At 36.5% G+C, this 72,089-nt stretch overlaps 3 protein-coding genes across 3 annotated transcripts; all 3 read right to left on the reverse strand.

The window, feature by feature from the left end:
• Positions 1-26,788: 26,788 nt before the first annotated feature.
• LOC149142791 (stem-specific protein TSJT1-like) lies at positions 26,789-27,540 on the reverse strand. Its single transcript, XM_089451581.1, has 3 exons — positions 27,406-27,540; positions 27,122-27,252; positions 26,789-27,038 (listed from the first exon to the last, which is right to left on the reverse strand). Exons 1-3 carry the CDS (start codon positions 27,538-27,540, stop codon positions 26,789-26,791), a joined length of 516 nt encoding a protein of 171 aa, XP_089307707.1.
• A 1,035-nt stretch (positions 27,541-28,575) lies between these two features.
• On the reverse strand, positions 28,576-29,966 carry LOC149142792 (stem-specific protein TSJT1-like). Its single transcript, XM_089449078.1, has 4 exons — positions 29,594-29,966; positions 29,269-29,509; positions 29,029-29,149; positions 28,576-28,914 (listed from the first exon to the last, which is right to left on the reverse strand). The coding sequence occupies exons 1-4, from the start codon at positions 29,791-29,793 to the stop codon at positions 28,727-28,729; spliced, it is 750 nt and encodes a 249-aa protein (XP_089305204.1). The 5' UTR covers positions 29,794-29,966; the 3' UTR covers positions 28,576-28,726.
• Positions 29,967-50,335: 20,369 nt separating this feature from the next.
• LOC149142793 (stem-specific protein TSJT1-like) lies at positions 50,336-51,717 on the reverse strand. Its single transcript, XM_089449056.1, has 4 exons — positions 51,347-51,717; positions 51,022-51,262; positions 50,780-50,900; positions 50,336-50,665 (listed from the first exon to the last, which is right to left on the reverse strand). The coding sequence occupies exons 1-4, from the start codon at positions 51,544-51,546 to the stop codon at positions 50,478-50,480; spliced, it is 750 nt and encodes a 249-aa protein (XP_089305182.1). The 5' UTR covers positions 51,547-51,717; the 3' UTR covers positions 50,336-50,477.
• Positions 51,718-72,089: the final 20,372 nt, after the last annotated feature.

Genomic DNA, 72,089 nt, shown 5'->3' on the forward strand with positions numbered 1-72,089 from the left:
AAGAACGAAAAACATTGAAAAAGAAAATGGTCCTAGTTAGTTCTAAGGTTGAAACTACTAAAGGAAACAAAACACTAAGAAACCCAGCAATGAGAACGACCACGATAGAGTCCTAGTGCAATGAATTGAGGATATATAAGTGGAAACTGACCTTCAAACATTCTTACAACCATATGCTTTAGCCACCATTTGTAAAGAGTCACAAAGGTCGAAGTCAATGAGCTACCATGACCATAACAATAAGGCGACCACCTTTACACCACCTTGCAAGCAACTTAAGGCCTCTATAATGCATTGCATACATGAGGAGACTAGTACGATGAATGATATAAAAACCATAGTACCTGCACGACAATGGCCAAGTTTCTAGGTTGAGCTAAAGCTCAACCACCCTAAGGCAATGTCGCATGATGAGCTCATAAATGAGCATAACTTTCCTGTCATAGTGTTCTCTTCCTGTAACCAATATGCCATGGAAGGACCTCGCCATATCAAAGCAGATATAAGGAATGATCTTAGTGATGATCTTGGAGCATATAAAAATGCCAAACCCCAATTGCAAACATTTAATTTGAGGGGACTTGGGCAGGTGATCCAAAGTACATGAAGCATGGAGACACCATGTGCATTCCATGTGAGGTTAAGTGTAGGGTCTAGTTCGCACATCGAGGGTCATTGATCCTTTGGCCATACGAAAAATGTGCATGTAAATTATAATGATGATCATAAAAATGCATTGATGGTAGAATTTCAACACCATATTTAACATCATCGTCATTTATAACACTTATTGGAAATTAGTTTCCATTTTAACACCCCCATTGGGGACGTAGACCTTAGTAGCTAACTTATCCTAAACTACCAAATTCCTTACCTCTTGGAGATCACCCCTTCGTTCCATCTCCATCCATAATTCATCAATGGAGATGTATTGTTGTAAACTACCCCAGTTCACCAAGTAATCTTCCACTGTGTTACCTTCCCTCTACATGTGGATGGGGATTACATAGTCAAAGTTTCATAATAGGTCACTTATATTTATAACTATCGCCTTTAGATGCCAGCTATGTATAATTTTATATTATGGGTGACCAAGTAACAATTTTATGATACAGGAGTGTTTGGTCAATTTAGTGTGATCTAAATTGCTATTTATAATGTCAACCCGGGGTTCGTAAACTGACGAAGTGAAGTGTACTATATGTACTAGATAACCATTTCCTTAGTCTTTTGTCGTTTTTAGTTTTTTTTTTTTAAGTTTGTTTTTGGATTTATCTTTCCCTCATGTGAGATGATGAAAAGGTGATAAAGCAAGTGAAATATGGATGATTATGGTGATCTCTAAGTGGTTTTCAAAACTTAAAAGAGAGAAAGCTTTAAAATAACTGCAATGAAATCAATTCTTCAAAAGAAATAAAGACATCAAACAATGAACTATGACATCGGCCCAATATCTTTGTTGCTGAATGAAAATGAAAGCGAAATCTACACTAAATTCAATTAAAAGTAAGAACAACTAATCCACACTAGTTCAACTCTTCAACTCAATCTTCCTTGTGAGAAGATATCATGAAATGTTAAGCAATGTGAAATCTCAAAGAAGTTAAAGTAAACTAATCACACTACTTTAACTTTCTTGACCTTTTGCCTTTCAGCTTAATTTACCCTGTGAGAAACAGTCATGAACAAGTCAAGCAATGTGAGATCTAAAGCAAACTAAATCAAGCTATAATGAGTGATATTCTGGTTCCTAATAAAGTTATTTGATTATAGAAAGGAATTGTTAACAGATGAATAGCATGATATCTAAGAGCAGAAAATAAATGTACAACTTAAGGAAATGACAGTACTGGAAATCAAACTTCAGAAAACAAGAGTCAACGACAAAGACAAGATGATCTCGTATTCCAATAGTTATAAAAAAGAAAAGATGAAAAATTGCCCCGGGCTGCCTAAGAACACCTGCAAAAACACTGATCAGTTGTAACCATAAAAGAGCAGCAATGAAAATGTAAATCAACAGAAATAAAAAAGCTTTGTTATGTACAGCTAATATACATGATGAAATAAAACGCAACATTTAAATGACAACTGTACAGCTAATATACATGAACAGGAAAAAGTGATGCAAGAGTTAAAAGACAACTGTACAAGGCTTCAGAAAGCAGGGGCCCTCTGCCACTTCAACCGATTCAACGAATAGCTACAAGCTTAAGTTTAAACCAGTCTTCTCATATATTAAACAGCAACGTAAAAGTGCAGTGGGGAAATACAACCGCGTCGGATTACAATACCAAAAAGATTAACACAAGAGATTAACTTTTACAGCGTTCATGGACGCGTTATTTATAAGGAAAGAAAGCTAAACAGATTAACTAAATCTACGCTATTTACCACGCTGCCAGAGACACGTAAATCCTCTTCAGCCCGGATCTAGGTAACTGTCATCATGTTTATTAAATCTGAGAGGTATGGCTGTTGGATTCACGCTATCAGGATGTCTTCGTGGCTAAGGATTGTGCCACGTAGCTTCACGTGCTCAAAAACAGAGGTACGCAGAGCCGTGCCACCGCTGAACACTTCCGTTGACTATCCTTTGCCCCTTGTTTGACCGCGGGCTTTTATGGCCGTGTTGGATGGCCTGGAGGGACACGTTCCATGTCCTTGACTCCTGTAACTTGCCCATGTGGCTCATTTCCTGAGAGGACACCTGTAGCATGGTGTTTGACAAAACGGCTGCGGAATCCTGTGCTGGATGCAGAAACCTGGGTCAGCTGCGGAAACCTGTGTCGGTTGCGGAAACTGAGAAGCTTCCGCAGCTGTCTGAACAAAATTCTAAACCAAACAACAGTCATCAGCGTAGTTAGAAAACCATGTCAAAAGCTCGTTTTTAAACTAAAATACAATGATTTAATCAACTTGGTGGATAAAATGAGTGGAAAAGAAGGCTGAGAGGGTGTATGGGAAGGTGCAGGTTCGAGGCTCAACATACCCCCACTGTGAAGGTGTTGCATGTCCTCATGCAACCAAAACTTAGTTATTTTTCCTCAATCCATATGCTCTGAGGCTTCTGCAAGAACATCTAGCCCTCTTCTCTTTCTCTTTGATGCTAAAATGGTCCTTGGTTTCCTGACTAGACATTTGAACTTAAGATTAATCAATGCCCTGCTCAACTTTTTACACTTCTTCTTCAGCTTCCTGTTCTTCTTCTGCCACAGTCCTAAATGGAGCATAGTGTTATCATGGACAATCTTGTCTACCTTACTCTGCTCTTTGAGTGCTTCGTTTTCCTGTTTGATGTGCCTATTTAGGACTTCCAATTCAAACACTTCCTGTTTTAAAGACTGTACTTGTGCATCAAGTGGCAAGGTGGTGCTTGGTCCTGCAGCTGATTGTTCCAAGGACTCTAGGTAGTTATATGCTTCTTGCTGGTTGGAATCTACCTCAGGTGTTTTTCTCGGCCTGAACTCAAATTCTGGTGAAGGAGGACTGCTTTCTCTTTCCGGCTGAAAAGGGCTTTCCTCACGTGGAGGACTTGGCTCAATGCTTGGCTGAGTTGGAGATTTCTCAAGTGTCTCTTTATCTAAATCAATAAAGTGAGACTGTTTTTCTTTGGTTTTATTCCCCTTCCCTTTTAGCCTAGTGATCCTTCTTAGATATAAACTAGTATTCTTCTCTTGTGTAGTCTGTTTTCCTCTTTGCTTTTTCTTGGTTATGGCAGCAGCTTGAAGATCTATTAACCTCTCTGAAAGAGGTTGATAATCTTCATCTATGGATTGTTCAGGGGATGGATAGGTTTCTTGAATGGTTATCTTGCCTTTGTCCTTCTTTTGTTTCTTGTTTTTAGCTCCCTCCTCTTCTTCTTTCTGAATAGTTTCCTGAATGTCTATTGTAGGAGAGTCTTGGGCTGTAATATTCTTTTCTTTCCTCCTACTTCTCTTTGGAATTTTTGGGGAACTGCTTCCAGAGGCTTCAGTCAGTTCTTGGAAGTGGTTTCTTGTCAAAAACTTTTCCCAAGTATCCTTAGTTTTTTTCAACTGCTCTTCAATAAGGATTTTTATGAACCCGTGATGGTAAAGATGGGGTTCAATATTGCCTACGTGTTTTTGAACAATAAAGCACATTTTATTCAAGCTTGATAACAGAAAATAAGGCAAATTAAGGGTATAACCTTCCATAAAATTCATCATTAGCCTGGCATGATACATGTACATGGTGCCAAAATGACCCTCGCATGTGATAAATTTCTGGACAAGTAATAACAGAGTGGACCATTCTTCTTTTATTGCATGCATAGGGATTCCTTTGTGAATACAGAGGTATCCATACCTGGGTTTTGTAGCATTGTTTTCCATCTTTGATCTTCCACACTTCTATTTTTGAACCACCTTTCACCTTCTTGTGGAAGACTTGTTGCAGCTGCTATTGTGGCCTCAGTCACTGTAAATTTCAAGTTTCCAACCTCCACTGTTTGTCCATTAAAGGACCTGGCAAAAGCTTTAGTCACTTCTTTATTATAGCCCGTGAACTTTTGAATGAATCTCAGCCACCTTGCTTTCTTTAACGACTCCTTCGTTTGAGGATAACCCTCTAGGTACTTTGGTCCCTCCGGTTCAGCTCTTAGTAGTTTTCCCATTCTCGGCTTTAAATTCCGACTGAGAATTCTACTGCGTATGAAGGTTCAGGAAAAAATGGGCTGATTACGAGATTCTTAGGGTAACTGGAGTAGCCGTAATCGAAGTTCAGGATGTATGTGGTGACTGAAGCCAGGGTTTGGAGCAAACTGTAGTGGATGCAGCGGAAATGGGGATCAGGGAATGGTATGAGCACCGAGGGATTAAAGGGTAAGCAACAGTAACGAGTTCAACATCAAATGCATGCGGGAGTGAAGTGAAAAATGGGCAGAATAACGGCTGAATCAGTTTGAATCGGATGACTTGCGCACACGTCTCAGCAGACGGCTGCGGGAATTATGGTGAAGGAGAGCCGTAGTTCAGTAGGTCACGTCTCAAAGTACGGCCAATAAATGGAAGAGCAGTCCATAAATTTAGAATGATCATGGAACTGTTAGAAATGAATAAGGTGTGTGGAATGACATTGGTTGAAGAGGAGTGGTATGGGGCTTGTCATATCAAATCATTGCTTTTAGTGGAACTTGCCATGGTTTAAATAACTATGCATAATAATGACATTGAATTGTTATTTGGTAGAGATTTTTGATCATACCTTTGGAAGTTTATCATCTCTTGATTAAGGCTTCTGACCCATGGTTGTTCTTTGATCTTGAAGATGCCTCATGTCTTTGCTGCACTTGGTGATGATGACACTAACCTTTGACTGTGATTTTTTTTTTTTTTGAAAACAGAGTGATGCCGGCTGTAGAGACAGAGTGATGCTGGCTGCGGAAATCGTTTCTGGCTGCGGAAACTGGTTCTAGCTGCGGAAACTAAGACAACACCCCTTTAATTGCACAAAGATAGTTAGAGAAGAACTAACTAAATAAAATAGTCCTGAGAGGGACTTTTATTGATGGAATGAAATGAAATGAGTGGAATGAGATGGAAATGAAGTGGAATGGAGATGAAAATGAGATGGAGGTGAAGTGAAATGGCAAGTGAGGTGGAGTGAAGATGGAAAGAAAGAGAGAATTTTTTTTTGGAAAATATAGAGTGTCAGGTACCCCTGATTTTCACTCTAGATTTTCTGTATAAGACTGCCAATCTATGATTGGTTTTCAGGCTTATACAAAAGATTTTTCTTTTTTTTTTTCTTTTTCCTTTTTTTTTTTTCAACTGAAAGAAACAAAGACTAGGCTGATGGAGGAGAAGGATTCCTCTCCACCAGCCTCATTGCAGAATTTTCTTGAAACATTTTGACAAAGTCCTATTTTGAGAGTGGCTTATGATAAATTTTCAATCGGTGGCCATTCACAATGAGAGGAGTTGAAACTCATCAATGGTCTTGACTTGAACTGCTCCATTGCTAAAGACTTCGTCAATCTCATATGGTCCAAGCCAATGAGTCTGAAATTTTCCTTTGAAGTCTTTAAACTTGGAATCAAACAGTAACGCCCAATCTCCCTTTTGAAACTTTTTCTCTTTGATATATCTGTCATGCCACTTGGTTCTTTGGTGCTGAACTAGATCAGTCCTTAAAATTTCATCTTGTCTTATTTCATCTAACTCATTCAGCTGCTCCATTCTGTGCTTTTGGGCTTCTGATAGATTCATCCCCAACTGAACTGCCATCTTGAAAGTCTTGACTTGAAACTCAATGGGGAGCAAGACTTCTTTCCCATAAACAAGTTCATAGGGAGAATGTCCTGTTGTGTTCCTCCATGTAGTTCTGTAGGCCCATAAGGCTTCAGGAAGCCTTTCTGCCCAATCTCTTCTGTGGAGATGAACAGTTTTGGTGATGATGCTCTCAAGAACTTTGTTTGTAGATTCCACTTGACCATTTGCTTGCGGATGGTAAGGAGTAGATTTTCTATGCTTGATTTTGTATTCTTCCATCAGCTTCTCCATCAAGTTAGATGTAAATTGACTTCCCTGATCTGTCACAATTTCTCTTGGGACACCAAAACGAGTAAAAATATCCTCAAAAAGAAATTGAACAACTGAATTTTCAGTGGCAGAAGGCAATGTCTTGGCTTCTACCCATTTAGTAACATAATCAGTGCAAACCAATATATACTTCTTTTGTCTAGATGGTGGATTAATAGGTCCAATGAAATCTAAATCCCATTTTTCAAAGGGTTCGATGAGTACCTGTGGCTATAATGGAATTTCATTTGAAAGAGTGGGTCTCCCAACTCTTTGGCAGATGTCACACCTTCTAACATATTGTTTTGCATCTTTGAAGAGAGAAGGCCAGTAATATCCTAAAGAAAGGATTTTATAGGCCGTCCTCTTGTCAGCAAAGTGTCCACCGCACGGTTCATCATGACATGCCTTAAGGATGTCAGACATTTCATCTTCCCGAACACATCTTCTGATCACACAATCTAGCCCTGTTTTAAACAATTCATTAGAAATCCATAAATAATTTGAACTCTCCTGAATAATTTTCCTTTTCTCATTAGGAAATAAGTGTGGAGGTAGCTTCCCTGTAACCAAATAGTTAGCAATATCTGCATACCAAGGAGTTTTAGTAGTTACTGCAAACAAATATTCATCTGGAAACTTATCCTCTACAGGAGAATCTTCGTTAGTATTTTGGATTCTAGACAAGAAATCAGCTACTGTATTTTGTTTCCTTGGTCTATCTAACACAGTGATATTGAATTCTTGTAAAAGTAAAAGCCATCTTGTAACTCTGCCATTAGTAACAGGTTTGTTCATGAGATATCTAATTGCAGAATGATCAGTATGGACAAAAGTTTCATAGCCGGTTATATAGTGTCTAAACTTGTTGATTGCATGAACAACAGCTAAGAACTCTTTTTCAGTCACAGTATAATTGATCCAGGTGGATGTTGGTGGCCACCCACCTATCCCATTTGGACCCCCACAACTGTCTCTTTCAGTCTTTTCAGTTTCCTAAATTGTAGCATAGTTTACTATTTTTAGCAGTTTTTCGGGTCCTGAACTTCCGGAGCCGTTTTGAGGCCCTAAACGATGTTTTTTTGGGAATCTGGGGCAACATGGGTCCATGGACCCATGTTGCCTCCCAAAGTGGTAGTACTCGGATAGATCTTTCTAACGAGCTATCGTACGCGTCAAACGGAGATCGTATGCCAAAGTTACGACCCCGGGAAATTGATGTACCAATTTACCCAAACGGGGCCCACAATTTGGCGTTTCATCTTCCAGGGTTAGGTTTCGGGATGTGAAGGGTTTTCTATTGTTTCTCAATAATAAATAGGCCTTCGAGCCTCATTGTAAAGACAGTTTTTAAACAGTTTAGAGGCATGTAGCCGCACATCTCTTCTCAGAGATAAGCTACCATCGCCCTAGCTGGTTTATTTCCATTTCTGGTTGTAAGCATATTTCAGTATTTTACAGTAATGAAATGAAGTATTATTTCTGCTACATCTCAGTATTTATGGTTATCTCTATAATTTGTTGCGTTCCTGTTTAAATCCGGATCAGTGGTATCAGAGCGGTCTGCTTTTTCTCTGTTTTTATTTGCATGTCCCCAACGAGGTCGGGATATAAGGAGTTAGGGCTTGAACTGGTCGAACCTTTGCAAGACCAGCCTTGCAAATCCCGACGGCCTCCCATGGCAGATGAGAAGAAAGACGAGGGGGCAGGAGATCCTATCAAAATCTTGCTCGAAGAAGCCCTCGAGCGGCAAAGGAACACGATGATGGATAGCTTTGCGCAGATCCTTCAGTGGCTACCCAGAGGCGACGCATCGGCTTCCAACAGCGACTCTGGAAACGCCACGCCGTTTAAGGTACAAGTTAATTTTGAAATCCCCATCTTCGAGGGTCAAATAGATGCAGATGCCGTAGATAAATGGTTAAATCTGCTAGATGGGTATTTTTCTGTTCATGAATTTTCAAGTCGGGAAAAGATCTTTTTCGCTCTTCTCAAAGCAGCCCCCCACGTCAAGGACTGGTGGGAAACCTACTGCGAGCAGAAGGATGAAAGTACAGGCTCACTATTTTCAGCCGCACCCACTTGGAATGACTTCCGGGATGCCATCAAGGAGCAGTACTACCCTGTCGGAAGCTATGAGGACAAATACATCAAATGGACCACATTGCGGCAGGGACGAGACCAAGATGTGCTAGAGTTCACAAACATTTTTCATACCCTTCGCACACAGTTGGGTATCAAAGATACTGAGCGGCATCTGGTACTCAAATACCGCGGCTGCCTGCACAGATACATCCAGGAAGAGATGGGGTTCTTAAACATCTCCTCACTCGGCACAGCATACCGATACGCTGTCAAAATCGAGCAAAAGTTCAAACAGAAGAAGCGAGACTTTGGATCTGCAAATCCGAAGCCCAAAGGACAAAGCCAAGGCGGGGTGACCCAAGACAACCCGTCGAAGCCTCAAGAAAAGAACAACACCATGAAGCCGAAGAAGGACATAGGAAAGTGGTGTGAGTTCCACAAGAGTCCCACTCATAACACAAGTGAGTGTCGGACCAAGCAGTCGCTGGTGGCCGAGTTGAAGGCTTCCGAATCAGATGCATGTTCTGATCCTGAGCCAGAACTCGACAAGGGGAATGGCAAAGGGAAGCAGATCATTGATGCGGATCCTAGCGCCACTGTTGCCACTGCCAAGATCCAGAAAGATGAGCCCGAAAATCCAGAGGAAGGGGAGCGTCTTTTCCACTCACAGATGTGGGTGAAGGGTTCGTCGCTACAATTCATTGTCGACAATGGCAGCCAAAAGAACCTCATTTCAGCAGAGGTCGTGAAGCGGTTGGGCCTACCGACTACACCACACCCACAGCCGTATAGTATCGGGTGGCTTCACGAAGGACGAGATATCAAAGTTCGCCAGCAATGCCGCCTTCCCTACAACATCAAGCCCTTCACAGACGAGGTATTGTGTGATGTTACACCTCTGGATGTTTGTGATGTATTATTAGGCCATCCATACTTGTGGAGGCGACATGCTGTGTATGAGTCAAGGCCTCATGCTGTCATTATTTCTTTGAATAATTCATTATACAGTATACCGAAGGTAGCCCCACCTACCACCACATCTTTGATCACTACCAAAAAAGGCAGCAAGCTCATATCACAGACCAGGAAATTCATCTGTCTGGTTCACTCCCAAAGTAAGGGGAAGATCGTTGCTACATCCATGACCCCTGCAAAGGGTTCCTCCACGCAGCAGCAGCAGCAAAGGGATACGGCCATGAAAAAACACAGGAACAACTTCTCCTCACCCACATGGGTACCACACAAGTTTCAGGTGGGCGACAAAGTTTGGTTACATCTGCAGAGAGAACGCCTTACCAGAACCCATCAGAAACTCAGGCGACTACGACATGGTCCTTACACCAGTACCAGGGCTACGGGAAACAATGCTTTGAAGCACAACATTCCTCCCTTCCTTGACTTTCACCGAGTGTTAAATGTGGACCATCGTCAACCATGCTTCCCACCATCACTGGACACATCAGAGGTTGCAGGACAAGTTCAGCAGGTGGAGGAACTCAACGCAATGGGGACCATTGCTTCCTAAGGGGGGAGGAATGATCCAGGTGGATGTTGGTGGCCACCCACCTATCCCATTTGGACCCCCACAACTGTCTCTTTCAGTCTTTTCAGTTTCCTAAATTGTAGCATAGTTTACTATTTTTAGCAGTTTTTCGGGTCCTGAACTTCCGGAGCCGTTTTGAGGCCCTAAACGATGTTTTTTTGGGAATCTGGGGCAACATGGGTCCATGGACCCATGTTGCCTCCCAAAGTGGTAGTACTCGGATAGATCTTTCTAACGAGCTATCGTACGCGTCAAACGGAGATCGTATGCCAAAGTTACGACCCTGGGAAATTGATGTACCAATTTACCCAAACGGGGCCCACAATTTGGCGTTTCATCTTCCAGGGTTAGGTTTCGGGATGTGAAGGGTTTTCTATTGTTTATCAATAATAAATAGGCCTTCGAGCCTCATTGTAAAGACAGTTTTTGAACAGTTTAGAGGCATGTAACCGCACATCTCTTCTCAGAGATAAGCTACCATCGCCCTAGCTGGTTTATTTCCATTTCTGGTTGTAAGCATATTTCAGTATTTTACAGTAATGAAATGAAGTATTATTTCCGCTGCATCTCAGTATTTATGGTTATCTCATCTCTGTATTTATGGTTATCTCTATAATTTGTTGCGTTCCTGTTTAAATCCGGATCAATAATTTAACTCAGTAGGAGTCAAATTTTTACTGGTGTAGTAAATGGCATAAGGAACTAAATCCTTTTGACCCAACACAGCTCCTAGAGCTGTATCTGTAGAAATATGGAAAGGAAGTTTCCAGTTTGGCCCTCTCAAAATGGGTGCTTCAGATATTCTTGTTTTCAAAGTTTCAAATGCAGATTGACAGTCAGGATCCCACTTGAATTCACAGTCTTTTGTAAGTAATTTGAAGAGTGGAGATGCTATTTTGGTGAAGTTTTCAATAAATCTTCTATAATATCCAGTAAATCCAAGAAAACTTCTAACATCTTTTTGACAATTTGGAATAGGTAACTTGGAGATGACCTCAACTTTTGATCTATCAACTTTAATCCCATCTCCTAAAATATGATGTCCTAAAACAATCCCTTCAGTAAACATCATAAAGCATTTCTCATGACTTAATGAAAGATTCGTTTCTTTACATCTTATAAGGACTTTTTCCAAATTTTCTAATGCCCCTTCAAATGAATTACCATAAACTGTAAAATCATCCATATAGACCTCTACACAATCAGGAATTAGATCAGAAAAGATTCCTAGTACTGCCCTTTGAAATGTTGCGGGTGCATTACATAATCCAAAAGGAAGTACTCGGTAAGCAAAAGTTCCCCATGGACAGGTAAATGTGGTCTTGTCCTGATCTTCAGGTGCTACCTGAATCTGATTGTAACCACTAAAACCATCCAAAAATGAGAAATACTTTTTGCCTGCTAAAGTATCTAATACCTGATCAATAAAGGGTAAAGAAAAGTGATCCTTCAAAGTTGCTTTGTTAAATTCTCTGTAATCAATGCAAACCCTCCATTTACCATTCTTTTTAGGTACTATAACCAAAGGAGAAACCCACCGGCTATCTGAAATGGGGTAAATGAAGTTTACATTAAGTAACTTTTGGAGCTCTTCTTTCACTATCTCCCTAAGGTTTGGATTCATCCTTCTTTGAGGTTGTCTGATTGGTCTACAATTTTCCTCAATGTAGATGTGATGAATGCAAGTCTTAGGATCAATACCTTTCATATCAGTATACTCCCATGCAAATGCAGTAGAATGTTTTTGCAAGATTTTGGTTAGCTCCTCCTGTTGTGATTTTTCCAAGTTTCTGTTGATATTCAATGTTTTTCCTGGAAAAATATCAATGGCAGAACTACCAAACTCTTCCATAGAGAAAAGAGACATTTGTCTAGATGATAGACACTCAATGTCAGAATCCAACTGAAATTGTGTGTGGTCATATTCTGAAGATGGTTCAAAGTTTTCTAATGTGTTCAAAATTTGACTATCTTCACTGATCTCAGAAATGGTAAAGACAGGTTGTATAGTATCTTCATCATCAACCCACTCATTATCTCCTATTTCTGTAATTGCTTTTGCTGGAGGATACAGATTGAACTTCTTTGTCGAATTACCATCAAAAATATACATATCCCCAGACCTACAACTTATGAAAGCATCAGCTGTGGCTAGCCAAAGTCTTCTTAAAATAAGAGGATGTCCTCCTAGATTACTCTTGGGAGTTAAAATCATGAAATCTACTGGATATTCCCAAGAGTCTAAGGAGACTGGAATGTCTTCTAATACACCATCTGGTTTAATAATTGATCGATCTGCAAGTTGCAATAAAGTAGGTGTAAAAAGAAGATTAGGAAGTTTTAGCTGTTCCATAGTCTGTCTACTCATGATGTTGATAGCAGCCCCTAAATCAATCAAAGTATTTGGTATTTCTACCCCATTGATATGTGTTTTGACAATTGGACTACCGGGATCTACGTATTTCTGCATAGTAATTTTTCCCATCATGATATCTGCAATTTTCCCTACCAGGTGGATTCTTCTGGTATCTCTTGGTTTCCTTCTTGGTCTTTTAAGACTCAACTCCTTTATTGTTTTTGCTAGAATAGGAATCTCTTTAATGGCTTGTAACAAGGGAATCTTGATACAGACATTTTTCAATTCATCTAGAAAATTATAGTCAGGCAACCAAATTTGTTTTTCCACTCCTTTGTCAATTTGTAATCTTTCAGGAAAAGGAGGTGTGGATAAAGATGCAGGTTGCTCAACTATGGGAGTTGTGGGGGTTAATTCTTTTTCTTTTTCTTTTTGAGTGTTTGGGTTTTGAAGAGATGCTTCAGAACCCTTATTGGCTTCAAGAGACTCTTCCTCAAAAATGCTTTTCTTTTGAGCATTTATAGAAGGCTTATCTAGGACTCTACCTGATCTGAGTTGTACTTCATTGAGAGGAACAATCATATAAGTAGGAAATTGTTGTCCTTCCATCATGTAAGCATTTTGAGGGTTTTTATTATTGGGGTTTGGCAATGGCTGAGAAGGAAGTTGATTTGACTTCTGTTGGAATGGAAGCAGAAGTTGAGAATTTGGATTCTGTTGAGAAGGTTGTTGTTGTTGTGGAAATGGAAATGATAGTTGTGGATTTTGATTTGGAAGTTGTGGAGCTTGTTGGTTTTGAAAAGATGGAGGATATTGGTAAAATTGAGCAAATCTCCCATAAGGATTTTGCATACCTTGTACCCATGATTGAAAAGGATTTTGAGGTTGGGACCAAGGTTGTTGTCAAGGATTCCAATTTGGTGGGGGTTGAAAGTTCATAGAGTTGCTAAACCCTTGATTTTGTTGCCCCTGCCAAGGTCTCCTTGCAACAAAAAAAAGAGATTCGATTGTATTTGGATCTTCTTGAAAGACAGCTTTGAGCCCAGGAATTGAAGGACAATCCTTGGTCTCATGATTCTCTGAACAAATTACACATGTTTCTACAACTTTTGCATCCAAGGGACATTCCCTTAGAGCATGTTTCTTCCTACACTTTGGGCAAAAGATGGCCAAAGCCTCAGCTTCTGCTTTCTGTTTATTGTGAATCTTAAGGGTGTCTAGTTGCTCGCTAAGACTCCCTAAGATGTCAGTTTTGAATTCATCAAGCATGTTGCCAATCTCAGCCCTACTTACTGATCCAGTTGCAGATTTGTTTGCTCTAATGAGAGAAGGATCTCTAGGCCCTTTTTGAGTTTTAGATTTCCCCCTTGAGAGATGGACACATAGCTCTTCTATATCATTGAGTGAAAGTTGAGATATATCTCCCTTCCCCATCATGTTCAAAATATCTATCCATTCATCTCTAATGGCTTTTAATAGAAGGGCTTTCAAGGTCTCCTCATCTAAGTTACTCATTTTTGCTCTTTTCAGGTTGTATTGAAATCTTTCAAGTAAATCCTCCAAGTTTTCATCTTCTCTTTGCACCATTTTGAATACCTCATCCTTGTGATTGGTGGGCATACAATAGTCCAGGTACCTATCCAAAAATGTTTGTTTCATATCATTCCAATACCTAATGGATTGAGTGAGTAATCCCATGAACCATTTCAAGGCTGCTCCTTTCAATGTTGAAGGAAACAGTTTGAGTTTTTGAGAGTCTTCCAGATAATCATAAGTTCGACACACGACTTCAAACTCAAATAGAAATGTTTCAGGGTCCTCATTCCTTAACCCATGGAAGTTTGGGAGGACAGATGGTGAGATGTTTTTCATTGTGGCTCGGGAGTTCTCATCGACTATAGGAAATCTGAATGAGTTATCTCCATCCTTATTTCCTCCAACGTTACCTCTACCTCCTCCATTGTTTCCTCCTCCTCCTCTACCTCTACCTCTACCAAATCCAGTTGCTCCTTCCTCTGTCATGGTAGTTTCCCTGGAGACTTCAGAGTCTTCTGGTTCTTCTACTAAGGGTGAACGAGAAGGAATTTCTCCTTCTTCTTCTTCAGATGATTCTACTTCTTCAATTACAATTTGTCTCTCTGTAGAAGGAAGGAAAGGATCTCTTTCTAATTCAGATTCGATGGAAGGTGTGGGAGAGTCGACTCCTGCCTCTTGAATTCCAGGAATCCTAGGGCTAGGAGTGTAAGTTGGAGATGATGGAGGTGTCTCTTGTCTATTCCTTGAAGTAGATGGACTTGTAAAAATCGAACTCTTGGCTCTAGCTAAAAACCTTCCCCTAGAATCTCTTGCTCTATGCATGTCATTTTTTTATTTTTCTTCAAGTCGGGGTAATAATTCTCTTTCTGATCTTCCAGGTCACTCTAGGTGCAAGAAGAGAGCATACTCAAGAAACTATTAAACCAATAACTTTCTCTTTTCTGATCCTCCAAATCACTCTAAGTGCAAGAGGAGAGCATACTTTGAGAGGTTATCAATTTTCCTTCCTTGAAATTTTCTTGTTTTTTTTTTTTAAGAATTTGGCTACCTAATTTCACTTCCCCGGCAACGGCGCCAAAATGTTTGGTCAATTTAGTGTGATCTAAATTTCTATTTATAATGTCAACCCGGGGTTCGTAAACTGACGAAGTGAAGTGTACTATATGTACTAGATAACCATTTCCTTAGTCTTTTGTCGTTTTTAGTTTTTTTTTAAGTTTGTTTTTGGATTTATCTTTCCCTAATGTGAGATGATGAAAAGGTGATAAAGCAAGTGAAATATGGATGATTATGGTGATCTCTAAGTGGTTTTCAAAACTTAAAAGAGAGAAAGCTTTAAAATAACTGCAATGAAATCAATTCTTCAAAAGAAATAAAGACATCAAACAATGAACTATGACATCGGCCCAGTATCTTTGTTGCTGAATGAAAATGAAAGTGAAATCTACACTAAATTCAATTAAAAGTAAGAACAACTAATCCACACTAGTTCAACTCTTCAACTCAATCTTCCTTGTGAGAAGATATCATGAAATGTTAAGCAATGTGAAATCTCAAAGAAGTTAAACTAAACTAATCACACTACTTTAACTTTCTTGACCTTTTGCCTTTCAGCTTAATTTACCCTGTGAGAAACAGTCATGAACAAGTCAAGCAATGTGAGATCTAAAGCAAACTAAATCAAGCTATAATGAGTGATATTCTGGTTCCTAATAAAGTTATTTGATTATAGAAAAGAACCGTTAACAGATGAATAGCATGATATCTAAGAGCAGAAAATAAATGTACAACTTAAGGAAATGACAGTACTGGAAATCAAACTTCAGAAAACAAGAGTCAGCGACAAAGACAAGATGATCTCGTATGCCAATAGTTATAAAAAAGAAAAGATGAAAAATTACCCCGGGCTGCCTAAGAACACCTGCAAAAACACTGATCAGTTGTAACCATAAAAGAGCAGCAATGAAAATGTAAATCAACAGATATCAAAAAGCTTTGTTATGTACAGCTAATATACATGATGAAATAAAACACAACATTTAAATGACAACTGTACAGCTAATATACATGAACAGGAAAAAGTAATGCAAGAGTTAAAAGACAACTATACAAGGCTTCAGTAAGCAGGGGCCCTCTGCCACTTCAACTGATTCAACGAACAGCTACAAGCTTAAGTTTAAACCAGTCTTCTCATATATTAAACAACAACGTAAAAGTGCAGTGGGGAAATACAACAGCGTCGGATTACAATACCAAAAAGATTAACACAGGAGATTAACTTTTACAGCGTTCATGGACGCGTTATTTATAAGGAAAGAAATCTAAACAGATTAACTAAATCTACGCTATTTACCACGCTGCCAGAGACACGTAAATCCTCTTCAGCCCGGATCTAGGTATGGCTGTCATCATGTTTATTAAATCTGAGAGGTATGGTTGTTGGATTCACGCTATCAGGATGTCTTCGTGGCTAAGGATTGTGCCACGTAGCTTCACGTGCTCAAAAAAAGAGGTACGCAGAGCCATGCCACCGCTGAACACTTCCGTTGACTATCCTTTGCCCCTTGTTTGACCGCGGTCTTTTATGGCCATGTTGGATGACCTGGAGGGACACGTTCCATGTCCTTGACTCCTGTAACTTGCCCATGTGGCTCATTTCCTGAGAGGACACCTGTAGCATGGTGTTTGACAAAACGGCTGCGGAATCCTGTGCTGGTTGCAGAAACCTGGGTCAGCTGCGGAAACCTGTGTCGGCTGCGGAAACTGAGAAGCTTCCGCAGCTGTCTGAACAAAATTCTAAACCAAACAACAGTCATCAGTGTAGTTAGAAAACCATGTCAAAAGCTCGTTTTTAAACTAAAATACAATGATTTAATCAACTTGGTGGATAAAATGAGTGGAAAAGAAGGCTGAGAGGGTGTATGGGAAGGTGCAGGTTCGAGGCTCAACAAGGAGATTGCTAGATGAGAATCTTCGTTGACCTGGAGTAATCTGAATCCTTTCCTAATAGCTATTTGGATCCCTCTTTCAAGTGCCATAAGATTTTCCATTTTATTTGTGTGCATGCCATAGGAGTAAGTGAAAACATGTATGGGATTTGAGCTCGCATCCCTAAATATTCCTCCAAAACCTGCTTTACTTTGATTTCCATTTGAAGCTCCATAAAAACTTAGGTTGATGAAATCTTGTGGGGGTGGAACAAAATAGATTGAACTAGAAACTGTACTGTGTATGGGAAAAAACAGTGACCCCCCTATTGGCTTGGATATCCAAGTCTTTTAAAATGAGTGTCTCGGTCTCATCAAGATGACAATCCTCAGTGAGCGGAGGAGATGCTAATACTATTTCCCTAATGTTCTTGAGGATAATATCTTGGAGGGTTTGCGGAGTATTTTGCTTTCCTTCAAAGATTCTAAGTTTCCTCTCTTTCCATAGAATACATAGTGAGAAAAATAGGGCCAGTTACCATGATTTTGAGACCATGGGGTGTTTGATCATTCGTGCAAATCAATATTCTAACCAAGTTCTAATTATTGAATTGTTTGCGATAGGAAACCTGAATAATTGTTTGAAAAAATCCCATAGTTTGCGGGAAAAAGGACACAAAAGTAAAAGGTTTTGCACGGACTCCTCTTCTTGAGAAATAAGAAAACAAATCGACGGACCCTCAAACCCTTTTGTTCGGAACCAATCCCATGTTAAAAAATGCCCCAAGTGATTAAACATAAGAAGGTTGTGATTTTGGGCCAACCACAATCCTTCCATAGATGGTTCCACAATTTAGACTCCTCTTGCAATTGAAAGTCAACTAACATAGAGTAGGCTTCTTTTAACGTGAAGGTGCCCAATGATTGTCTCCCCCATTTGAGTATATCCTACTTATTTGATATTTGGATTAGTCTGTTTTGTAACATCAAATGATAATCATCCAATTGGTGACCATCCCTAGATTGTTCCCTTGCTATTTCCTAATCACTTTGTGTTTTCCATTAACACCGTCACTAATTTTTCTCTATTTCTTTCCAAAAATCTGCCACCTTGTGAGCTCCTTGAGCTTGTAAAAATATTTATAAAATTATTTAGATTACTAAACTTCATAAAAGTATTATCCTTAAAAATATCATAACAGTAAAATAAAACACACATACATATTAAATTAACAATATATATATATATATATAATATATATTCTTAAATAAAAAATTCCTATATATAAATTTATTATTTAAATTATATATATGAATGTTGGTGTTCCACTCTTGTTAAAATAAAAAAACATAGCACAATGTACACCCTGAGTGCTATGTCCACCGTGAGTTAGTTGGGTGCACATGGAACAATATAAAGAATGGTAAATGGTGTCTACCTAATATATGTATTTTAATACAATTTTATTTTTATTTTAATATTAAGAAGGTTTGTTGGTTGTAAAGATTACGTTTTTTCAACTTCCTTTTTTTAAATATGGTGTAAATAATGTTGTTTGTGTTTTTTAAATAGTGAGAAAATTTATTATAATTTAATTGTCAAATGTGTTAGTGGTTTGTAAAGGGCATGCTTTCATTCATCTTTGGGTTTTGGGTTAACATATTTCTTTACATCTTTAGCAAACGAGCTCAAAAAACAGTTTTAGGGCATAATTCAAACTCCTTTATTAGATTATTATATAAAAAGTGTTTTCTGTATCAAACATAGTTAATAGAATATTTATTTCAATATTGTATATTTTTTATCATAAATCTATTACTAAGTAATATAATAAATGTAATTTTAGTTTTAATAGGGAATTGTTTTTTGATGATAGTGTTAGTACAAAGGTTATAAGTGAGAAATATGAGAGAATGGTACTCCATATTTATATTGAAATTTCACCATCAAGTAGTGAAAGTTTTAGCAAAGTTTTTAGTATAAAAATATTTAGGATTATTTTAGAAAAACATTTGCCATAAAATGGAGGTTTTAGTGGATATTCATTGCACCGAGAGGCTCATTTTACAACCCAGTGTGAGAGAGTTGTGTAAGTATGTCTGTGTTCAACTTGTTGAGCTGAGAGGCTCATTCTACAACCCAGTGTGAGAGAGATGTATAAGTATATCTGTGTTCAACTTGGAGTCAACACGTGTCCCATTTAAAATTAAAAAAATATGTCATATATATTAAAAAAATGAATATACATGTTTAGTTTATTTAATTAAAAATATTATAAAACATAAATAATCTCAGTCTCAATAATAATTCCATACTAAGAAAAAGTGATAAAAATATTTCACTCACTTTCGACTATAAATAAAATATTTTACATAAAATATAATAATAAAAAAATAACTATAGGTATTTGGTTTGTTTAATAACTAAAATTTATTAGCCATCAAAAATTTTCATAAAAGTTTTTTCAAGTGTATTTCAAATATTAAAGTGTGTTAGAGCATGCTATGTATTTTGAGAGCACCTATTTATATCATATATTTTGAAAGTGCTAATGCATTATATTTTATTGAACATCGACATGTATATCTTAATGCATTGTGAATTCTTAGTTATTGTAATGGTAACATAAACGATAATGGTATTGTTGGGTTGTTATTTTAGTCTAGAGTATTAGTACTCTTATTATGACTATTAGTGCATTCATATATTATATTGTACATGTGCATAATAATTATTAAAACATATTGGTGTGTAAATATGAATATAATGGTTACAACGCATTAATATGATATGTTTTGACAATGAATTTTCTTGCTTTGTGAATATTCAAATGAAACATTTTGTTTTTTTAATAAAATTTCAAATCAAATAATCTTTATAATAACATTTATTTTTGTATTTTAATATAATGTGTTTGGATAATTATTGGGCATGCTCACATGCAAACAAATTTATTACACCTTTATTCATTGCAATAATGTAAAACATTGGAACATAATATTTTACAACATTAGATACTAAGTTAGAGTAAGTCATTCATTTTATTATAGATGAATAAGGGACTCTTGATCATGCAATATGAGACAATATAATATTCCATGATAATCAAAGTGTTAAAAAATAATTTGTACAATTATTGATAACTTATCATCATACAAAATGGGACAATATTGTCCAGATTGAACAAAATGTCTTACTTTTATACTCAAACATTCTAAAATATAAAAGTTGTAACATTCAATTATATTGATCATTAATCATCACTTGAACTATTGTCATTTCTCAAGGTCCTTGTATGTCTTTGTTCTTTATCACTTACAAGGGATATTGTACTTGGGTTATTTCCAATGTTTTATTCAGTAGCTTGATTTTGATCTACGTGTTCATGTACAATTATATAAATAAATTGAAATGAATATTTTTACATTTATAGGAAAATATATATTCTTGTGTAAATAAAAATAAGGTACCTATATGACAATGAGTGATTCATACACAATACATCTTACATTATGTTTCATGTCATATCTCTACATATTTTCTCATGGCTCCTCTCCATACTTCATTTCCTATAAGTTCTATGCACCACAACACAACATAAATATAATTAAAAGTTTCTTGTTCTTCCATTGATTGTTAAAAAAGGGAGGTAAAACAACATAGCCACATACAAATTGTTCAATTCACCCTCAATACCCTAACATATACTCACAATCCAAGCATAATCCAATGTCAATCAAATTGTTTGGATGGCTCTTATTTGTGTATTAGCACCTAATGGAAAACATACCTAAACAATTGTAAGTTAATTATACTAACATCACAATAGATATGAAATCTTAAGGAAAATGAAAGTGTTCCCAAAATTTGCAATGATCCCCTTTACACTTTTTTTTCCCCTAAATTTACTTAATGGAGAAGGGATTTTTGTCGCATGCATCACTCCTTAGGATCTACCAGATGATGGAAAGTACAAACAATAAAATCTTCTAGATCTAATGCAAATTACTCCTTCCACATAATTGAAAAGACAAATATTAGTGCACCTTGTTACCCTTGCACGTTGATGGAACCTAAAGATCTTGCTCCTACGTGGATATCTCACTCTCGCTCCATGGTGCTATCAACTACGCATGTTCATAAACATACATGGACAATTTATTTTCCTCCAAGAAATGCAAGTTAGTATGCAAAAGATCTAATCACAATAAAATAATTATGATCCTATGAAAATATATCATATAGAGAGGAAAAATATATTGATATTCCATAAAAAAGAAGAGTACAATAATAAATTATACGTTTGGTGATGGGTGTTCTTCTTTGATCCCTTAAGCTTCTTCCTCCCTTAGCTTACTCATAGACTACATTCATTTGTGAAGCATGTAAAGACTTCTTGGTGGAAATCTTCAAGCGTGATTGTAACAACCCACCCCACATTTACCCACTTTTACAAGCTCACTTGGGTAAACATGAGCTATGAGTTACTATGCATGACCTAACATCCAAGATTAAGTTATGGAAATGGGGTCATTTTCCAACTTACTGAAACCATCCAGAGACACATGATCACACTGTTATCATCCTAACTTGAGCCAACACTATTTTCTTTCATTTTCATTTCCGTAAGTTTAACACCACTTTTTATTTTTGGCAGTTTGTTGGGTCCTAAACTTCCGAGACCATTTTGAGGGCCTAAATGACATTTTTTAGGGAAATCTGAGAGCTCAAAAGGGTGCCAATATTTATTTCATAATGTTTTTTTGGCCTCCTAATGGAGATCTTCGAAACAAGGTAATATGATAGTCAAACAAAGATTGTATGTCAAAGTTACAACCCTGACAAGTTGGTGTTCCAAATTATTCATTTATACAAACAATTTCTGGCTATGGTACCTGTAGGTCATGAATGCATAGTTTGTTCATTATTTTCATTAGTTCATCATATATTCAGCAATAATGTTTGCTACCCTCTCATACTAGTTGCACTAAAACACAGATTAGCACATGAATTCATATAAATTAACCATGAGCTATCAAACCAGAAATTAGATCTAGATCAAGAGCACATCATATAATAAGAAATATACCATGCATGTAACCAAAATTTAACCAGAATGAAGCCATGAAAAACTAGACATATAATCAATAGTAAATCAACGCTTATGCTCATTGATCGTCAATAAGGAATACTAGAATTATTTGTTTCATTTTCATATTCACAAGGCAAGAATATTCATTGTTGAAACATATCATATTGGTGTGTTGTACTTATTGTATTCATATTTACGCACCAATATGTTTTAATGATGAACCAAGAAATGATCAAGAGTAACTAAGAGTGACTAAGAGAGGCATATAATTTTCTCCCCTTGCTTTTGTTTCCTTTTCCTTCAACTTCCTTCATTTTCATTCATTTTCCCTTGCATTCGTATTCTTGTCTCTCCATCTTCCTTTTCTCCTATTTTTATTTATTTATTTTTGTTAATTGTCATTTATTGTCTTTTTGCATTTGGAAATGTCAATGCCGATTTCCATAGCCAATAATAAACCACAAGTGATGCTCACTAAAACGTTTTTCCCCTCCATTTAGCTTGGAATACATGTCCCATGACCTTAGTTTAATTTATTTACATTGAAAATCAACCCAGGGTTGTTACAACAACAAGGTATTCTAATCATTTTTTCCTCCCCTCCACCTATGAGATAGTCTCATTATATATGTCATTCCTAGGTCTGGGAGGATGCATCTGGATAAGTCTTAGGGATGAGAGAAGTTAGGAAACTTCCTCAATTATTGACCCCAAGCCAACTCATGACATCCTAGGTCAAACTAATCATCTTGGGAAGGCTTCATTATAGAAACTTAGAGCTCCACCACTTCCTGTAAGAAGACAACCCATGTACTTTTAGGGATGACTCACATGATGCACACTAGCAAGGAGCAATGTTATACATGAAGACAAAAGGTTGGGGGCGACAGGTTGTCTAGACATGCAAAAAAAGGATGGAAATGAATGCATTCAAGATATAAACTAAGTTAAGTTGAGCTAAGGATCCTTTAACTATAATGGAGTGGAAAATAGGCTTATAACAAATGTCCCCTAATGGATGAGGTCAAAAGAGAAATAATTACCAAAATGCATTACAACTAGGTATCAAAATGCAAGGAAGGAATCAGGAATCAAGGAACTATATTGGAGCATCTCTCACAACCAAGTCTCAATCATAAAAGTATCATCCCCAAGGTAAGCATGCTCATGCTTGGCATAAATAATAATTGAATATGACCACCAAAACTATACATTGTGGATACATGACATGAAATACTAGTACATGGTGATGAAGAAAACACAATGGATCCATGCCATAAATAAAAAGATCACAACCACTAGCAAATGTAATGTGGATCTATGTCATAGTATACCTTAGTAGGACTATGGACATATAGAAGAGAAGTTCCCTAGAATATCCCTTAAAATATATTATATGGTACAAACTTCAACACATCTTAGGAGGTTGCCATATAAGAGAGAGATGTCCCCAATTCCAAGTTCTTCTACTCAATCCCAATTATACGAATATGGAACATGTGTATAAATGAGATTGTGTTGAGCATGGTAGAAATTGTTTAATTATTGGATGATTGAGGTAAAATATTAACAAACATAAGGGGACCCACCATTGATATAAGTGGTTGCCAAGGTACCTAGCACAACCCATTGAATATGAGTAAATGAGCCAACAATCACTTATGGAATCGACCAATCAAGAGTCAATGAGATAAACTAATTGCTGATTGCGAAGAAGCCTTTCACTAAGTACTACAAGCTCCAATATACTACTAGTTCATAGATCTACCTCCTAAATAATGAGTTGAACTCAACAAGAGAAGATATATTGATGGAGGGCCTTAACGGGCCTTAATGTATCCCCTACCAATTGACACATAATAGACTAGGAGTTTATGTAAACATATGAAGTCACCAAGTACAAGTGACACAAGGATGGCCAAAACAAAAGGTCAAGAAGGACTGTAGATGATCGTTGGAGGTTTATACTTCCCTTAAAGATGTAACAAAATGACATAGAGGTGAATGTTGGGTAATTTAATTGTGAGTTAAATTATTTTAAAAAATGTCAATCCAAGTTTGTACACTTGCACAATATATGCTAAGAAATTAGCTTTCAATTTTGATTTTAAAATAACTCTATTCTATTAAAACCAAGTAATTAATGCATTAACTAAAGAAACTAAAAATTGCAATGAAATGACAAATCTTTAAATGAGAACAAAGGAACCTTAATTATGAGATGACAACTAGGTAAAGCACACACACTTGGAAATGAAAGTAAAGATGGTTATTCTAATGAAAGTAATGAAAGCAAAGACAATTTATTCTAAGAAAACAATAAACCATTAACCTAAAAAAAAAAATTAAATGGTGTTTTGAAGGGAAAGGTTTACCTTACCAATAATAGTCACCTTTGAGATTGACAAATCCACCCCTGGTTGCTTATAAACACTGTCATGCTGGAGGACAACAATAATTATATAAAGGTTCAAGCCTAATTTTTAGACATAAGGACCATAGATACATAAATCAAAATAATCATTGAAACAGATTACCTAAACTTTTTAAAAACTTAGAAATCATTGAAATGGGATAAAGAGAAAATAATTCTCCTTTTTATTTTTATTTTTGAAATTAAGAAACTATAATGAAAATTGTTTTATCAATTTTTCCATAATTTGTTTTTAAACTTTACACTCTAATACAAAATAGAGGTATATTTGGTCTTAGAATTTTCTTTTATTTACACAAACCATTCATTCACCAAAGATTTAAAATATAAGAAAAAAAAGAAATCAATGAATCGCTAAATCTTTTGTGTCTATATATGGCTTTCACACAAAAGGATTCAAATTTGGCGCAGCAAATTGACAATTGGTTATTTTTATCTGGAAAATTCATTAGAATTTTATGCCTTTAAATAGGCTACATTAGAGAAAAATACGATGGGTTGTTATTTCTTGTTTTTTTTTTTTTTATGTAATTATACCTACTCAAAATGTTTTATTAATAATTATAATCATTAATTTAATTTATTTTTTTTATTATGTAGATTTTGTAAATTTTATTTTAGTTTTACTTTTATGTAATTTGACGGAGTCAAAATGGTTAACTAAGACAATAAGAGACAAGACATTCCAACATCTCTTTCATATTGAGTGAAGAGCAAAAAATTACTTTACTAAAAATTATTCAAAATAGATTTCAACATTTTTAAATATATAAAATAATAATTTTATAACAAATAAAAAATTCTCTAAATAATATATTAATATTGAAATATTAATAATTATATTTGTATTTTATATATTTAAAGTTAGTGGAATTGAGGATATTGAAATATGCATAGTTTAACTAATAGAGGAAATGACAATTTTCAAGGTATTTCTTTTTATGTTAATTTTTACCAAAATTTAACAGATATTTTAAAAAAATTAGGCTGAAATTGTTTAATTTGTAGAATTCATGTGCACAAAGGGGTTTTCAAGGTTTATGCATTCAAATATGTATACTATAAGTTAGACTGCCTCTATTGAAATATTCCAGAACCATTTATTGTATTACATATTCTACAATTCAACAAAAGGAAATGTTTAATTTGCTCCACTTGTATTTTTCAAAACAAAAATAAAATATCCACTAAAATAAGAAAACAAGGTCGAGAATATATATATATATATATATATATATATATATATATATATATATATAACTTTTAATCATATAACAAATATTTCAATGTTCATATTAGGTAGTATAATTTTATATTATTCTAGTATTATTTTATTTTATATTTTCACTTTCTAAAAGGTAGAAGATTTACAATTCTTTTATCATTTAAATAAATATTCATATTAATTAATATATTTCAATATTAATTTCGTATATATTTTATATGGGGAAAAAATAGAAATAAATATATATTTTAGTGTTGACAATAAGTAAAATATTTCAATTCTTATTTTAAATAATTTTATTTTAATTGGGAAGATACTAAACAAAGGAAAAATAGATTAGATATAAAATACCTAGATATAGACATTAAGTAAATTTTACTTATTTTAATTTCAATTATATAAATAGATAAATAGAGTAATTATATACAAAGAAATAAAAAGATAGAAAGAGACTTGTTTTCAAATATTAGAGAGAGACTATATTTAAAAATATATAATAACAAAAGCACATTTTAATGTCCACAATGTATAATATAAATAAAATATTTCTATATCCATATTTAGATATAGATATATAATATAAAACAATTATAAATTATAAATTTCTTATAATAAAAACATTCTATTGGTGTTATTCAAAATTATAATTAATTATATATATAAAAAAAAGATGAGAAGTGAAAAATTTAATTACTCTCTACATTTTACTATAAAACTTTATTAAATTTATTATATGATTAAAAACTAAAAACTTGGATCTAGCATGTCAACCATACACATCACTCAGAAAGGTTGCAATGACCAACTTTTACAAACAGTTTAATTCATATTAAATGATGTATTTACCTATAAGTTGTTGTTCAAAATTTTATATACATGTATATAACATAAAAGAAACTAATCTACATTAAGTTTCTTCCGTTTGCACGTTAAATTGATTAAATTTATTATATGATTAAAAACTAAATAACTTGAATCTACAATATCAACCATAAACCTCACTTAAAAAAATTTGCAATAATACTCTCCACATTTGATAAATCTCACTTACCATACAACTGCCGTGAAGAAAGCCTGTGAAGTGGAGTCGTAAAGAACGAAGGCGAACTTTCCAGAGAGATCTCTGACGACCTGATCTGCAGGGTAGGGGCCACGATCTCTGAGAATACGATACGCTTCAATGACAATAGCCACTTCATTTGCTGATTTGTTGAGACCATATCGATGCCTCAACGCCGCTACGTTGTCCAAGGTGCCCAAGAATATGCAGAACATGTCATCTAAAGCACGGAAAGATCTGTGTCATTCAAGAATCACCAATTATAAGAAGAGATTTACAAAAGAGGAGTTAAAGAAAAGAAGTGAGAAGAGAAAAGATGCCTGGGTGTCAGGAGAGGCTGGCGGGACTGAGTGTAGGGCATGGCACCGGCATGAGCATCTCCAAGGTTAATACAGACTGTTCCAGAATCGGCAGAGGCGAAAAAGTCAACCAAATCGATACCATTTTTCCTCTGGTCAGCCTCAACAGTAGGCTCGTCAATTCCTTAGGGCCTTGTGCCACGGATCTCTTCAATACTGTCAGTATTTCTGGAGGCAGAAACAACTTTAAACCAAACTACACTACCTGGTTGGAGGAAAAAAAATCCAACGAGATATTCTTTTACAGAGAAGATAAGATACAGAACAGCACTGCGCTTGGCTAATATGCTACCGATTGCTTGCTTGCTTCTAACGAAGACAACGGGCGTTTGGTGTGAGAGGATGCTAGTATATATACGATTAATCATGTCCCACTTCATCGGGCACGTAACTGGATAACCACGCCAACTCGTTGTGTGACGTCTCGTAATGGTAAATTAATTATTTAATTTTAATTCAATAATTTTATTTTTTTAATGTGGAGAACGTCTCTTCGGCCCAATTAAAATTATTCCAAAATAAATTTCAACATTTTAAATATATAAAATAATCATTTTATAACAAACAAAAATTTCTCAAATAATATATTAATATTGAAATATTAATAATTATATTTGTATTTTATATATTTAAAGCTATGGAATTGATGATATTGAAATATGCTAGTTTAACCAATAGAGTAAATGTCAATTTTCAGGATATTTTTTCTAATAAATTTTAACCAAAATCTAAAGGATATTTCAAAAAAATTAACTAGAAATGTTTAATTTTTAGAATTCAAGTGCACACAAAGTTTTCAGGATTTATGCATTCAAATATGTTTTTTAACTAACAAAGAATCACAATCCTTTTTGAAATGTATCCAGTGAAAAACACCATTTCGTCTATAAGTTACATTGTTGAAATATTCCAAAACCATTTATTGTGTTAAGAAGTGTATTCTACAATTTAATACTTAATACTTAATTTGCTCCACTTGTAATTAACAAGTATCCTTTTTAAAACAAAAATAAAATATCAACAAAACTATATATATATTTCAATGTTCATATTAAATAGTATAATTTTATATAGAATAGTAAACTAAAAAATCTTACATTTCTGCTTTATAATATGTAAGAGATTTACGATTCTTTTACCATTTAAGTGATGATGGTGGTGATGATGATAGTTATATATATATATAACCAGTCTATATCAGATTTTTCAAATTTTCAAATTTACCAATTAAAAAATTTAATTACTCTTTACATTTGATAAATCCCCACTTACCATATACTTTATCAAATTTATTATATAATTAAAAACTAAATAACTTGAATCAACCAGTCAACCATAAACATTACTTTAAAAAATTACAATAACCAACTTTTACCAACAATTTAATTCATATTAAATAAAAATCAAATCTGCAATAACCAAATTTTAAAAACAGTTTTATTCTTATTAAATAAAAAATCAAACCGATGAATTTACATATAATTTGTTCACGTCAGAATCAAATCGATGTATTTACATACAAGTTGTTCATATCAGAATTCAACATCCTAATTGGCCGTGTTTATATCAAAATGCATGGGCCCAATTGGCCTCACTACCCACTCTAGGCATGCTAGCCTGCCTCTTGGCAAACGGATCTACTTTGAAGTTGGCCCCACACATTTGCCCCTTACTATCAACACGAGGCATCGGCATGAGCTTATGGAGAGGATGTTCAAAACTCTGCAAGCCACCAGATGTAGAGAAAAAACAACCTGCAAAGCCAAAGGCAACATCATTATAAAAAATAAATAAGAGAAAAAAATTACATTACTCTGCGTTATGTGTCAAACAGCTATTTAAACAATAATTTAGCAGTGCAATATTACCACGGGGAAAAGGAGCAAAAGATTTTCCACACCCTTCTTTCAGAACATTGGGCTCATCAGATAGGACCAGGCAACCATCAGCTGCAGTGCCCCAGAAGAAAGGCACTGAACCATCAGCATCCTGGCAAACACAAATAGTTTCAGTCAAAATGCCAAGAAATCCACAATTTCATGGCATACCTAAATGGAAAGTGCAAAACAAAGAAAAAGGAAATGGAGGGATGACAATGACAGGCGTACAACTGCAGTGAAGAAAGCCTGTGAAGTGGAGTCGTAAAGAACGAAGGCGAACTTTCCAGAGAGCTCTCTGACGACCTGATCTGCAGGGTAGGGGCCACGATCTCTGAGAGTGCGATACGCTTCAATGACAATAGCGACTTCATTTGCTGATTTGTTGAGACCATATCGTTGCCTCAACACCGCTACGTTGTCCAAGGTGCCCAAGAATATGCAGAACATGTCATCTACAGCACGGAAAGATCTGCGCCATTCAAGAATCACCAATTATGAGAATAGATTTACAAAATAGGAGACTAAAGAAAAGAAGTGAGAAGAGAAAAGATGCCTGGGTGTCAGGAGAGGCTGGCGCGACTGAGTGTAGGCCATGGCACCGGCATGCCCAAGGTTAATACAGACGGTTCCAGAATCGGCAGAGACGAAAGAGTCAACCAAATCGATACCATTTTTCCTCTGGTCAGCCTCAACAGTGGGGCTCGTCAATTCCTCAGGGCCTTGTGCCACGGATCTCTTCAATACTGTCAGCATTTTTGGAGGCAGAAACAACTTTAAACCAAACTACACTACCTGGTTGGAGGGAAAAAAAATACAACGTAGGAAATATTTTTTTACAGAGAAGATAAGATACAGAACAGCACTGGGCTTGGCTAATAAGCTACCGATTGCTTGCTTGCTTGCTTCTAACAAAGACAACGGTCGTTGGGTAGAGAGGATGTTAGTATATATACAATTAATCATGCCCCGCTTTATCGGGCACGTTAATGGATAACCACGACACCTCGTTGTGTGACGTGGATGCAGATTGAATCTGGTCGAGTCAGGGTGAGACTGATCCTGGATAATATTGTGGATAATTTTGGCACGCTTTTTTAAGAAGGTTCGAATTGCGAAAGATATTATCCATGATGTCCGAACCAAAGTAAATGTCAAAATAATTTAAAAGTTGTATTTATATTAATTGTTGATAAGTTTTATGAAGATATTGTAATTAATATTATTTTGAGAATGTGAACATAATTTGGAAAATGTATTTATATTAATATTGTTTATAAGTTTTATAAGGATATTATAATTAATATTTTTTATTGGAAAATTAGTTTATTATTATTATTTTTATTTATTTTTTGCTTTAAAAGAATTTAGTAACTTGCTTGATATGTAATTATTAGTAAATTTTTGAGGTTTATAATTTATTTCATAAATCTAGTGGGTCTATGATTTGTTCTGCTATCCTTAAACCAAGTCATAAATAAGAAAATTTATATATGAATTTTTCTAGTTTTAACAATTTTATATATCTCATATTATCTTTAGAAGAAGAGTTATGAGGGTCCGTGAAAGAGTTCTGAGGCTCGGTGAAAAAGTTAAACACGTACTCTATATATTCTTCGCATATATTCTTCGGTGAAAGAGTTTTGAGGCTCGGTGAAAGAGTTAAACACATATTTATATATTCTTCGCATATATTCTTAGGTGAAAGAGTTTTGAGGCTCGGTGAAAGAGTTAAAAACATACTCTATATATTCTTCGGTGAAAGTGTTCCGAGGCTCAGTGAAAGTGTTAAAAACATACTCTATATATTCTTGGCATATATTCTTACTCTATATATTCTTCGCATATATTCTTCGGCGAAAGAGTTTTGAGGCTCGGTGAAAAAGTTAAACACGTACTCTATATATACTTCGGTGAAAGAGTTCTGAGGCTCGGTGAAAGAGTTAAACACTTACTTTATATATTCTTCAGTGAAAGAGTTCTAAGGCTCATTGAAAGAACTAAAAACGTACTCTATATATTCTTTGCATATATTCTTCAGTCTGCGGGTTGCGGTGGGCATGGGCGATCTGCAGTTAGTTACCAAAGATTACCAAGGGCAGACGAACGATCTGCAGTCAGGTTTGCTGATATCAAGTGCATACATTCCTTATCTTTTTCTTTTTCTAATACATATTTGCTCATATAATTTCAAGTATGAATATTTCACCACAGTTACCAAAGATTACCAAGGGAAGACCTAGCACAGTTACTCTACAAGGCATTTATGACTATATAGAGTTTTTAGAGAAACGTAGAGAAGAAAGAGAAGCCAAGCTACAAAAAGAGTTAGAAGCCATGCTGGAAAATAAATTTGCATCTCTTGAAGACACGATCCAAAAACAAATAGAAAATAAAATAGAACTACTAGAGAATAAAATGGAGGCAATGGAGACTAGACTGCAGGTTATAGAAAAACAAAACCAAGATACTAACCAACCATCCCAGCAAGGAGATGCTGATACTTTAGAGAGTCTTAAAATGAAATACATGATTAAAGAACTAGAAGAAAAAGTTAATAGCCGCCTCAACCTAAATAAAGTGGTAGATAAGTTAGATATCAAACCAATTAAATATGAAATGAAAAAATTAATAGAATTAGACCACGAACGTAACAAAAGTGCCTTAAACCTTATAATATTCGGTTTAAAAGAGGAAGTACATGAGGATACTTTAGCCTTATCCCAGACAGAACTACATAATAGATTACAAATTGAAACATTGTGTCTCACAGAAGCAACAAGGTTGGGGAAATTAACCGAGAATAAAGAAAGACTAATCTGCATAAAGGTGAGCTCCACTGATCATAATCACGACATACTTAGTAAAACCTCAAGTCTAAAAGGAACGGGAATATTCATAAATGAAGATCTCATTCCAGAAGATCAAGCAGAATTAAGAAAGGAGGTTCAAAAGGTAAAAGAAGCTAGAAAGGAAGGAAAATGGGCAATAATCAGAAATAGAAAAGCCTTTATTCGAGATAGAAACCAAAAAGATAGTAATCAATAGCAATTAAACATGCTCCTGATCCTTTCTTGGAATTGTCGGGGCTTCCCATGGAACAAAGGCCCCAAGCTAAGTTGGATTTCAAATGATGTTGATATTGTTTTGCTTGTTGAAACTTGGGAGCACGAAGAATCTAAGGTCCCTAACATAGATGGCTTTACGCTATGGTCTACCTGGAACAAGCGATCCTCCCGTAGAGACATTGGGGGAATAGCTTGTTACATTAATAAGAACATCTCCCCCCATGTTAGGATTTATAAAAACGACCCTCACAACCAATATAGTTGGATAGAGATCAAAGACATTAATAATAAAAAGTCCTACATACAATATGTTATTTTCCCCCCATTAATTCTAACTTCTACAAGAAGAAGAATCTAGATAAAACTAACCCTTACAATGGTTTAGAGAATGATATTTCTAGCCTAAGGAATGACGGTAATATCCTTTTAATAGGTGACTTTAATGCTCGAACTTCAAACAACCAAGCTATTATTCTAAGCAATCATTCCAACCCTAATCCTCTTTGGTTAGACGAAGACCCTACTCTGGCTAGCAGGTACAAAAGGAGCTCTAAAGATCTCAGGGAAAATTTGTTTGGGTCAGAGCTAGTCAAGCTCTGTAGTGCTCAGGATCTCATAATTTGCAACGATCTAAAGAAGTGGCCCAATTCCAGCAAGATGACCTGCATCCATGGACTTGGTAGCAACGTGGTATACTACGTTATTTCCGATCTTCCATTATACAACGAAATAATAAATTTTGACATCTTAAACAACCACGAACCTGACTCTGATCATAGGCCTTTACTTATAACTCTCAATTTTGTCATGCATAGAGTTCCCATAGAAAATAATACTTATAGCCAAAAGAATTTAATATTTGATAGAAATAAAAATGATCTCTTTCTAAATGAATTAAGAACTAATTTGCTTCCTTTATCTAGTATAGACAACATAGAAGAACTCTATCATAATTTTACTACAACCCTCTCATATTCTATTAACAAGTTCTCAATTGAAGTTTCAAATAATAAAAGAAATAGCAAAACCAAACCATGGTATGACAAAGATTGTAAAAGTGCGAGGAGAGAAATTAAGGAAGTTGTTGATGAATCTCTTAAAATGGGCAAGATAAAAATATACAAAGCCCTAACTAAAAGGAAAAAGAGGCAGTACATTCGTCAAAGACAGGAGAATCTCTTACACCTCTCTAAGGTAGCTCCTAAGAAATTTTGGAGGCAAATTCTAACTAGGAAGACTAAGGATAATAATAAAATTGCTCTTCACGATTGAAATTCCTATCTTAAAAAGCTTTATGAATCTCCAAATGTCATGGATAATTTGGAAACCCTTCTCACAACGAAAGAAGTTTTCTCTTTAGAAGACATTAAGTTTGGGGTTAGTCACCTCTGTTACACAAAAATATCGTCACCATGATTATTTGCAGTCAGTATGGGTCTATCATCACTTGTATTGTCCTCCTAAGCAAGTCTAGGACCTCAGCTCTTCAAATCAAGCTTTGGAAGTGGGAGAAAGACATTAAAAATCAATGTAACTCTGGTTCCACACTTTCTCTCATGGTCACCTGCGGTCCTGCACCTTCTGTGTTCAAAAGCTGCGTACCTGCCCGCTCTGTTCCTAACGGTGCAGGTGCGGACCCCTGTGAAAGTCAAAAGGCACAATTTTTATCTTAAAAAACTCACTTTGGGTTAATTCTAGAGTTTTCTAGAAGGAATTTTGACGTGGATTGTTCGCTCTGAGGTGGTTCATGCATCCCAAAAGAGAAGGAGCTAATCCCTTGACTAAAGGAGCTATCCCTTTGAAGGAGGGCTTTATCCCTTTGAAGGAGGACCTAGTAACTTCCCTCCATTGCACTATAAATACAGGCATTGGGGTGAGGACTAGGGAGGTTAGAAGCTGAACATTTTGAGGGTAGATGCTGGTGAAATTGAGACTCTTTGGTTGAGCTTGAGAGGAGAGATCACATACCTCTTGGTTCCATTGGAGAGTGAGTGAAACTTGTCAAAGTAGAGGAGACATCTTGTTGGACCCTGGGAGGAGCTTGTACAGCGTCAAGGCAAAGTTTGTAAGGTTCTTCTTCTTTTGAATTAATACAATCAAACTCATTTTTCTCAACAAGTATCTTATGTTATTTGTTTCATGGACTCCTTGACTTTCATGTTAAATATGTTTTATGCAATTGGTTTTTTAGGTTCTATTTAATGTGTTTGCCTTGTTTGTGTTTGCAGATTCGCGAAAAGGAGCTCATTTGGATCAAAGGAGCGAGGGCATCCACAAGCTTGCGTTGGACCAAAGGTAGGCCCTAAAAACCTTTGTTTGCTATTGTTAATTAAAGCATATTTAGAGAAAGATAGTTTCTGGTTGGTCTGCTTGTCGTTAGGTCTTCTTTAGATTCTAGGAAGGTCCATCTTGTCCACAAGATTGACCCATTCCGCACGGCAAAATGGCGACTCCACTGGGGAGTTGCGGCAGTTGCAGCAATCGTTTGAGATGGAGTACTAGGTGCAATAGGCCCAGACTGAGAAACTACCGAAGGTACAGAAGTTTGAATATTAGACTGGACTAGTTGCTGGGGTGAACCAGAAACTAAGGGTTGTCCAGTTTGAGATGACAACTGTACATTTGGCTGCAACACCTGTTGAGTTTACGATGGATCCCACACTATGTTCATTCCGGGGTACTGACCCATAACAGGTTGAGAATACTGGGGACCATAACCGGGTTGAGGGTAGGTTTGATAATTGAAAGGTACATTTCCCGTCCCTTGAACATAAGATTGACCTTGGGGTGGTTGGAAACCTTGGTTCGAGTACTGACCTTGGGGTAGATACCCCTGAGACATGTACTGATACTGAGGTTGACCTTGAGGTATAAATTGATACTGGGGTTGACCTTGGGGTACATATTGAGTCTGGGGTTGACCTTGAGGAATGTATTGTACCGTAGGCACGTACTGTCCTTGAGGTTGCCCCCCAGAGGCAAACTATGTACCTTGAGGTTGCCCCCCAGGCGGTAACTGGCCACCCTGAGGTTGAGAATTGGAAATAGAACCTGACATCATAAGAATGTCTTCTACGCTCAACGGCTTTGCACCATTGCTTCCAGTGAATAACCCTTATTCAATGGGTTGAGGAGATGCTCCCGAAAAAGTACCAGAAAGTGACTGATACCCAGAGGGAACAGAAGGACCTCCGTACAAAAAAGATTCAGGCGATTGAGTAAACATGGATGACTGACCTGACATATTTATGGGAGTATAAAAACCCCTAGGTTGATAAGGAGCACGAGGTGGTGAAAAACTTAACACTGGGTTTTCCAAATAATTAGTCTAAGAAAGATACCAAGTAGTACTTCTAGGTGGACTGTAAAAAATTGATTCACGCTCCCTTAGATCAATAACAGGTTGATTTTCAGGGATAGGGATGCCTACTTCTTCTTCCGGAGCAAGTTCTTCAATAGCTATCAAAATAGAAGGAAGATTTTCGGTGATTACTCTTTCTACCCTAGGTGAATTAGGAGCACTAGAAGTTGGAGAGACAAACCCCGACGTTGGAGTAACAGATTCAGATATCTCAGGTTCTTCACCTATATCACTAGTAGATGAAAAGCTACCAGCAAGTTCGGAAACCGAAATAGCTTCAGGATTATAACCTGTTTCTAGAGTTTGGTAATCAGGATGAACAACCAATGAAGACTCTCTTTCTTCAGGTGACCCAACTTTACTGCCACTAGGAGTTACGAGGACTTTCAAGCCTTCAAGATGGCTCGGGACTTCTTCAGGAGGTTGGCCCCGAAGTCTACGGGACTTCCTCAGTAAATTGGCCACGGCTACAAACTCAGGAGACTGGCCCCGAAGTCTACGGGACTGTCTCGGTAAATTGGCCACGGCTACAAACTCAGGAGTATCAACAGCTCCGGTTTCTACTGTTCATGTATCTACTCCTCAAACATCTTTACCACCGTCTGGATCTACGATTCAAACTACAGTTCAGATGTCTGTAGGACAACTTGGTTTAAGTACGGTTGTCACAAGTCAACCACAATTCACTTATCAACCGTACCAGGGACAGTACCAATTCGATCCTGCTGTCCAGCAGCCAGTTTATCAGTATCAACCGTATCCTGGGTACACTTATCAACAACCTCAACAACCCCAGTACGGTCCAGTCAATCCTGGTTTTCAAAGAGGATACAATATCCTGAACGCAATTCCTATTCCTAGTTATCCTGGATATCCTCCTCCTAGGGCTGGTCTCATGACCCAGAGTTTTAGGGATCCTAATCAGTAGCTACCGTTTATCGCAACTTTGGACTTACCAAACTTGTCGCGCCTAACGAACAATCCAATTAATTATCTTCCGTTTTGGCCGCCAATGCCGAACAAGTTTCCCAGTGACATTCCCAAGTTCGAAGGTAAATCTGGAGAGGACCCGTCAAACCATGTGATGACTTACCACCTTTGGTGTGCGTCTAACTCCATCACAGATGATTCGATCCGTCTTAGACTTTTCCAGCGCACTCTAATTGGTCTCGCGACCAAGTGGTACATTGAGTTACCGCGAGGCACTTTTTATAATTTTAGTCAGTTAGCTACCTCGTTTTTAACTCATTTCCAGTTGCCAGTCCGATATGACAATGGCACGGAATTGTTAACTTCGCTAAAACAATTGAAATCCACGTACATTTCAGATCATATTCATGAGTGGAGACGTCGACGACGTTTAGTGAAGGTATTTATTCCGGATCAAATCTTAGCTGAGTGGTTTGTAAAATCTTTGTTGCCAAGGATCACTGAAGATGTTGCTAAAGCCGGAGTTGTTACTGAGGAGCAAGTGATTGCTCAAGCACAATACCTTGACTTAGTCTATACTCAGTCAGGTACGTTACACGAAAAGATCCCCGATCTTCCCAAGTCAAATCAAATCACTGCAACTCCTTTGGGATCTCATGCCGCTGACGGTATGATTGGTACGGTTAACACTAAAGGTAAGAAGAAGTCTTCCAAGAATTCTTCTCCTATCATAACCTTGCCTAATTCCCCGACAGGAGATTCTTCTGCAGAGGTTTCCGCCGACATTCACGTTGTAGAATCATCTACGACTAAATCAAAATCCGGTGGAAAGAAGAAAGGAAAGAAGAAGAATAAAACAGACAAAAGTTCAAAAGAGAAATATGAAAAGGCGGAATCCAATGATGAAAAGCGCAAACCTCGTTATCCATGTCTCATTTGTGACGAAGAACATTTTACAAGAGACTGCCCTCATCGAGCAGAGGTTGCAAAGATCGTCAAAGGTTCCCAAACTCCTGCTATTTTGAAGGATCCATTTCCAAATCAAGATAGCAAGATGATAGGTTCTTCCTCGAATGCCAATGAAGAACCCATATTGATGATGTCCCATGTAAGGATTGTGACTCGATCGCAAGATTATGGTAGTAAAAGTCTTGTTGATGGCAAAGAAGCAGAATCTTCTCATTCTAATCCATCAACCTCAGCTCCCGGTTCCGATCCACTATAGATTGAGAAACCTAATCCAGACTTAGTAATCAAACCGCCTGCCAAGGGTATACTTCGAAAGTTAGCTTTCAATCCACATGCGAGTGCGGCTCAGAATTATAACATTGTTGAGGATTTAGCTATTTCACCCTCAGCAATGTCGGCTTTGGAAGTGCTGCAATCATGCCCAGCACAACGTAAATTACTTTTGTCGGCTATAGGAGCTGTTGATGTTCAGGACCCGAACCTAATAATCTTTGATCTAGAAAATAGTACACCGCGGTTGCCTCATCAAATGGCTTTCCAGATCCCAGTGATAGTAAAAAACAAGCCTATTCATCGGACTGTAATTGATGAGGGAGCCTCAACGTGTATTATGTCGATACAGTGTTGGAGATCGCTTGGTTCTCCTTCACTAAATCAATCCCCGACAATTCTTAAGGCCTTTGATGGCCGTGGGTTTCATCCTTTTGGCATTCTACAGGATTTGCCTATAGGGGTTGAAGGAAAAACCGTTAGTCTAGATGTGGAGGTGGTTGATGCCCCTCTAGACTACAACCTTCTCTTGGGTCGAAGTTGGTCTTACGCTATGACAGCGGTCGTTTCATCGGTCTTTAGAGTCATAAAGTTTCCACATAATGGAAAGATCGTTACAATAGACCAGCTGGCTTACTTCTCATCCGACCCAGCCTCTTCAGAGAGTATTCAGCATGTCGGTAAAACGACTATCCCATATAAGGATGTTGGAGTAGGATTAGTTAAAGATGCCGGTTTACTGGGAACTTTTCCTTTTCCTCCAATCAACGCATCATCTTCATTTGCAACCATTCATATGATTACATCAGACACTATTTTTTATGACGATCCTTGGATCGTTCCTTCTGAATCTGAAATAGACTCATTTGGTAATTTTATGCCTTTAAGTCCATATGAAATTGCCTATGAAGCCGTGCAGTATTTTGCCGACCTGTGTTCAACCGAAAATGACTTAATGAATGTGGTCCATGAGGAATCACTTTTCACATCAACCTCGGATTTAACTACGTTTTCTGAACTTGTTCACTCTGATGAGAAAATTCGTGAAATCCTATGTGTAGATGATTTACCATGGGAAGATCTCCATCATAGATCTTCGTTTTTACCTGAGGATGATCGTTTTGAAAATGATTTCTCATCAATATTTACGACTGAATATGTCAAGGAACCTCAGAATCCAATGAAACATCTCGATTCAGAGTTAAATTTGGGAAACATCTCTCGAACTATTCCCATTGACATTTCGGTTAAGCCCGGAATTGTTGAGAACATTCATATAGGTGCCTCGTGTACAGATGACGAAATCCAGTTATATAAGGCCCTATTTCAAGAATTCCGCGACGTGTTTGCCTGGTCCTATGAGGAAATGCCAGGAATTGATCCCGCGATTGTTGTTCATGAGATCAAGACTTACCCGGATGCTGAACCCGTCCGGCAACGTTTGCGTCAAATTCACCCACGAAAAGCTGCTGCAATTAAAGTAGAAGTTGAAAAACTATTGAAAGCAGGTTTCATTTATCTGATCCCGTTAACGTATTGGGTATCGAACATTGTTCCGGTTAACAAAAAATAGGGAACAATAAGAATATGCATCGACTATAGGGACATTAATCGAGCTTGTCCAAAGGACAACTACCCAACTCCCTATATCGATCAACTCATTGATGATTGTGCCGGTAGCGAAATATTTTCCTTTATGGACGGTTTTTCCGGATACAATCAAATCAACATTCTACCTGCCGATCAACCAAAAACGGCTTTCATTTGTCCATGGGGGACATTTGCTTATTGCAAATTACCTTTTGGGCTCAAGAATGCCGGAGCAACTTTTCAAAGGGCGATGTCTTATGCGTTTCATGACATCAAACACATTGTGCAACCGTATCTCGATGATTTGCCTGCTCATTCATTACATCGAGCTGACCACCTCGTCCACTTACATGCAATTTTTATGAGCTATAGGCATTATCGTATTCGGTTGAACCCACACAAATGTGTCTTCTATATAGAAATGGGTCGATTGCTGGGATTTGTAGTTTCGAAAGCCGGCATTCGCGTTGATCCCTCGAAGGTCGAAGCTATTATCAATTTGCCTCCTCCTTCGAGTCTTCGCCAACTCCAAAGTTTGCAGGGAAAAGCAAACTTTTTACGACGATTCATTCCTAACTACGCCGAGGTTACAAAGGGTTTTACACGGTTGTTAAAAATAAATAATCAATTTTCTTGGGATGAGATAGCTCAAAAATCTTTTGATGCACTCAAACACGCGTTGACCCATGCACCATTGTTGCATCCTCCCAACTACAACAAGGATTACTTTTTGTATCTCGCCGCCTCCCATTCCACCATTGGAATGGTCTTAGTTCAGGAAGATGAATTCGGAACGGAACATATGATATATTACCTTAGTCGAACATTAAATCCAACTGAGCTAACATACTCACATGTGGAGAAATTGGCATTGGCAGCTGTTCAAGCTGTCCAATGTTTTCGTCACTACATTTTACTACGCAAAACTACAGTCATTTCGGATTGCAACCCTATGATCTACATTTTGACCAAACAATTGCTAGTGGGCAAGTACTCTAAATGGATCGTTATCCTGCAGGAGTTCGACTTGGAGTTTGAGAAATCCAAGTCTAAGAAATCTTTAGTTTTTGCAGAGTTAATGTGTGACTTCCCGCGTGCTGACACGGAAACTGTGGCCGAGGAACCCATTGCGGACGAATCTTTGTTTCTAATCAGCACTTTAGATCCGTGGTATGGGGATATCATCATCTATCTCCAGACCCAATCCTTTCGGTCAGAAATTTCAAAGTCGGAACGTCGAAAAATTCGCTTCCAGTCCCAACAATTCAAAATTATTGGAGATACTCTTTATCACCGTGGGGCGGATTCTATTTTTCGACGTTGCTTAACTCACGAAGAAGCTGAAAGGGTTTTGAATGACTGTCACTCTGGAGCATGTGGCGGTCATATGTCTGGGTATGCCATAGCCCAAAAGATATTGCGCGCTGGCTACTTCTGGCCGTCTTTATTTAAAGATTGTATTACGGCGGTCTGAAAATGCCATAACTGCCAGATTTTTTATCGTAATATGCGCACTCCACCCGCTCCTCTCCACCCTATAATTGCCATTGGTCCTTTTGCCAAATGGAGTATCGATTTTATTACATGTAACCCTCACTCGGTCGGGGGGCATGCGTATATCATCCTTGCGGTAGATTATTTTACTAAGTGGGCCGAGGCGATGCCTACATTCGAGGCAGATGGCAAGACAACTGCAATTTTCGTGTTCAATCATATAATTGCTAGGTTTGGTGTCCCACAAGCAATAATCACTGATCATGGGCGTCATTTTCGAAACGTTATGATGACCGAACTTACAGGCCAGCTTGGTTTACGTCACGATAGTTCAACTCCTTATTATCCACAAGCGAATGGTCTGGTTGAGTCCATCAACAAAGTTTTAGTTATCATGATTCGACGAATCATTGGGATTCATCGGTCGAATTGGCACAACATGCTATTTTCAGTGCTTTGGGCATACCGAAGTTCAGTAAAAACATCAACAGGGTTCACTCTCCAACTAGTTTATGGTTTGGAAGCCATGTTACCCATTGAGTGCGAAATCCCGTCACTGCAAATGGCCATCGAGTTACTTCCAGCTACTTCCGAAGAGGAAAAGCATTTGTTATACTTAGCTCGATTAGATGAGAATCGACGAGATGCTGCATTGGCGATCGAGACTCACACAAAACGTATGAAAGCTCAGTATGATCGGAATGTGACCCCTCACAATTTTTTGGAAGGAGACCTAGTGTTATTGTATGATCAAGCTAATGATAAATTAGGTGCTAGAAAATTCGTTCCTATGTGGCATGGGCCCTATATTGTCAAGCGAAAGCTAGCAAAAGGGGCCTATGAGTTGGTAGACTTTGACGGGGACTCTTTAGGTAAACCCAGAAATGGTCTTTACTTGAAGAGGTATTATGCTTAAAAGAATGGGTATGGAGATTTTTAGTTAGATTAGTTTTTCTTTCTAGCAAGTGTGTTTTAGTTGAAAAGTGTGCTTAGCTTAGAGAGTGTTTTTCGTCGTTACTCCTTCTTATCTTGGTTTTACTCTTGATATTGCAGATGTCGATGCCTCTCCAAACATACATTGGATTTGCGGATGGTGCTTGTCGTAGTACACGGAACATCTCTTCCGCAGCTTGGGTTATCTATTCACCCTCTGACGAGTTAGTTTCTATGCATGGGGTAAGCCTCGGTTAAACAACAAACAACATTGCAGAGTACAGTGCAGTGATTGAATTATTGTCTGAATCTATTTCATTTGGGATTCGGAGTTTGATAGTGAGGTTAGATTCTGAACTCGTTGTATTACAGCTTAATAGAGTGTATGCCATTAGAAATCCAGTGTTATTAAGATTATTTTTGAGAGTGCGTCTCTTGGAACGTGAGTTTGATTACATTGAATATCAGCATATTCCAAGGTCTTTAAATACATTAGCAGATGCAATTGCTTCTCGAATGTTAAATAGACATTTGCAATAATCATACATGTGAATTTAAAATCGTTCCATAACATGATTTACAAGATAAGCCGGTAAGAGTGATATATATATATATATATATATATATATATATATATATATATATATATATATATATATATATAGATATATATAGGAGTGTGTCAAAAAATACATCGTCCTCGATCATAGGTTGAAAAACACCTTATGATCGGCAAAAATGATAAGCACAAAAAACAAAAATGTCACATGTGCCCACAAAAGGCGATCATCCTATCACTGGTGATGATCTCTATAAGAAACCACTGCCCGGGCCACCTTGCAAAGGAACCTCCTAAAAGGTCCCAGGACTCCAATCACATAGCGCTGAAGTCGACGAGGAATGTCGTCTATAGTGGTCTCAGGAATATCCCCTGTCAAGCGCTCAAGATGGCCCTCCAACTCGGCCAAAACCTCTGCTGATTCGTCCTATGGGGCTGGGAAGGGTGCAACTGGTTGTTTCCTCTCGAAAGGCCGGAGAGCGGCTGGTCGCTGTGGACCCACATCTGCATTTTAAATTTTTACTATCAGTTTTGAGACGATGCAAAAAATTAAAAAAAAAATAAATAGAAAAGTTGAGAAGGATTTTACCTGACTCGTCCCACTGTTCTCTTGGTGGAAGAGCCATGTCTGGGTCACCACGAAAATCTATCCCAGCGTAAGGGAAGTCCTGAATGGCAAAAACCTAGTTTTCCAACCATTGGAAATACTCAGGTTTGAACCGAGCAACCTCTGTCCTCTCGTCCGGGTGACGGGCCATGACTGCAACCCATCACATCATTTTGGGCTCTCGAGGAAGCCCAACTCCAACAGTAAGATGCTGTGGGATCAGCATAGGAACCCTCTCCAGGCCAAAACTCACGACCAAAGCCCCATAACCAAAGGTCTTTAGTCGTCCGCTCTTGGTCCTGGTCAGTTGGCCTTTCACATTGGCCAGCACAACATTGCACCAGTTGAAGATGGTGCCTTGAAAGCAATCAACTGCCATACACATCTGGGATCCGGTGACAACATGTAATGCGGCAGCTCCGCAAATTCTGGTGACAGTAAACGCAATCACCATGAGCTCAGGACGGGATATGGTTTTTATGTCTATCCCTTTGTCTTTAGGTTGGCTGTTGCAATACTCTAGCCGGAGGCTATCGACAGACTGGCCACCTGGCTTAGTCCCGTATAGAGTCAAGTCCTCGCCTCTCTTAGGCAAACCAGTTCCGGCTCGATTTCGAGCCGGTACCCGCCAATGAAGAAACACTGGTCCTGAATGCTCCACCTGTCAACCAGCCACTGTAAGAAATCTACCTGAGCCCTCATGCCAGGAATGGTCCAGAACTTGTACAGTCCGCATGCCCTCAAAGCATCAAGTGAAGGCTGATGATTCCATGCGGTGGTATCCACGTCCTCGTGCTCCTGTTCGAGCCAATCTAGCATGATATATTCTCTGCATCAAGAATAAAGATTAATTAGATTGCTAGAAAAACTTTTGGTTGGTCCATTTTTGAGAAATTTTGGGTTCAAAACCCTTGCGGCGGGGTACGCACCCTCCAAGTTAGACACAGTACGTGGGTATGCACTTTGTCTACACGAAAAGTGCGGACCCCGAGCTTTTTCCCAATGGAGAAAAAGTCGGGGTCCGCGGGTCCGCAATGGTAAACCTGTGGACCCCCACGCACGGGTTTTGTGCCTAAAAACCCTCCCAAAAAACAAAATGAGGGGCTAAATAAAAAAACTAAATGGTTGAAAATGAAGAGTAAGATGATGTGGATTACCTGGAGAAGACGGTGCTCGATTTTGACGGTTGGATTTTCCACAATCTTCACGGGAAGTTTTCTAAGCAAAAGCACTATTTTCTCACCCAAACTCGAACGGTAAAAATGAATTGTCAAACCCCCTTTTTATAAGTTTTTTGAGTAAATGAATTCCAAATTTGTTTATGTTTCACTTTGAAAAGGTACTTTACGACATTTTTATCCATTTCAAACAGGTATGAGTAATGTTTGTGTCTTTGTACAGAATACAGGATTGTTCAGGCGGAATGTGTTATTTTCAACGAAAATCAAGTAGAGTCATCTTTTAAGCCCTTTTTTGACTCCTAAAACATGAAAAGATTGCCGAGCGTTTCTTTTACACTCGTTAAAACGGAATTAAAAGACGGTCTACTTACAGCTCTTTTTCGACCGTAAAAAACATGAAAAGATTGCCGGATTTTTGTCGTTTCAAATTCGATATTGGTTATAAAACGACGTGTCGTTGATCGCTTTTTTACTTTTTCGGATCAGTGACACTAATAACGAAAAGTACTCCTTGGTCGTAAAAGATCAAGCGGTTCTCTCAAGTATTATTTTATACTTTTTCGGGCTTGGGAGACACAAATTTACGAAAAAGGTCAACCCTGGAGTCTTCTTAAGTTTTTTCAGACTCTCTAAAATTGAAAAACACCGAGTTTCTCCTATACTGGACTCGTTAAAATTTCACAGTAAAGGACCTGTTCAATTACAAACAGGAACGAACCACTCCTTCTTAGGGTTTGAATCTAAACTAAGTTGGACTCATCCGAAGGGTGAGCTTATAATCAAGCAAATGTTATCCTCCTCAAGCTTGTAAAAAATAAAGAGGTACTTGCCAGAAATGGTGGGGGAAAAGAGAGGAAAATGAGTCTGTTTGTCATACTTTGTAACCACTCTTGAACACGACACTTTTATTCACCTGGGTTGGGAAATCCTTTGCCTAACAGTTGATCAAACCACATTGAAAGTCTTCAGCTGGTTTCTGGGTATTAACTTTGGGTCAATTGTCACCAAGCCATCTATTGTGTCGTTATGTGTTCAAGAGGTCACTGCCAATAAGCCATTCATCTGCAAAATATCTGTCATCCATCTTGACCATCCCTGAGTCAAAATCCTTGCAACTAAATTTCTTCAACTTGATCTATGATTTCGTGTTGTGGGCTTGCCTACGACGGATCGCTTTCTATCGACATCAGCACATTATCTAGGAAGATGATCTAGGAATCATCAGTACCTTGAAATCTACATGCCTCAATGGCAGGTTTCTCGCCTTTGACGACAGTTTACATCATTGACTGTCGATCGAAGGATTCCGTGACATGTTCGACATCAACACATCTGCTCACATCTCATGGATTGTACTGGGTACTTTGAGAGCCATTGACATCACTGGTGGTTTCTCTCACACTTGTTAAGAGTTTACATCATTGACTGGTAATCAAGTGGTTTCTACCATGTTCGACATCAACACATTTATTCGCATGGATAAAATCGTACTATTTCGGGATATAGAAATGAAGACCCTGGATCTAGTTTCCACCATCCAGGCTGCGAAGAATTTTGTATTCATTGTGTTGTGGACTATTCATAAACAGATGGCTACGTCCATACTGTGTTCACACGAGTCTATACTTATGATGTTTTACAAGATCATTCCTGTATCAGACAATAGATAGGTTTTCTAGTTAGTTTTGATCTGAGTATGGGAATGCCTACCTTAGCGATGATATGATCTCATATATATATCTTGCATTGAATGTTTTTACAGGTTCCAACCGGACTCTCCACAAGATAATCCTCGAAATGATAAAGTACTTCACTCTTCCTATATGATAAATGAAATCCTCATCTACTACAGACTTCGCACTTTAGGGGGCAATTTGTTACACAAAAATATCGTCATCATGATTATTTGCAGTCAGTATGGGTCTATCATCACTTGTACTGTCCTCCTAAGCAAGTCTAGGACCTCAGCTCTTCAAATCAAGCTTTGGAAGTGGGAGAAAGACATTAAAAATCAATGTAACTCTGCTTCCGCACTTTCTCTCATGGTCACCTGTGGTCCCGCACCTTCTGTGTACAAAAGCTGCGTACATGCCCGCTCTATTCCTAACGGTGCAGGTGCGAACCCATGTGAAAGTCAAAAGGCGCAATTTTTATCTTAAAAAACTCACTTTGGGTTAATTCTAGAGTTTTCTAGAAGGAATTTTGACGTGGATTGTTCGCTCTGAGGTGGTTCATGCATCGCAAAAGAGAAGGAGCTAATCCCTTGACTAAAGGAGCTATCCCTTTGAAGGAGGGCTTTATCTCTTTGAAGGAGGACCTAGTAACTTCCCTCCATTGCACTATAAATACAGGCATTGGGGTGAGGACTAGGGAGGTTAGAAGCTGAACATTTTGAGGGTAAATGCTGGTGAAATTGAGACTCTTTGGTTGAGCTTGAGAGGAGAGATCACATACCTCTTAGTTCCATTGGAGAGTGAGTGAAACTTGTCAAAGTAGAGGAGACATCTTGTTGGACCCTGGGAGGAGCTTGTATAGCGTCAAGGCAAAGGTTGTAAGGTTCTTCTTCTTTTGAATTAATACAATCAAACTCATTTTTCTCAACAAGTATCTTATGTTATTTGTTTCATGGACTCCTTGACTTTCATGTTAAATATGTTTTATGCAATTGGTTTTTCAGGTGCTATTTAATGTGTTTGCCTTGTTTGTGTTTGCATATTCGTGAAAAGGAGCTCATTTGGATCAAAGGAGCGAGGGCATCCACAAGCTTGCGTTGGACCAAAGGTAGGCCCTAAAAACCTTTGTTTGCTATTGTTAATTAAAGCATATTTAGAGAAAGATAGTGTCTGGTTGGTCTGCTTGTCGTTAGATCTTCTTTAGATTCTAGGAAGGTCCATCTTGTCCGCAAGATCGACCCATTCCATGCGGCAACCTCGCTAATGGGAAAGCTAAGGACATTGAAGGTTTCAAAGCGGAAATCTTAAAAATTGGAGGTCCTGTCCTCATCCCCCACATCCACAAACTTTTCAATCAACCAGTCAAGCAAGGGTTCCCTAAACCTTGGACTGAGAGCCTCATTATTCCTATTTTTAAAAGTGGGGATACAAATAACCCCTCTAATTATCGAACAAATATGATCAGCCCTCTCTTAGCCAAGTTATATGGTAGTATTTTGGAAAAGAAGTTAAGCATATGGCTTGAAAGTGAAGATAAGCGGGCTAAAGGCCAAGCAAGTTTCAGAAAGAATCACTCAACAACAGACCACCTTGTTACGCTTAGGATCATTGCGGAGGAATGTCGTAATGATAAATCCAATTTATTTTGTTGCTTTGTGGACTTTAGAATGGCTTTCGATACAGTTCCTAGATACAACCTTTGGAATAGATTAGAAGAGCTAAAGGTTCCTCTCGAGTTGAGAGCTGCCGCTATAAGGTTATACGAGAATGTAATTGCCAAGCTAAAGAGCAATGAGGGGTGGTCGAAAGATATTAAGTGTAACATCGGAGTTAAACAAGGTTGCCCCCTCTCCCCTACCCTATTTGGAATTTACATCGATAAGCTCGAAGGCCATTTAGAGGAAGCAGGATGTGATGGCACGATCTTAGCTGAGATAGTCGTCATCCTTCTTCTTTATGCTGACGATATTGTTCTTTTGGCAAGGTGCCCATCTGATCTTAATAAGCAACTCAGGCTTCTTAAGGATTTCTGCTCTACCATGGGTATGACTGTTAACACTGACAAAACAAAAGTTATGATTATCAAATCCAAGAAGGACACTTACGCTAATTTTATGTATGACAATAATAACTTGGAGGAAGTGTATTCTTACAAGTACCTAGGAATTGATATTCATCACAAGCTCAACTGGAACCATAGCATTGAGAAAAGGATTAATGGGGGGTGGAAAGCTTATTTTGGTCTTGAAAATAATTGTAAAATAGCAAACCTCGTAATGTGGGATAAAAAGAAGTTCCTCTTTGAACCTTTAGTCGCTCCTGTTATCTTATATGGCTGTGAGGTTTGGGGTTGCAGCATCTCCAGAGAATCATGGAGAAAGATTGAGCAAATCTAGAAGCGTTTTATAATTTATAACCTGAAAATTAAAAGTAATACACCCTATCCTATTCTCCTTATAGAAGCATGTCTTTCCCTATTGAGAGCCTAGCTATGCTTAGGTTTCTGTTGTACAAGCAAAAAATCAGTAACATAGACGATCATAGACTTCCTAAGCTAGCTTTAAATTCTAGCCAAAACCACCTAAGGCTCAATTGAGGGTGGCATAAAGACACAAGGGCCTGGTTAAACTATTGGGAGATCAACGAAAATGATGCATTGCAAGACATAAATAACATTAAAGATATTGTTACTTCTAAGTTCAAAGAAAAAATGTGGTGTGAGAAAGATTTAGCGGCTAAAAGAAAATTAAGTTATTATAAGAAGGTCATCAACCCCACCCTAGAAGATCAAAAGTATCTCTCTATTTTAACTAGCTCAAAGAGGAAAATTAATATAGCAAAGATTAGAACGAATTCTCATGAGCTCCATAGTGAAACAAGTCATTGGGCAGTTCCTAAAATGCCATGGATGGAAAGGATCTGCCATATATGTGAGAATAGGAACATCGAGGATGAAAACCACTTCCTCTTAGAGTGCCCCGCGTATAACCACATTAGATCTTAGTTTCACAATCTTTGTTACAACACTGACCTTCCTAGCCTTTTACAATGTCAAAATTATAGTGAGCTCGAGAGGCTTCTCTCCAAGCTTTTTGAGCATAGGAATAAAATCTTAAATCAAAATAAATAATTTGTTTCTTTAGGTCCGATAGACCATTGTTTGATCTTAGTGGACGTTCATCATCATCATCATCATCATCATCATCATCAAAAGTATCCCGAAACATTTTAATATATATTTTTTATTAATTAAATTTATATATATAAAATTTAAGAAAAAATCAAATTATATTAAATTCAAAGATATATAATTCTTTATGTGAAAAAAATTTAAGATTGAATTTTTATAATAGAGAATGGTATGCACTAAACCGTAAACTTGGTGCGAAGTTTAAAGAAAAGAAAATGAAAGCTCTTCTTAATAAGGAAGGGATTCATGATTTTCGTTTAAATTTATGATTTTCTTTTAAATTATAAAGAATAGGTTTGGGGATGTTTTAAGTATAGATTTAAAAAAAAGAGATAATAAATAAAGTATAGATCTATAATTTTAATAATAACAAAATTGTTAAATTTTGATAAAATAAAAATTATTGATTTCTGGTTTTTATGATTCATAATATTGATTTAGCTAATGTCTTTAGGATTAATCAGATTTTTATTTATTGGTTTAAATTTCAAATAATCTAATAATGTGGTTCATTTTCAAGATAAAAAAATTTAAATCTGAATGTTTCTAGTTTTAACAATTTCATATATCTCATATTATCAATTAAAGTATCTCATTTTAATATATTTTTTTATTAATTAAATTTATATATATATATATATATATATATATATAAAATTTAAGAAAAATCAAATTATATTAAATTCAAAGATATATAATTTTTTATGTGAAAAATTTTAAGATTGATTGAATTTTTATAATAGAGAATGGTATGCACTAAGAGTGTTAATTTAAACTTCGATGTGAAGTTTAAAAAAAATGAAAGCTCTTCCTAATAAGGAAGGGATTCATGATTTTCATTTAAATTTATGATTTTTTTTTAAATTATAAAGCATACGTTCAGGGATGTTTTAAGTATAGATTTAAAAGAAAAAGATAATAGATTTAAAAGAAAAAGATAATAAATAAAGTATAGATCTATAATTTTAATAATAAAAAAATTACTAAATTTTGATAAAATAAAAATTATTGATTTCTGGTTTTTATGATTCATAATATTGATTTAGCTAATGTCTTTAGGATTAATCAGATTTTCATTTGTTGGTTCAAGTTTCGAATAATTTAATAATGTGGTTTATATATATATATATATCTGAACCACATTATAAGTAAAATATTTCAATTCCTATTTTAAATAATTTTGTTTCAATTCAAAATTTAAAAATTATATATATATATATATATATATATATATATATATATATATATATATATATATATCAAGTTTTTCAAATTTACAAATTTAATTACTCTTTACATTTGATAAATCCCCACTTACTATATACTTTTTATCAAATTTATTATATAATTAAAAACTAAATAACTTGAATCAACCAGGCAACCATAAACATTACTTAAAAAGAAATTACAATAACCAATTTTTACAAACAGCTTAATTCATATTAAATAAAAATCAAATCTGCAATAACCAACTTTTAAAAACAGTTTTATTCTTATTAAATAAAAATCAAACCGATGTGTTTACATATAAGTTGTTGATATCAGAATCAAATCGATGTATTTACATACAAGTTGTTCATATCAGAATTTAACATCCTAACTGGCCGTGTTTATATCAAAATGCATTGGCCCAATTGGCCTCACTACCCACTCTAGGCATGCTAGCCTGCCTCTTGGCAAACACATCTACTTTGAAGTTGGCCCCACACATTTGCCCCTTACTATCAACACGATGCATCGGCATGAGCTTGTGGAGAGGATGTTCAAAACTCTGCAAGCCACCCGATGTAGAGAAAAAACAACCTGCAAAGCCAAAGGCAACATCATTATAAAAAATAAATAAGAGATAAAAATTATATTACTCTGCGTTATGTGTCAAACAGCTATTTAAACAATAAATAAGCATTGCAATATTACCTCGGGGAAAAGGAGCAAAAGATTTTCCACACCCTTCTTTCAGAACATTGGGCTCATCAGATAGGACCAGGCAACCATCAGCTGCAGTGCCCCAGAAGAAAGGCACTGAACCATCAGCATCCTGGCAAACACAAATAGTTTGTCAGTCAAAATGCCAAGAAATCCACAATTTCATGGCATACCTAAATGGAAAGTGCAAAACAAAGAAAAAGGAAATGGAGGGATGACAATGACAGGCGTACAACTGCAGTGAAGAAAGCCTGTGAAGTGGAGTCGTAAAGAACGAAGGCGAACTTTCCAGAGAGCTCTCTGACGACCTGATCTGCAGGGTAGGGGCCACGATCTCTGAGAGTGCGATACGCTTCAATGACAATAGCCACTTCATTTGCTGATTTGTTGAGACCATATCGTTGCCTCAACACCGCTACGTTGTCCAAGGTGCCCAAGAATATGCAGAACATGTCGTCTACAGCACGGAAAGATCTGCGCCATCCAAGAATCACCAATTATGAGAAGAGATTTACAAAATAGGAGATTAAAGAAAAGAAGTGAGAAGAGAAAAGATGCCTGGGCGTCAGGAGAGGCTGGCGCGACTGAGTGTAGGCCATGGCACCGGCATCCCCAAGGTTAATACAGACGATTCCAGAATCGGCAGAGACGAAAGAGTCAACCAAATCGATACCATTTTTCCTCTGGTCAGCCTCAACAGTGGGGCTCGTCAATTCCTCAGGGCCTTGTGCCACGGATCTCTTCAATACTGTCAGCATTTTTGGAGGCAGAAACAACTTTAAACCAAACTGCACTACCTGGTTGGAGGAAAAAAAAATACAACGTAGGAAATTTTTTTTACAGAGAAGATAAGATACAGAACAGCACTGGGCTTGGCTAATAAGCTACCGATTGCTTGCTTGCTTGCTTCTCACAAAGATAACGGTCGTTGGGTAGAGAGGATGTTAGTATATATACAATTAATCATGCCCCGCTTTATCGGGCACGTTAATGGATAACCACGCCACCTCGTTGTGTGACGTGTATGCAGATTGAATCTGGTCGAGTCAGGGTGAGACTGATCTTGGATAATATTGTGGATAATTTTGGCACGCTTTTTAAGAAGGTTCGAATTGGAAAGATATTATCATAATGTGCGAACCAAAATGTCAAAATAATTTAAAAGTTGTATTTATATTAATTGTTGATAAGTTTTACGAAGATATTGTAATTAATATTATTTTGAGAATGTGAACATAATTTGGAAAATGTATTTATATTAATATTGTTTATAAGTTTTATAAGGATATTATAATTAATATTTTTTAGTTGAAAATTAGTTTATTATTATTATTTTTATTTATTTTTTGCTTTAAAATAATTTAGTAACTTGCTTAATATGTAATTACTAGTAAATTTTTGAGGTTTATAATTTATTTTATAAATCTCGTGGGTCTATGATTTGTTCTGTTATCTTTAAACCAAGTCGTAAATAAGAAAATTTAAATCTGAATTTTTCTAGTTTTAACAATTTCATATGATGAACATTTTAATATATTTTTTATTAATTAAATATATATATATATATATATATATATATATATATATATATATAATTTAAGAAAAAATCAAATTATATTAAATTCAAAGATATATAATTTTTTATGTGAAAAATTTTAAGATTGAATTTTTATAATAGAGAATGGTATGCAATAAAGAGTGTTAATTTAAACTTGGTGCGAAGTTTAAAAAAAAATCAAAGCTCTTATTAATAAGGAAGGGATTCATGATTTTCCTTTAAATTTATGATTTTCTTTTAAATTATAAAGCATAGTTTTCTTTTAAATTATAAAGCATAGGTTTGGGGATGTTTTAAGTATAGATTTAAAAAAAAGAGATAATAAATAAAGTATAGATTTATAATTTTAATAATAAAAAAATTGTTAAATTTTGATAAAATAAAAATGATTGATTTCTCATTTTTATGATTCATAATATTGATTTAGCTAATGTCTTTAGGATTAATCAGATTTTCATTTGTTGGTTCAAGTTTCAAATAATTTAATAATGTGGTTCATTTTCAAGATAAAGTTGGCGCAAAAAACTTTTATAATATTTAACACATTTAGTAACAATTAATTAATATTTTTCCATCACAATATCTTTTTCACACACATATTAATCTATAAATGTTCATGTTTTATATTTACTTTGGTTATAAATTTTATATTAGAGAACTCAATATATGTTTTATTATCTTAAATCATAATCTAAATCTTGTATGTCTTGGTCTTCTTTCAATCGTATTTTCAAGAAAATTTTACTCCAAATCTAGACAAAGATTTGTTGGAATCACAAGGTTGAGTTGTGAAATCTACATAATCCAAGTGCTCCAAGGATTTTTAGGGTGTTGAGTCCATTGATGAATTCAAAAATGCATTTTAAATAAACAAAAAAGTCATGATCTTGTCATTCAAAAATGCATTTTAAATATCAAGAAATTGTAATCTTGCCAAAAATTGTATCACGAGATTCTACAAAAGAACAAAATAAAACAAAACAAAAATAAAATAAAATAAACAAAACAAAATGTAAAATAGTAGAGTGTGCCTTCTAATCTTGTTGACACTTCTAAGAAGAATTTTTTTTTTGGTCAGTCAAAAGTTTCTATTAATTCGTCAAAAGATTACAAAATGTTTGTCCAAAGTTCATTGTTCTTCTATCCTCACTCCAATTGAATTTCTTGGCCAAAATAACAACCAAAAAATTGTTTACAAAATGCCACAATATACAAACCCAACCCACACACATCAAGGAAAAGGAGGATGATCTAGACCAATACACGAAGGATCTGGATGTTCAAGTTCTCTATGTACATGAAATTCAGCATGAGCCATACACTCCTCATGGGGGCTTCACTCAATGAACCTCTAAACTATCACGTTCATTGGTGGCATATTAAACAATACCCTTAATTTGACTACATATTGGAAAATACCCCTAAAAATCACATTATTTATCCCCCTACCAATACAAACCTTATACACCTCCCAAATTAAAAAAACCCCTACTTCCACTAGATATTGCAGGTATCCATTTTTTCATTAACATTTTTATACCCCTTTATATTTTTTCATTAAATTTGACCTCCATTTTTTATACATGCTAATATAAAAACCCTTCAACCCATATAAATCCCACAATATATTATGTCATTTTTTCCTCAATATATATCCCCCAATATGAACCCACGTGGTATGATATTTATCCCCCAATGACACCCCCATGACACTCCTCTAGCTTCTCCATTCATTTAGCTATTCTCCTTTGGCCTTGTCGGAGTGATGCAAGTCGATCCTGCATGTTCCATTGATTTTGTTGCAAGTCATTCATGAATTTTATCATTTCATTGCAATCATTGTGCATGTTTTGACTCATATGTTCCCACATGTTTTGACTCATATGTTCCCACAATGTTGTGACTTTTCATAGCTTTGTTTTTAGGGTAAATAAAGAGGTAAGGAGAAAGACACAACCAGGCGACTAGTCGAGGTTATGGATCATCACTTCATTCAACTATGCATCTTGGACCCCTTCTCCCTCTGTTGTTGTTGCTTCCCTTCCATGTTCATCCCCCTTCCCTCATGGTCCCATCCCTCTTCTCACTCAACCTCTTTGTCAAAACATATTCACCACCCCTCCATACCACTTATCCCAACTCCATATTTCCTTTTCTACACTGCAAATCGAGTAATTCACCACCCTTTGACAACCAACTATAAAATTTCAGGGCCACAAACTTCACACCACCTTTATGGGTGGCCACCGCCATCCATGGTCCTCTCGAAGCCTTACTATCTTAATAACACCGAAAAACCACTTTGGCTTTCTTTCAACAATTCTACTACTGACTCCAACAGTTCGGTTCCTGCCACATAATTGGGATTTACAGTACCCATAGGACACCACTGAACCCTCAACTTGTTGTAACTAGTAGACAAGACTCTGTCTTCCAACCCAGTCATGTGTGTACCTATACCTAGCAAAGACCCTAATGCAAAGAAGTGCCACTAAAGAAACTATGTGGACATCGCTTCAGAAATCCCTCCCCCCTCTAGATTTGGTCACGAAAAAAAGGCCTTGAGGACTTTGTCCCTCCTCCAACTCCAAATTTGTTAACCCCAAATTCCAAATATCAACAACCAAACCACCAACACTATTACAATACGCCTGGCCTATACGAAAGCCTAGGCTACCCTTAACTAGGAAAGGAGAAAACCAGAGACCAATGTAGTTACTATACAAATCCCCCCATAAATGATGCAAAATCATACTACGAAAGATGAGATACACTTTTGGTGGACTTACCAAGGAGTTTGAATCCAAATGCCAACTTTGTGACGATTCTCCCATAAACCAATTACATGAACTCCACTCTCGCATCCCTCTATCCCTTCCACTGCATAACCTCTAGTTATCTTCCTCACCAAGGTCCGAGAGCTACCTCTGCTAACCTCCAACAATAACAACCTGTGTCTCTAAGAGTCACACATGAAGAGGTTTGCACAATTTGGTGGTTGCACAAATACTTCATTCTCTCTGCCACTTTCACAACTACCCATGCCCAGAATTGCTAATAGCATCCACTCAATTACCTTCACACATATAAAACAAACTCCATTCATCGTGAAACTTCCATGTTTCAGTTGCATGTATGGCACATGTCGTTTGTACCAAGGGTTCAGTTCTCAAGGAGGAGGCAGTGCATACTGTCACCCCTCTCATCAAACCGTTCATTCACCCACATCGGGTATTACACTTATAAGAAGGAATTATTCATAAGCTCGGAAATAAATAAATAAATATAATATATATATATATATATATATATATATATATATATATATATATATATATATATATATATATATATATATATATATATACATTTTATAAAAATTAAATCCACATTGTAAGGTACTAATTTTGTTATAATTACATCCAATATTTAATACACTATAACAATGAAAAGTACTGATTAAATAAATTAGAAAATTTGACAAAATATTACATGTGGAACTTAGGAATATAAGCACTTTTCATTATTGTGAAAAGTTTTAGTTTAATACATGGACACACCTCTGTAAATTCAAATATCAAATAGCTTCTATCCTTGTTGATAATGATTTTAACTTTTTACTCATTCTCTGTAATGTGATGTGATGAAGATGAGGACTAGGGGAATATTAGCAATGTGATGTGATGATAATGATGATGATTAGGGAAATGATTGCAAATTGCATCTCCATGCTCATTGATGCACTCATGTACTTTGATATTTTCTTCTAGATTTTTACTCTACCTTTAAAATACTCAATTGGGAGGACAACAAGATCAGTTATAGGCATAATTCTTATGGCCATATTTCATGTAGTTCACCAAATCAGGTCTATGGAGCCATTAATATTCTAATTTTAGGTCTCTTGATTGGATGATGGTGGTCAATGTCTGCTCAAGTATTTGACCAAAATCCTTTGATGGCATAATAGAGGTGATAGGGATTTGTTATGTAGAGTTTATCATGTTATAGTGATTGTAAGTGCTTTGTTCACAAAAGACACATATTGTGTGGCATTGATAGATCTTTTATTGAAGTTTTACATCCATAAGCTTATGCCTTATTAGCCCTTATTATTGGATCTAGCATCTAGTGTCTTTTGAACTATAATTAGGAATCCAAAAATTTGATAATTGTAATGAAAAGAAAAAATTATTTTAGCAAATTTGTGGTGGAAATTGTTGGATTCACAATTATACTGAGAACAGACATGTGGGTGAGGGTGTGTGGGGTGTGGGGTGTGAATCAATATAATACAATTTTACTTATTTAAAACATTCAAACACCATAAAATTTAAACTCATAATTTGAACATTGAACACACGATATAAGTGGAAACCCCTCAAGGAGAAAACCACAAAATTTATTTTAATTGATTGATCTTTGTAGGACACAATCTATACAAGAAACATCATCCCATTTAGTTTTCAAGTAGAAACCTGCAGGGAACACCAATTGCTTCTGATCTCTTATTTGCAATTATTTTCTTCTCTGGTCCACTATCTTCTTCTAAATTTATGCGGGCAACTTGATAAATATTTTCTCTTTTTGAATTTTACAGTCACTTCATTAAATGTTTGATATAAACCAAGCTTTTCCATCAAATCCAACTTATGAAGTTGTAATCTTTGTTTTTTGATTCTCTTCTTCCAATTCTTACCTTAGTAACTATCTATTATTTTCTCTCTTAACCAGGAACTTCCTTCACCCACTACTTCGATATATGCTTTAATAGTATAACTCACATTTATATTGGCACTTCCTTCACCTCATCCTTTAAAATTTTGTGCTCTCTTTTAATTCCATACCTCAAGACTTGGATTTTCTAAGCCAAGTCATTTTCATAATATATAATGTTTTTTCGTTATTTAGCTCCCTTTAGTCCAACCTTTTAGAACTTAACACACACACACACACACATAGAGAGAGAGAGACCCAAGCACTATGCAAACACTTTACTATTCCTTAGACCTCCCTTCCATTGAAACTTTTTCAAAGTCTTTTCAGCTACATACCTTTTCTTTACATTCTTTACCATACAAAATGACTAGACCCTTTTTCATATTATGATATGAGATGAAAGTCGAACTTCAAATTTCTTGAGTTCGCACACAATGTGGAATTATAATTCTACTTGTTGAAAATAGCAACAAGAAATGCTAAAAATAGAATTACTAAAAATAGCACTACTATAAATAGCAGTTCAGCCAGTGTTGACATAGCAACAATGGATGGAAAAATGGAAGTGCTAAAAATAGCATTTCGGGATACCTTCTTATTTTAGTCAGTCCCTATTCTAAAATGGTGAATTAAAATTCGAATTTGATCTTAGCAGTAGTTTGTAAATTGATTAATTAATTCATCTTGAGTTAATTAGTTAAGGAAAATCAAACTTGAAGTCTATGTGGGGACGTGAAACAATTTCTCCATTAATTGAGGAATTTATCCATCAGTTAAAGAGATAAGAGTGGGTTGTAATATTGAGTTGTAATTAGTTGACTTAGTTAACTGAGTCAAGTCCAGTTAGATTAATTCAAACAGTTTGTTGAATGAATGTAAGTTCAGTTAGTTAATGCTTGCATGCATGTAACTATTGCAATTTAGATAACTAAGTATTCTCTCATAAATAACTCATGCATGTCAGTTCAGTCAGAGACCCAATTGATATCAAATGGAGGGGCAATGTACTATTAGTTGCTAGAATATTCCATTGTGAATATTCCTTGCATGCAGAAGGAATTCTTTCCTTGAGGATTGGGCAGTTATATTAGAGGTTACAGTGAGTGTGATGAGGCCAATTCACACATGTGACATCATTAGACCCCAAGAAAAATTGTGCAAGGAAATAGGAGGCTTGGAGGGCTTGAGGAGGACATATACAGTGTCTATTCAGTCTGAGTTGTATTGTTTGATTGCAGAGAGAGCAAGATAGCTTGAGAGTTGATTCTTTTTTTAACTTGAACAAGATTTCCACTTGTATGATAATACAAAGATTGGGGTTTTAGGCTGAGGCTTTCCCCAGGTTATTTTTTTTGTGTTATGTGTGATTGATTTCTCATTCTCAGTTATATGTGTTCTCTTGATCTTGCTCAATTTGATTAAGCTTCTGCAAAGTGTTGTAGAAGTAGATCTTGTATTGTGTTTTAGTATATTGCATAATCTGTTGATCTACAGTGGGAATTTCTACATGGTATCGGAGCAAAGGTGATCAAGGTGAATAATTGTATACAAGAAGGAGAAGTTCGAAGTTTGTGTTCCTAAATATAGAAATCGAGTTCTTATCACATCTCAATTTCACCTATAGCGTTCAGTGGTTTAAGACTCGAGTATGCCCTTGATGGAAGCTCGAATTATATAGCCTGGAAGGATCGCATGGAGGCAATATTAGAAGATAACGGTCTAAAGGACTTCATTAATCAAGAAGTCTCCAAGCCGACTAATGCTACTCAACTGGCAGAATGGAAGAAATGTGTGGCTAGAGCAAGGAGAATCCTCCTGGAGGGACTTCGAGACCACATTGTCTCGAGCCTCCATGGGAAGGAGACTCCATTTTCGATGTGGAAAACATTGAAATATTTATATCAGAACAACAACGATCAAAGGAAGCTGGAGCTGAAAGACAAGCTTCATAAGATCAAGTGTGAGAAGGGCAACACGATCTCTACATATCTAAACAAGCTCACCACCTCTAGGGATGAGCTTAGAAGTGTAGGGATCACGACCTCTGATGATGACATGGTGAGTCTTGCACTCCTCGGTCTTCCTAAGAGTTGGCATAGCTACCAAGAATTGGTTAACAGAAGATAAAAACTGCCAGATTGGGAACGACTTTGGTTGGATCTGATGTAGCAGGAAATAAGAAGAAGCACCAGAGACGGATCCTCATCGAAGCAAGAAGATGAGGAAAATATAGCCTTAGCGAGTATGGCGAGGAAAGGGAAAGGGAAGGATCCCATCCCAAATCCGGTTCTTCCCATGGTGGGAAGAAGATTGACAAATCGAAAGTGTGATGCTTTCATTGTCATGAAGTGGGCCATTATGCTACGAATTGTCCACAAAATAAGTCAAAGAAGGGTTCCTCGAAGGGATTTGATGGTGAGGTACTCGCCTCACAGTTTGAGCTGGATTTATCGCTTATCGCATGCATTGTTTCATCCATGGTGGGATGTGTGTGGTACCTGGACAGTGGAGCTTCACTCCACATGTCAGGTGACAAGAATCTTTTTAGTACCTTGGAGGAGAAGGATCTCCAGATGTGGATCGAGATGGGCAATGATGGAAAGTATCATGTTTCAGGTGAAGGTACGGTTTTGTTTCAAAGGGAGCGTGGAGCTCCCCTCACCCTGACTGATGTAAAGTATGTACCAAGTTTGAAGAAGAATCTTGTGTCTGTCGCTATGCTTGAAGATAAAGGCTATGATGTAGTCTTTGGTGAAGGAAAGGTATTCCTGAGGCATATTGGTATTGGACAAACAAAGCGAATAGGGATTCGAGTTGAGAATCTCTACAAGCTAGAGTTAGATGACTGTGCTGCTTTGAGTTCCAAAGCTGAGATGGTGCAGATCCAAGATGTTGGAGAGCTATGGCATAGAAGACTGGGCCACTTGCACCATGGAGCCCTGAAGATCATGCAGCAGATTTCTACCCGATTACCCAAGGGAAAACTTGAGCAGATGACTACATGCAAAGGTTGTACCTTGGGTAAGTATGCGAAATCTTCCTTTTCGGATCAAGACAGTAGAGCTAGAGCAATCCTGGAGCGAGTTCACTCAGATGTTTGTGCACATTTCTCTATAGCCTCCACCGCTAAACAAAGGTACTATGTTATTTTTACTGATGATTTTTCTCGTAGATGCTGGATCTACTTTATGCAAAAGAAGGATTAGACCTTCTTGAGGTTTTGTGAGTTTAAAGCCTTGGTAGAGAAATAATTAGGAAAGGAAATAAAACCCTTGCGTAGCAACAATGGTGGAGAGTATGTCTCCCAACAGTTTAAAGACTTCTGCACTGCAGAAGGTATTAAACGGGAATTGACGGCACCCCATAACCCACAGCAGAATGGGGTGGCCGAAAGGAAGAATAGATCAATTGTGGGAGAAGCTCGAGCGATGTTGAATGACCAAAGCCTACCACTGCATTTGTGGGCTGAGGCATGCAATATAGAAGTATAATTTCAAAATAGAAGCCTGCACCGTATACTGGGGATGAAGACACCTATGGAGGCCTATTTCAGGAAGTGACCTGATGTAAGTCACTTCCGAATCTTTGGATCATCAGTTTACTGTCATGTGACCAAAGATGCCAAGAAGAAGCTAGACCCAACAACTGAGTTGGGAATACTTGTGGGGTACACGGATACACCCCACAACTATCAGGTGTACTTGCCTTCCACTCAAAGGATTGTGGTACGCAGGGATCTGAAGTTCGACGAGTAGAAAGTTGTGCGCTTATCACTTGAGAGGGAGCTCGAGTTGCATGCAAATGAGGTACTTTTAGTTCCTAAGGATGAGGAGCCTCAGATTGATGCGGAGCAACTGCATGCAGAGGATCCGGGAATGGAGAAATCCACTCATGTTGATACTTCCAGAGATGAGCGGAAATGCTCAAGGGAAGCTGACAGGTTGATGCTAGATGTGCGGGAGAATGTATTCTCAGCGCAGACAGAGGAGGTCACCCGAGCGATACACTGGGTACATGGCCTTAGTTGGGGAGTGTGTAGATACCAAACCTTCTTCATTCAAGGAGGCAGTGCAACAACCAATCTAGGTTGATGCAATGGTAGAGGAGTACGACTCTGTCATTCGGAACAATGTGTGGGATGTTGTCCCAAGGCCTCAGGGCAAGTAAGTGGTGAGTTCTAGATGGATTTACAAGGTAAAGCGGGCAGCTGATGGCAGTGTTGAGAAACATAAGGAAAGGTTTGTTGACCGGGGTTTCTCATAGGTCGAGGGGATCGACTACGATGAGACTTTTTCTCCCATAGCAAGGTACTCAGCGATTAGATCGATGTTGGCACTATCAACTCAAATAGGGTGGAAGATCTACCAGATGGATGTGAATACAGCATTCCTCAATGGGAAGATTGAGGAGGAGGTGTACATTGAGCAGCCAGAGGGTTTCAAGACCTTCGATCGTGAGTTGCATGTGTACTGACTCAAGAGGGCTTTGTATAGGCTGAAGCAAGCACCCCGTGCTTGGTACACCAGGATCGACAACTATTTCACTGAGTTGGGCTTCACCAAGAGTGAAGCAGATGCAAACCTTTACCACATCATGGTATAAGGTAAACCATTGATCATTGTTCTTTACGTCGATGATCTGATTTTGACAGGTGATGATCAGCTGATACAGTCTTGCAAGGATGACCTCGCAAGAGAGTTCGAGATGAAGTACATGAGCCTTATGCACTAATTTCTAGGCATGGAGGTGTGGCAGAAAGATGGGGAAGTATTTGTGTCTCAAGGAAAGTATGCTAATGAGATACTCAGGTGCTTTCACATGGAGAAGTGCAAGCCCATGCAGACTCCTCTAGCTGGGAACTGGAGGAAGGAGGGTGCTACTTCAGGTGAGGTAGTAGCTGCTACTGTTTATTGGTAGCTGGTGGGTTCACTCATGTATTTGGTGAACACATGACCCAACTTATACTTTGCGGTGAACTAGCTGAGCCAAGCTATGGTTCAGCCTACCAAGTTGTTTTGGAAGGTAGCAAAGCACATGTTGAGATACCTCATAGGCACATCTCAGTTCAGATTGTGGTACAGACAGATAGAGGGAGTGAAGCTTCAGGGCTTCACAGATGCGAATTGGGTAGGGAGTCCATCAGACCGGAAGAGCACTTCTGGAGGAATCTTCGACCTTGGTTCACCTACAGTTTCCTGGTACAGTAGGAAACAAAGATCAGTTGCACTTAGCTCAGGAGAGGTTGAATACATGGCTGCTAGTTAGGCTGCATGTGAGGCCATTTGGATGCGGAAGATTTTAGTGGGATTGTTTGGTCAGATGATGGATCCTACAGTGATCTATTGCGATAACCAGAGTTGTATCAAACTCTTTGAGAATCCAGTTTTTCATGACATGTCCAAGCACATAGATATCCGGTATCACCATATTTGAGACTGTGTGGTCAAGAGGATCATGTTGTTGTTGTATGTTACGACCGAGGAACAGGATGCAGATATTTTGACAAAGGCATTGTCAAAATGCAAGTTCGAGTTCCACAGAGATAGGAATGGAGTTACTGATAATCCCTTTCTTATTGAGAGGGAGTGTTGAAAATAGTAACAAGAAATACTAAAAATAGAATTGCTAAAAATAGCACTGCTATAAATAGTAGTTCAGCCAGTGTTGATCTTAGCAACAATGGATGGAAAAATGGAAGTGCTAAAAATAGCATTCTATAAATAGCATTTCGGGATACCTTCTTATTTTAGTCAGTCCCTATACTAAAATAGTGAAGTAAAATTCGAATTTGATCTTAGCAGCAGTTTGTAAATTAATTAATTAATTCATCTTGAGTTAATTAGTTAAGGAAAATCAAACTTGAAGTATATGTGGGAACATGAAATAGTTTCTCCATTAATTGAGGAATTTATCCATCAGTTAAAGAGATAAGAGTGAGTTGTAATTAGTTGACTTAGTTAACTGAGTCAAGTCCAGTTAGATTAATTCAAACGGTTTGTTGAATTAATGTAAGTTCAATTAGTTAATGCTTGCATGCATGTAACTACTGCACTTTAGATAACGGAGTATTCTCTCATAAATAACTCATGCATGTCAGTTCAGTCAGAGACCCAGTTGAGATCAGATGGAGGGGCAGTGTACTATCAATTGCTAGAATATTCCATTATGAATATTCCTTGCATGCAGAAGGAATTCTTTCCTTGAGGATTGCGTAGTTGGATCAGAGGTTACAGTGAGTGTGATGAGGCCAATTCACACATGTGACATCATTGGATCCCAAGAAAAATTACACAAGGAAATAGGAGGCTTGGAGGGCTTGAGGAGGACATATACAGTGTCTATTTAATCTGTGAGTTGTATTGTTTGATTACAGAGAGAGCAGGATAGCTTGAGAGCTTATTCTTTTTGTAACTTGAACAAGATTTCCACTTGTATAATAATACAGAGATTGGGGTTTTAGACCGAGGCTTTCCCCAGGTTATTTTTCTTGTGTTATGTGTGATTGATTTCTCATTCTCAGTTATATGTGTTCTCTTGATCTTGCTCAATTCGATTAAGCTTCCGCAAAGTGTTGTAGAAGTAGATCTTGTATTGTGTTTTAATATATTGCATAATCTGTTTATCTACAATGGGAATTTCTACACTATTGAGAGATGGTTGAATTAGTATAATGTCCAATTTTAACAATTAAAATAATTCATACCTTTTAAACATCAATAACATAAGAAACATAAGAGAACACCAAATATACAAGGAAACCCTTAAAGGAAGAAAGATAAAAAAACTTATGTAAGAATATTCTTGTAGGAAAAAACCTATTGTTACATCAGTTTACTGGCACCAACCAAAAGGAGACACCAATCCCCTGATTTTATAGGCACCAATCCAAAGGAGACACCTATCCCCTAGTTTCACAATGATTTTGTGTTTTGTTCTGCCTTGTTCTTCTCAGCTTTGCACCCTGCTCTTTGCTCTACAATTCTGCACACAACTCCAACTCTAATCTTCTCAACACCCCACACTTCTCTCTAATTTGTGCTTTATTGATTTTCCTATGCACTTAATCTACTACAAAAGTGATATACTACAAGAATCAATCACCACTTATTCAACACTCTATTCTAGTCTTTGTTTCTTTCTTTGGTTGGTCTACCACATCCCTTTCAATCTCACTAGTTTTAGTTATTCTCTCATGAGTACTCACCCTCTTCACATATTGCATAGTTTCAACATAAATTACACTTGTTAAACTTAGTATTTATAGTTTATGTCTTCCATTACCATGGGTATTGGTCCATGGTATCATGGGTTGACTGAGTCACTCAATACAACTTTCATGTATACTTTTAGTAGTTTCTTAATTCTTATGGATTTTCACAGTTAAAACACAATTCATATTCTTGATGGTGCCAACAGTGTTAGCTCCCTTCCGTCCAACCCTATTACACTCATGCTTTACATATGTCACATATTCTTATGTTCATGACCATAAGTCTAACATATCAAAACCTCTTTCCTTTTACATCTCCAGGTGCAGTGATGATTAGCCCTTAGAGTTTATTCCTTAACCTCTTGTAACCAAGGTTCACGACTTTCTCCTTCACATACCATAGACTAGATATCCTTCGAATCCCTCAGCTTTGAGTGCTAGATGAATGAACATTTATGATTGTGTGTTCTGACCATGTCCTATTTTCTGTACCCTATACCATTCAAATTCCTTAGCTCTAGATGCTAAATGGTTAAGCCCTCATGATTGTGGGTTATGACCTTGGTCTTGTCTCCATATCATTATGGTATACTTCATTCACAAACATCTGATATCAGTAAACAAAAATTCAACAGATGAACTTCCTCAATTCCCCTGTTAATGACACATTTCTATCATAATCAGACTCCTCATATCAGACTTGTCTAATACATGTTTATTTTGACCTCTCAATACCTCATATCTCATTATGGGCCCACAAGGGTTGAGCCCCTAGTTTTTTGAAACTAAGGCTCGAAACCCTAGTTTTTCACTTTTTCCCCAAAACGAAATACATGAGAAAGCTTCGTGAAAAATGGTCATAGCCCAAAGACCTCTAGGTATACCACACTAGTACATCGTGAACTAATCAGGGTCCACCACATGTTCGAACTTCCATGTCATCTGCCCCATCACTTTTTCCATGTCATATTGGATATTGGCCTTGACATTTATATACAAAATTGAACTTTAGTACCCAATGCTCCAATACAAGACCCACCATTTCTATGTCACCTTCCATGTCATTTACTCTGACCAATCATGGATTTCCATGTGTCTAAGTGTTGACTACCACATGTTACTTACCAATAGTCCAATCAACTAGCCAAAAAATCTATTTATGTCTGCTACATATCACTCACTATTTCCACCTCATCATCAAATATGCCACTTGTTGTCCATGTGGTGTCACATCATTAAACTTCCTTGTCCTACTGAATACTAGATTAGGTGTTCTTCTTGCTTTAACCATCGTGCACATGTGATCCCAATATGGATCTAGACCATTATATAAAGGAACTCTTAGTCTTTGGATCCATCGCACACACATTAGTACTCTAAAATTCACACATTTTATGAGCCCAACATTAATCTAAGCCATTGATCTTTATGCCTAGTATAAATCTAGATCATTGATCTTCTCAAGGTTAACCATTGTAGAAACACTAAGCTTGGTCCATGAAACACTAATATGTTTGTTTAGTGTATGTATGTTTGTGCTATGGAAATTCTCCCAACACTCTATTTGGCCTTCAATTGTCACAACTTCGCCTTCTAATACTTGAATTATATTACTCGACCTTTTGTTGTATAAGTTTGTATCATTCCATGTGGGTATGTTGTGGAAGCATCAAGTTTTGTCATTCCCCTGCCTACTATGCCCTTAGTTGTCATCCTCCACTACATGACCTTGTCGTGGATCCTCTTGAGCTTCCTTTGACATCAAGGACACCACAACTGACATTAATGAAAACATACACTATTAACAATCTTCCCCTTTGGTATTGATGGCAACACTACTAGACATAATCCAGTCATTGGTGTTCATTTGTAGAGAAATCCCCTTAACTATTAATTGACTCTTCTTTTGTCTACTTATTTCTCCTTTCTGACACTTATTATGTCTACCTCTATATCCCCCTTTGACATCAATGGAAAAGGGAAGAATCTAAGTACAACTAGCTGCATCTCCCTTTTGGCACTTCTCCCCCTAGGCAATTTTTTTCAGTATGTAATGAGACACCCTCTTATCTATGATGTCTTTTGACAACTATATAGGGCCCCCCCTAGACACATGCTTCTTCTTAGTAGCAACTCTCCCCTTGAAATAATGGATATTCAGAGACCAATGATGTAAATTTTGGAACCTTTTCATTTCACCATGCTTCTCCTACGATCCACCTTTGAAATTCTTCACGTCATACCTGTTCTGAAGAGATGGCATTTTACATACATATAATAATAATGGGATGGGAGAAATATCACTCATGACCTCTATCTAAGATATTCAAATGGATCTCTTGGAAGAGGTTTAGTAAACATGTCTACAATCTACTCCTTAGTAGGTACATATTCCAATTTAATAATCTAATCTCTTACTTATTCTCTACGAAAGTGATATTTAATAGGAATGTTATTTGTTTTTGAATGCATCACTAGATGTTTAGATATATTAATTGCACTAGTGTTATCACAGAAAACAAAAATTGGTTGAGCACAATCTACCTAAATATCCTTGAAATTTCCCATCATCCATAGAATATGGGTACAATTTGAGGTTGTTACAATATATTTTTCCTTAACAATAGATAAATAAATATAGGTTTGTTTGTTTCTTATCCAAGAGAAAAGACAACATCCTAGGAAGAATGCTCGATAGTTGGTGCTTTCCTGTCATCAATACTACCTGCCCAATGAGCATCAATATAATCTTGTAGTGTAAAATATGTACCTTCAGTATACCAAGAACCAAAATCCAATGTTCCTTGCAAATACTTGAAAATACTCTTGATTTCCTGCAAATTAGTTTCCTTTGGATTTTTGTAAAATCTTCCTATTAGACCTGTTGCTTGCATGATGTTTGGTATAGATGTGATGAGATAAAGAATATTTCTAATCATAGACCTTTATATAGAATCACTTACCTCTGGAGACTCATCATCCTTACTGAGTTTACAACCTATGATCATGGGTGTACTAATAGGTTTATGTTCCTCCATACCAAATGTATTCTTTATTTCTTTGAGATATTTTGTTTGAGAGATAAAAATCCCTTTCTTTATCTGTTGAACCTGCAATCGAAGGAAGAATAAAAATTACCCAATTATGGAAATTTCAAATTCTTTTTGCATATTGGCTACAAAATGTTTTCTCATGAAATCATCATCACTCCAAAAAATCATATCATCAACATAAAAAACAATGATATACATTGTCATTCTCAAATATGATACAAAAATTGTTGTTTTTTATTCCTCTCTTAAAACCTTGTTGTTTCATATGGTTTCCCAGTCTTGAGTATCAAGCCCTAGGTTCCTATTTTAACCCATAAAGAGCTTTCTTTAATTTTTACACATAGTCTTTGTATTCTGATAGTTGAATTCCTTTTGGATGCCCAAAGTATACTTCTTCCTGTAAGTCTCCATTTAGGAATGTCGATTGACATCCATCTAATAAAATTTAAATCTTTTCTAGCATGAAAAAACCAAGAACATTTCTATGGCTTCAAGTTTGACACCTAGTTGAAAGGCTTCTTCAAAGTCAATTCAATGTACTTGTGCATACTCTTTCCATACTAATATGGATTTGTTCCTGACCACCTATCCATCTTCATTTAACTTATTCCTGAAAACCCTCTTAGTTCCAATCAAATTCTTGTCTTTGGCTCTTGGCATAATTTTCCATGTATTATTCTTTTTAATTTGGTCTAGTTCTTCATTCATAGCCTTGACCCATTGTTCATATTGACTAACTTGTGAAATTTTTTTGGGTTCTATCATGGATAGTAAGACAAATTTTTTCATGACTTGATGTTCCTATAAATTTTCATCTAATTTGTACTCCTGATTCTTATTTCCAAGTGTTTGACTATCTCGGTTGTGTTTTTGCACATACCTAGATGGAATTTTTGGATGTAGGAATTCTTCCTCTTGTTATTCATAATCCTTTTATTCTTCCTCTTTGAAGTCTTCACTTGCTTGTGGTTGAGTTTGAGCCAATTATTCATCTATTTTCACATCATTGATTTCAACTACCTTGTGTTGTAACCTATGTAGCCCTTACTTTTATATTCATACCCAAGAAAAATTCCTTTTTCTTTTTTGGATTCATCAATATTTCCCAAATTGTCTTCATTTATATTTATATAGCACTTTCTACCAAATAACTTGAAGTGTTTGATTGTAGTTGGTCTGCCCTTCCATAATTCATAAAGTGACTTTGTATTGTTTACTCTGATTTGTGTCGTATTCAAAACGTAGATAGTTGTGTAGGCTTCTTACCCCAAAAATTTATCAATTAGATTTCATTTATTAAGCATTATTTTTTCCATTTCTTTCATTATTCTATTGTTTCTTTCAACAACTCCATTTTGTGAAGGTGTGCTGGAAAAAGATAGTTGCCTTCTAATCCCATGATTTTCACAAAATATATTAAAATCATTATAGGTGAACTCATCTCCTCTATCTGATGTCAAATATTTGATTTTATATCAGTCTCGTTTTCAACAAGAGCCTTAAAGGTCTTAAACCTCTCAAATGCCTTAGATTTTTCTCTAAGAAATGTGACTCATGTCATTATTTTCTAATCATCAATAAATAACATAAATATCTCTCACATTCTAAAATTTGTGTATGAATAAGTTACAGAGGTGTGTATGAATAAGTTGCATCATCCTAGATGTGGAGTACTCTTTTTTTTTGAAGAAAACCTGAGTTTACTTCCCATGTTGACATGCCTTATAGATAGTGTTATCTAGTTTTGACAATTTTGGAATATCTCTTACATCATGCGCTTTTCTTATTTTGATTAAATTGTCAAAGATGAAGTGACCAAGCCTCCTATACCATAGCCAACTCTCATTTATTTTACCTACACAACTCTTTTCTTCTTTTTCTCCATTAAGAATATACACATTGCTAGAAGTCTAGTTTTCCCTTACTTTCGGTTTTCATGTTTGTGTTTTTCTTATCTCACATCCTTTGGAGAGAAATGTTAGATAATTTCCTTGATCACACATTTTACTGACACTTGGAATATTGTGTTTTAGACCTTCAAAATATAAGACATTCTTAGCTTAGTTTTTCCCTTATCAATATTGATTGTCCCTCTTCCAACTATTTTTTTTTATGCACTGGTTCTGAGTATTACTTTTCCTCCATCTTCCTTTTTTAGATTAAGAAATTTACTTTGCTCTCCTATCATTTTCCTTAAGCATCCACTATCAACATACTATTTTCTTTCTTGGTTTTGAGCATACAATGCAATAACACATTCTTCCTACTTTTTCAAATTCTTTTTCCATACTTTTGGATATTGTTCCATATGCTTGAGTATGATTTCTTCGATGTCTTAATTTATAGGTCTGCTTATGCTATTTTTACAATATCATGCTTTGTGCCCATAGTTACGACACTTATAACATTCAACTTTATGTAAAAGAAGATAAAAAGAGTTATGGTTTCTAAGTGTATTTTCATTTAGACTTCTAGGATTTCTCTTCACATAATTATTCCTTGAAGTCTCATGGGATGATTTGTTCTTATATCTCATATTATCAATTCTACAATTTATTTCCTTGTGACCAAAATTATTATGAGCATAAAAATAACCCAAGAAAATACTTTGGTACTTGGAAGAGAGGAATATCCTTGAGGAAATTAGACTTTTTTGCTAGTTTTTATTGAAGGAAGATTCATGTATTTACTGTTCCTTCACTCTCTTTCTAAAGTTTTTTATATTATCATGTATTTTCTGAATTGTAAGTTTATTCTAGAGTGCCTTAGAAAAGCTCCTAGGTTCCTCTTTGCATTCTTTTTCTAATGTCTTTGAGCTTGACTCCCCCTTGTGGTTCCCATAAGTTTATTTATAAATAAGACTTGCCTTAATTAAAGGTAACTTTTTTCTATTGAGAATATGATCTAATGTTTTAGTTCCTTTTACAAAATTTGAACATAGGTTCTGTTGAGAAATGGTTTTCTCTAGTCCCCTTCTCAAGGAAACACTTTCAACTTCTACCTTTTCACAATATGTTTCCTTTTCTTTTAACTAACTTGTCCATATTTCCTATATTCTTTTAGTCTCTTCTCGTTCAATATTTAGGATAGTGATTGATATTCCATCACAACTTTCATTCACATACTTTAAATGTAGTTGTTCTTTTAGTTGTTTCACCTTTCTCCTTAGAATTTTTATTTCTTCCAAGGAACTTACAAGTTCTCCTTCAAGATCTACCTCCCCTTCAGCTTCTTCATCAAAATATTGGTTTTATCTTTGATCATTCTAGTCAAAATCTCAATTATTCATAGCTATGAATAGGGCTTCTCCTCTTTCATCATTAGATACACGTCCATCACTTTAATCAAATGAGTCACCATTCTCTTTGGAATAGAAACCCTTCCTTTTGATATATCCTTTTGTTTTATGATTATGAGAGTTGACTTTATAATTATAACTCCTTTTACCATCACCATCATTTAATTTAGCATAAGGACACTGAGATATAAAATGTTTTATTCTACCACACTCAAAGCATTTGAATGGAAGATTACCTTTAAATTTTTCAGTCCCTCTTTTTAGCTTTCTCACACATTGAGCTTCTTCCTCTTATGATTCATATCTAGAAACATATTCCTTTTGACTAATTGTCTCCTTTGATGTTTTCAATGTTGTTTCCTTTGAACTTAACCTCTCCTTCTCTGTTGTTGTTTCATATGCAATGATGATTCCATGTAGAGCATCCATACATAGATTTTGAAGGTCAGTTATCCATTCAATGATTGAGATTTTTGGATTGAATCTTGAGGGAAGAGTTATCAATTATTTTTTCACAAATTTTTATTCCTCAACTAGTTCACCAAGTCCTCTTATAATATTAGAAATCTCATCTACATGAAGAAAGAAATTTGCAACAATTTCATCTTCATCCATCTTCAAACTTTCAATCTATCCTTTATGAATTTTAAATTTTTTTCTCTTTTCACCTTCTCATCTCCTTCATAGCTACTGAGAAGCTTGTCCTAAATCTCTTTATTAGATTTGCAATGCATCACCTTGAAAAAATCTATATCTGTTAGACCACTCAAGATGACATTCTTTTCTTTTGCATTGTTTGAGTATTTCTCTTTATTGTTTGGATCAGTTGGAGGATTTTAAGGAGCCTAATAATATTCTAAATAGATAACCAAATGTTAGTGGCTAGAGACATAACATGGGTACTCGTCCTTACCTTATAGAAGGCATAGTTTGTGCCATCAAATAGGGAACATTTGCTTGATAAATAACCCTTATGGTTTGTCATGATCCCTTGTGATCTATATTCCAATGGTTAAACTATCTATGAAGGAACTTGGCTCTAATACCAATTCTTGGATTATAATTATGCTGAGAGGGGGCGTGAATTAATATAATGGCCAATTTTAACAATTAAAATAAGCCATACCTTTTAAACATCAAGCATACACGCAACACAAGAGAACAACATATATATATAGAAACTATTAAAGGGATAAAAAAAACAAAGCTTATGTAAGAATATTCTCATAGGCACCAACCTACTATTACATCAACCTACTGACACCAATCCCTTGATTTTATGGGAAACAACCTGAAGGAGACACCTATCCCCTAGTTTTATAATTATTTTTTGTTTAATTATGGCTTGTTCTTTTCAACTTTACATTGTTGGCTTAGGTGGGCTCGACCCAGGTTCAAAGTGTATTGTGCATCAAAAAACCCTCAACCACTGGCCATCTCGGCAACAACCTGCAAGCAAATTG

The sequence above is a fragment of the Pinus tabuliformis genome, chromosome X (assembly GCF_031772625.1).
Source record: "Pinus tabuliformis cultivar Carrire ecotype Pingquan chromosome X, CPIR1, whole genome shotgun sequence".
NCBI classification, from domain to species: Eukaryota; Viridiplantae; Streptophyta; class Pinopsida; order Pinales; family Pinaceae; genus Pinus; species Pinus tabuliformis.

Bases quoted from the DNA above. Each gene is read 5' to 3' on its own strand.
- LOC149142791 (XM_089451581.1), bottom strand. From the start codon at position 27,540: ATGAAGTGGGACATGATTAATCGTATATATACTAGCATCCTCTCACAC. The intron at 27,253-27,405 runs GTAAAAGAATAT...GAGGCTGACCAG, and splicing joins TTCTGTATCTTATCTTCTCT to AGGAAAAATGGTATCGATTT. The intron at 27,039-27,121 runs GCATCTTTTCTC...TGAATGACACAG, and splicing joins CAGCCTCTCCTGACACCCAG to ATCTTTCCGTGCTTTAGATG.
- LOC149142792 (XM_089449078.1), bottom strand. From the start codon at position 29,793: ATGCTGACAGTATTGAAGAGATCCGTGGCACAAGGCCCTGAGGAATTG. The intron at 29,150-29,268 runs GTACGCCTGTCA...TGTGTTTGCCAG, and splicing joins AGGCTTTCTTCACTGCAGTT to GATGCTGATGGTTCAGTGCC. The intron at 28,915-29,028 runs GTAATATTGCAC...TTGGCTTTGCAG, and splicing joins TTTTGCTCCTTTTCCCCGTG to GTTGTTTTTTCTCTACATCT.
- LOC149142793 (XM_089449056.1), bottom strand. From the start codon at position 51,546: ATGCTGACAGTATTGAAGAGATCCGTGGCACAAGGCCCTGAGGAATTG. The intron at 51,263-51,346 runs GCATCTTTTCTC...TGGATGGCGCAG, and splicing joins CAGCCTCTCCTGACGCCCAG to ATCTTTCCGTGCTGTAGACG. The intron at 50,901-51,021 runs GTACGCCTGTCA...TGTGTTTGCCAG, and splicing joins AGGCTTTCTTCACTGCAGTT to GATGCTGATGGTTCAGTGCC.